Below are 72,089 nucleotides of genomic sequence, written 5' to 3'. Positions count from 1 at the left end.
TGCAAATCAAAATCACAATGAGATATCACCTCACACCTGTTAGAATGTCTATTGTCAAAAAGGCAAGAGATATCAAGTGTCAGTGAGGCTGAGGAGAAAAGGGAACACTTGTGCGCTGTTGGTGGGAATGTAAACTGGTGCAGCTGCTATAGAAAACAGTATGGAGGTTCCTCAAAAAATTAAAAATAGAACTACCATATAATCCACCAATTCTACTTCTTGGTATATAGGCAAAGGAAATGAAAGCAGGATCTTGAAGAGATATCTGCACCCCCATGTTCATTGCAGCATTATTCATAATAGCCAAGATATGGAAACAACCTAAGTATCCATCAACAGATGAATGGAACAATTTACATTTCCACCAACAGTGTAAGAGGGTTCCCTTTTCTCCACATCCTCTCCAGCATTTACTGTTTGTAGAATTTTTGATGATGGCCATTCTGACAGGTGTGAGGTGATACCTCATTGTAGTTTTGATCTGCGTTTCTCTAATAATTAGTGATGTTGAGCATCTTTTCATGTGCCTCTTGGCCATCTGTATGTCTTCTTTGAAGAAATGTCTATTTAGGTCTTCCCCCCCCCCCATTTTTTGATTGGGTTGTGTTTTTGTTTTTGTTTTTTTGATATTGAGCTGCATGAGCTGTTTGTATATTTTGGAGGTTAATCCAAAGTCAGTTGTTTTGTTTGCAAAGATTTTCTCCCATTCTGAGGTTGTCTTTTCGTCTCGTTTATGGTTTTCTAGCTAGTGGGAACCTGCTATATAGCACAGGGAGCTCAGCTCGGTGCCCTGTGGTGACCTAGATGGGTGGGATGGGGGGGTGGGAGGGAGACGCAAGAGGGAGGGAATATATGTATACATATAAGCTGATTCACTTCATTGTACAGCAGAAATTAACACAACATTATAAAACAACTATACCCGCATTAAAAAAACAAAACAAAACAGATGAATGGATAAGGAAATGTGAGATACACAACACACACACACACACACACACACACACACTGGAATATTATTCAACCATGAGAAAAAAGGAAATCCTGCTATCTGCCACAACTTGGATGAAACTTGAGGGCATTATACTAAGTGAAATAAGTCAACCGAGAAAGACAAATACTGTATGATGTCACTTACATGTGGGATCTGAAAAAGCTGAACTCAGAGAAACAGAGAGTAGAGTTGTGGCTCCCAGGGGCTGGGGGATGGGAGAAATGGGGAGATATTGGTCAAAGGGCACAAACTTTCAGTTATAAGATTAACAAGTTCCAGGAATCCAATGTACAGCATGATGATTAAAGCTAATAATACTGTATTATATTTTGAAAGTTGAGTTGCTAAACTTATTAAATGTTCTTACCACAAAAAGAAATGGTAACTATATGATGGGATAGAGGTGTTAGCTAGTACTATGGTGATAATTATTTTGCAATATATAATGTATCAAATCATCATGTTGTATACCTTAAACTTGTACTATGTTGTATATCAATTATAGCTCAATAAAGCTGGAAAAAATAAAAGAATTCCTATTAGATCTTAAAGGTAAATATAAATAAATAAATAAATAAAATTAGATAGTGGTGATGGTTACTTACTCTGTGACTTTGATAAAACACCTTAAAGTGTGAATTTTATGGTATATGAATTATGTCTCAATAAGATTATCATTAAAAAATAATAAAACTCTTATTGGGGAAACAACAACAAAAAATAATAGGGAGAATGTTAACGGTCTAATAGTATTAAGAGAAAGAGCAAGTGTTGTGGACTGAATGCTAGTGTCCCCGCCCCCACAAATCCTTATGTTGAAACCCTAGCTCTCAGTGTGATGGTATTTGAGTGGAGCCTTTGAGAGGTGATTAGGTTTATATTAGATCATGTGGGTGGGGCCCTCATTATGGGATTAGTGCCTGAATCAGAAGAAGAAGAAGATCCATCTCCCTCTCCAGGAGCATGTACTAAGGAAAAAGGCCATGTGAGGACCCAGAGAGAAGGTGGCTGTCTGCAAGCCAGGAAGTGACTTTTGCCAGGCACCAAATCTACCACATCTTGATCGTAGATTTCTCAGCCTCCAGAACTGTGAGAAATAAATGTCTGTTTTTTAAACCACCCGGTTTATGGTGTTTTGTTATAGCATACCAAGCAGACTAATATAGCAGAATACAAAATTCAATACAATCATAACTATATAATACAAATGTACAGAACAAAAAGAACACATGGAAAAAAGGTTTAAAATGTTTATCCTAAGTGACACTTTTTTCAAACTTTTCTATAGTTTCTAGGATGTTTGTAAAACAGGTCATTTGAGCACCAAGTGCTCATAGGCTAATGTTTTATGAGCATTTACTCCATGCCAGAATCCATTTCAGTTGGTCCTTACAACAATCCTATGGGACGAGAACTATAAATTCCTCCACAGTTGACCCTCTGTATCCACGTGTTACACATCTGCGGATTCAGTCAAGCTCAAATCAAAAATAATTGAAAAATATTTCAGAAAACTCCAAAAAGTAAAACTTGAATTTGCTGCACTGGCAACCATATACATAGCATTTACATTGTATTTACAACTCTACGTAGCATTGCGTTATGTTTGGTATTATAAGTTATCTAGAGGTGAGTTAAAGTACACTGGAGGGCGTGTGTAAATTATATACAATACTGTGCCATTTTATATAAGGAACTTGAGCATCAGCAGGTTTTGGTATCCAAGGGGGTCCTGGAAATGATCCCCCCTGGATACTAAGGAATGACTGTACTTTACATAAGGAAAAAGTGAGGCCCAGAGAGGTTAAGTAATTTGTTAAGGATCATAGAGCTGGTACATGACAGAGTAGGTTCAAACTTCAGTCTGTCTGGCGATAAACTTTACGTTCTTCCTTGCCCTCACCCTAAATTTAGACTCCAAAAAATGTTATACTATTTCAAAATTGTAACCTCCACTTGTGTATTCCTATTTTGATACTGGGAAGATGGTAAGTCTACAGAGGTGGCTCGAAAGCCCAGGCTGCCCTAAGGGAGTAAATGCCTTACTTTTAAGACATGAATGAGTTCTTAGAAACCACTTAGTAACTTGTTTCATCCCAGGGGCCTCCTTCATCCCTTCCAGATTTTGCTTTGTTACCCTTCTCATTGGCTATCGCACTGAATCACAGAACCCCAAAGTTGGAAGGACCACAAAGACCATCTACTCCAATTTCCCATGTGATGCTGGAGGCCTTCTTTAGCCTCCCCAGCAGGGGGTGCTCTAACTATTCCTTGAACACACCTCTAAGGACAATCATTGCCCTCAGCACCGCGATCCCTGCATGACACACCTCTTGGCTGGGATCAGGTTCTTACTCTGAGGAAATTTACCTCGGCCACATCATTTACACAGAAAAATAGAGCAAATGTAGTGCTGTCCTTACTTTTCTCTCATGGAAAAGGAATTTTAATGTGCCGTGATAAATTGATTGTCCAACAAATATATTCAAGATATATCAGTGCCTAACTATGGTAGAAAACATCATCAGTACTCAGCCAAGAACCATTTTGCATCAGGCCCCGTTGCCTCTGACTGAGGGCTTCTCCCTCAACCTGCTCCAGCTCCAGTCTTCACATCTCAGCAAACAGCACCTGCATCCCTTGCATTGCTCAAGCCAAAAGCCTAGGAGTTATTCTTGTTGCCTCCTTCTTCCTCACACCCATAGCCAATCTGTCACCAAATCCTGTTGATTATACCTCCAAAATGTATTTCAATTTCATCTGCTTCTCTCTATTGCCACTACTCACATCCAAACAACTATCATACCTCCTCTGGATACCTGATCTCCCCCACTTTCACAATACTCTCCCCAAAATACACACACACACACACACACACACAAATACATTAACCCCCCAATACCCAAGGTGATCTTTTAGAAAAATATGCTAGATCATGTCACTTTGCTGCTTAAAACCCGTAATGTGTTTTCCGTTGCCCTCAGAATATCATTAAAAATCTTCCCTCCTACTTCCATGGCCCTCCTACGATCTGGCCTCAGTTCACCTCTTGGTTCCATCTCACACCCTTCTCCAACTCATTCATCATATTTCAGTCTCAACAGACAGCTTTCAATGCCTGCCTGCCCTGGGGTTTCCGTCACCTACCAGCCTGGAATACTCTCCCTGCACTGCTCATCCTCTTCCCTGATCCTGGTTTGATCAGTTCCTGTTCATCCTTCAAGCTTCAGCTTAACTGTTACTTCCTCAGAGAGGTCTTCCATTATTTCCCAGTCTATATCAGCTCTCTCTGGAGGCCAGGGATCTTTTCTTGCAAATAACAAAATCCCAACTCTAATTGATTTAGTTAAATAAACAGTTTTTCGTAAATAAAATTTTTAAATGAATTTGTTGACCTGCAGAACTTAAAAATCTAGAATTGGTCTTATTTCAGACAATGGATCCAGCACTCAAATTTCAGAACTGGGTTTGACTCCATCTTTTCATTCAATCTTATATTCAACAAATATTTGTTAAGTATCTATTAGGTACCAGGCACTGTACCAGGTGCTGGAATGCATCAGTTTACAAGAAAGATAAAAATCCTTGTGTTCATGGAGCTGTCTTTCTAGCAAAGGAAGATACACAAGAACAGTAAAGATAATAAATAAGTAAAGTATACCAAATAATAGAAAATGTACCTAATATGAAAAATATACATAAGGTAGATAGGTAAAGGAAGGAAAGAGGGCTTGCCATTTTAAACAGGGTAGTAATGGTAAACCTCTAAGAGAAAGTGACTTTTGAGCATAGTTTTGAAGGAGGTGAGGGAATAAGCCATGTAAATATCTGAGTTGGAGGGTGTTCCAGGCTGAAGCAATGGCCAGTAAAAAGCATCCTACAAGAGTGTGTCTGCCATCCTGAGGACCAGCGAGGAAGCAAGTGTGGCTGGAGTGGGTGAGAGAGGAGGGGAGAAAGTCACAGGTAACAGGAATCTCATTCTGAGAGTCTCACCTGCCATTGGAGAGTTTTGAGTAAAGAAGTTAAAAATCGGACTTCTAAAAGATTCATTCTGTGCTGAGTGAAGATTTCAGGTGAGAGCAAGAGTAGGAGCAGGGAAGCCAGTTAGGTGGCTACTGCAGTCATTCAAAGGAGAAGGATGGTGACTTGGACCATAGTCAAAACAGGGTAATGGTGAGAAGGGGTTGGATTTTGGACACATTTGACAGTTTGGATGTGGGGTGGGACAGATGTCCAGGATAATGATTTCATTTCCCAGCCTCCCCTGAAAGTAGGTGGGGTCACCTAATTCTGGCACATGGGACATAAGCAGAAGGAGGTAGACAACTTCCCAAAGGGAAGGGGTACTCTCCATTTTGCCTCTTACCTCTGCCTTGCTGGCTGACATTCAGATGTAATGCTGGTAGCCACATTGGATTCTGCCAGGTTGGATCATCCCAAGAAGGGCGATACCTTAGGGAGCCACTGAATGACCCAAGGAGGAGCTGCTACATCAGCCCTGGTCTGCCAATGCATGGCTTGTTACATGAGAAAGAAAGACACTTGTGCAGTATTTAAGCCCTTTCCCTTTAGGTCTCTGCAGGAGACGTCAAATGTCCATCATACCTAACATAATGGCCATGTGTTCTTTATTCCACGAGTTCCAAAAGGACTTGCAATCTGAAAGTCTAGGTCAACCCAAGGAGATATTTTGACGGCAGAAATTAAGCCTTTTAGAAGTTGCTAAAAGGAAGTCAGAAGTGTTAATATTTTACTTTTCATAATGAACTATTCAGTTCACAAAATACTTTAAACTGCATTATTTTATTTAATTCTTGAGACAACACTGTGAGTTGAATATCATTCTCCACTCTAGTGTGATCACCCATCGGGTAGGGACTGTATTTTAATCACCTTTGTATCCACATCCCCCGTATCTTCAGTCCAGGGCCTGACATCCAAAGGTGTTTAGTAGATATGTGATTAATAAGTTAATTTACAAATGCTTGGATACATGAAAAATATGGTTCCCCTATTTTTCAAGATATATTTTTTAAAAGATTCAAAGCTGTTAAGTGACTTGCTCCAGGTCACACAGTTCATAAGAGGTGAACACAGAGAGCTTTGCCTTCTGAGTTGACACTTTGCTCTAGATTTTACTCAAAGAGGGGAGGCAGGAGAAAGATGGAGAAAGGGGGAAAGAAAGCAGAGAGAAAATAGAGAAAGAGAGAAGACAAGAGGTATTAAGCAGAGACCCTACCCCTTTGCTGGGATATGTCATCTGAAGGGAAGGAGACAAATGCACAAAGCGATTTCCAGATCCTTGAATGGAGCATCGAGATCCAGTAAAGGTCCATTAAAGCCCGGCTTCCCTCTGAGGCCAGCACACACCAGGGCAGGCCTTTGAGCCCCCAACCATCTGAACTCCAGAGCATCTGCCACTCACTCTCCCACTGGCAGATTCCCGACCCAGATACCCTCTTTGGGCAATGGATCCTTCTCTAAGTAAAGATCATTTAAGAAAACCAGACTAGCAAAGCATTAGTTGTTTGTGTTTGCCAAGAACAGAAATGAGTGTTTTTTCCCTTAAATCGTTCTCGTGTGAATTTTTTTTTTTTTTTTTTTTTTTTTGCGGTCCGCGGGCCTCTCACTGTTGTGGCCTCTCCCGTTGCGGAGCACAGGCTCCGGACGCACAGGCTCAGCGGCCGTGGCTCATGGGTCCAGCCACTCCGTGGCATGTGGGATGGCCCCAGACCGGGACACAAACCCGCGTCGCCTGCATCGGCAGGTGGACTCTCAACCACTGCGCCACCAGGGAAGCCCCTCGTGTGATTTTAAAACTTCTGGCTTGCATAACCTGAAGGGGAATTATTAGACCTCGGATTTCATGTTTCAATCATTCTACAGCTTTAGAGTCTATCTTTCTTATTCACTGAACGGGGAGGATGTGGGCAAGGCCGTACGATCTCAGATTTAATATAGACCATACCAGTCTCAGGCGGCAACTGACAGCAAAGGGCCATGATAACCAGAAATGCAGATCTCTCCTCCCCCGGGGAAGGAAGCAAAGGCCTGGTCCCCAGTGACATTCTCAGCTGCACCTCACAGGCAAGCTAGTGCCCATTTGAAGGAGCGACAGTTTTGAACACAGACCTACAGCAGACATTATGGTCAAAGCCAGACGCATTGTGTTCAGAGCACAACCATGGCCAAGAACAACTGTTGCCTGAGGCAGTATAACATTTGTTAAGTACCTACCTTGTGTCATACCCTGGGCTAAGCCTTTCCACTTGCATTGTCTTTATTTCATTTTGTTTCATGTCATTTCATCCTCTCAATAGCCCTCCGAGGCAGGGATCCTTCCCCACCATTACAGATGATGAAACAGAGACCCAGTAAGGATGAGTACTTTTCAAAGGCATCATGGCAGTAAAGGCAAAGCCAGAATTCCCTCCTGTTCACTTTCCACTCCTCCATTCACTGTTCATTCTGGCAAACATCATCTTTTCCATTCAGAGAATCCACCTAAGCTCTTAAGTTAGGACAAGCCGCGAGGAGACAAAATAAAAATAAAGATGAAATCCCTGCAGCGGGAGTATGAGGGTGGGCATGTGTCTGTCTGCACTCTCCCGGGAAGCACGTCAGATGACAGTGCTGTCTTCCGGAGGCGTGGGCAGTCCAGGCCACGGGCCAGGATAGGAAGGTGTAGACCACGAGGGCAAGGGGGAAAAGGAGCCACTGCTCTGGGGCTAATGAGGTGTAACCTCTGCACCCCAGGCATCAGAGCCTTCCAAGGTCCCCAGCTCCTTTTATGCCAGATCCAGACTAAGGCTGAAAAATCCTCGTGGTCATAGTATATTTTCAAAGGCTTAGTTGGATCAGTAAGAAGAATGCCCTGGAATCTTCACTAACGCAGGGAGGTCTGTTTCCAAGACATGAAGCTTAGATGCCAAGAATCTTACCAAATATCATCTGGGCTGCTTAGCAGAGGAAAATCACAGGTGTGATTTTCAAGGTGTCAGTGGCTGTGACGGAAATGGGCCTCAGTGAGCATGAAATTAAATCAAATAAAAGCATGGAAAACCTTGAACAATCCCTTCCTGCCTTAAATGAAAATCACAAAAAAATGTATATGAATAATTCCTTGATGTCCAATTTTTTTCTTTGTACGTGAATCCTTTCAAAGGCTTAGAAGAGTTACAAACAGCATGTGGCCTCCCAAACACACCCTCCCGTGTAAATAATTAACACAATATCTGTTGCGGCGAGCCGCTTCTGACCAGCAGAATGACGAATCACCACACGCTAGATTCTTCTCGCATCACACTTTATTGGAGTACAGCTTGGTTTCGGGCGGATGGAAGGAAGACCCCGTACGCTCGAGCCTGTCTGCTTATATAAGAGCTTAAGGACTCGTGTAAGTCCCTGATTCGTCCGTATGGTTATCGCATTTCGCAAGCCGGACTTTGGATAGGCCACTGCTTCAAAACCTGATTAGCATATTAGGTGCATACGCCCTAGCGGCATACTTAGTGCATGCGTAATGGCTATCTGGCCGCGCCCTACAATCTGTACTTTTAAAATTATTTTTACTACCACTTGTAAACAATCATTTTTTAAAAGAAGGCCTTGGTTTTCTTATAAATGTGATAGAATATGATCTGTGGCATGGAGACAAACATACATAAAACACATTATGGAAAATCTTCACACACTTTGACTTCTCAACTGAGTATAAACAAAAAGATGGTAATATGATATTTTTGTTGATGCTGACTAGTAGTAGGTCTATGTGATTACGTTATGCAGGGTTCTGAGATGGGTGAAGAAATTCTCATCCCAAGGAATGTCCTAGTCTGAGGGAGGATACCAACCATGGGTAAAGATAGATAGAGATCTGCTTAGTTTAATTCAGCAAACATTTGGTGAACACATATCAACTATACATGTACCAGGAACTGTACCAGTGTGGAAAAAGTCAAAGCTGAGCAATTCAAATTCCCATCTCCCCCAGAGCTCACAATCAGGCAAGGGAAATGAAATTGCAGACATCTAATTTACTTTGCCTATTTTCTCAAATCTCTGAAATCAGGATGCATCTTACAGTTGACAGCATGTCAAAATGTAATTGGCAGTGTTTTTTCATTTTTTAAAAAATTAATTATTATTATTTTTTTTTGGTTGCATCAAGTCTTAAGTGCGGCACCCAGGATCTTCATTAATGCACACAGAATTTTCGTTGTTGCACATGGGCTCTTCACTGCGGCTCAGGCTGCTCTCTAGTTGTGGCATGAGGGTGCTTTTTCATTCTTAATGGCATATAAAATAATGGAATAACTTACTATCCATTATAATGAAGTTAAGATTTGATGAAATATGGTCATTACTGTATAAATCAGAACATAGTACTAAAATAAAGAGGTCCAAAATTCCTTTTCAAATGTAAGTGTACCACCCCTCCCTAAGAGTATTTGTAGTTAAATAATTTAAGACCTAATGAGTAAATAAAAGTAAATAAGGTGGGAATTATTACACAAAAGCACTTGTAAAACTTTTTTGTTCACCATAATAAAACAATGAAATTCACTGTCATTTTACTAATTAATAACAATGTATATTACACAATTCATTTCCATTTACTTTACTTCCTTGAAATTTTTTGGGGTCCCCCTCTTTTGGTCACAATAAGACAGTTGTAAATTGTTTTATATACCTGTAGATAATATGCACACTAAGAGCAGTTTTATTTTCCAGAAATTGGCCTTTCACCCAAATATTCAACTTTGTCTTCAACTTTCAGCATGGCTGAAAGTTATTATCCAGTCCACGGGCCATTGATTTCTCAGAAATGAAGAGCAATGCAGGTGCTTATGATGAAAAACGAACAACAAACAAAACTTTTGAGGGAACGTTTTTTCAATATTCTCAGCTTAGTATATCTGATAAGTATTTCTCAATCAACAAACCTTCCCACTAGGAATTTTCTCCTCCTCACATCCTCCACACACCCCATGCTTCAGCCACAACTGGTTACTGCAAATCCCTAGATGTGCCTGTACTGTTCGTGCCTCCTTGTCTTTGCTCCTGCTTTTTCCTTTTGCCTGGAATGCGCTCTCCCTGTCTCTATACTTGGAAAACTCATGCTCAGCTTTCAAGACCCAGGTCTAACACCACTGTATTAGCTTGGGCTTCCCCAGGAAAAAAGGGTGTGGGACCAGGGCTTGAAGAGGGTCATTTATCTGAGTCCCAAAGATTATGAAGGAGGACTGGAAAGAGTTTAACAGTGAAGAAGACCAAGTCAATAGAAGAGTAAGTTATTGTTTTGTTCCTTTTTGTAAGCAATTGGGGCTCCATCCTACAGGGATCATTTGAGGATCTGTACAGGATGCACTTCAGAATTATTACCCGTGAGATAGAAGAGAGGGGCATTTACCCATCAAATCCTGCTCCCCATGGGTCATTATTTCCCTTATGGGATGTTAACATCCTTGCTTTCCCAGATTGTGCATGAGTCAGAGAAGTCCTGGTACAGAAAATGAGAGATGAGTAGTGCTATCAGATTATACCTGTGTGATGCTGGTTGCCATGGCAACAGCTGGAGTAAAAGATGGGCTAAGAGGATGAGGCCATGCAGAAGAGGTCTCTCTTTTCTAACTTGCACAGAATTAGCCCTGCCCCATCAGACCTCCACGGTGCCAGGCACAGACCTCTGCCTCATGGCATTTGTCTTCTTGCTTTCTGATAAACAGTTTCCATATTAGGTATGAACTTCTTAGCAGTGCTGGCAAGATTTTGTTCAGTAGCTACTGAATCTAGAAGAGTAATCAGCGTACACCATATAGACTAAGGCCCCTCTCAGTGGAGTCAAAACGCCCATTTTATTTTTAAAATTTTTTTCTCTTGGGTATTCTTTCTTCTAGTTTTATTGAAATATAATTCACGTACAGCACCTTTTAAGGTGTATAGCATCATGATTTGACTTATACACATCATAAAATTATCACGGTAAGTTTAGTGAACATCCGTCATCTCATAGAGATACAAAATTACAGAAAATACATAAAATCTTTTCCTTGTGATGAGAACTCACAGGATTTACTCTCTTAACTTTCATGTATAACATACGGCAGTGTTAATTATATTTATCATGTTGTCCATTACATCCCTAGTACTTATTTATCTTATAACTGCAAGTTTATACCTTTTCACTACCTTTACCCAGTTCCCCCCTCCCCCCTCCCCACCCTCTCCCTGCCTCTGGTAACCACAAATCTGATCTCTTCTTCTATGAGTTTAAAACACACATTTTATTTTGTGTGTATGTGCGTTCCAATAAAGCTTTATTTACAAAAAAAGGCAACAGGTCAGGTTTGGCCCACAGGACATAGTTTGCTAATTCCTGGTATAATCCACAGGTCGGGTACATTTTTTAATGCAAAACAGAGATATCTGTGTTAATGAAAGCTTCCCCCTTGTATCTGTATAACATTTCAGAAAAAATGAAGCTATTTCATATATAATGACTCAAAGTTTAATCCTCATACCAACACTTTGCAGTGGGTAGGTCTTATTATCCACATTTTATTTTATTATTTTTTAATGAATGTATTTAATGTAAATTTTTTTAACATCTTTATTGGAGTATAATTGCTTTACAACTTTGTGTTAGTTTCTGCTGTATAACAAAGTGAATCAGCTACACGTATACATATATCCCCATATCCCCTCCCTCTTGCATCTCTCGTCCTCCCACACTCCCTATCCCACCCCTCTAGATGATCACAAAGCACTGAGCTGATCTCGCTGTGCTATGTAGCTGCTTCCCACTAGTTATCTATTTTACATTTGGTAGTGTATATATGTCAATGCTACTCTCTCACTTCATCCCAGCTTACCCTTATGCCTCCCTGTGTCCTCAAGTCCATTCTCTATGTCTGCGTCTTTATTCCTGTCCTGCCCTTAGGTCCATCAGAACCATTTTTTTCTTTTAGGTTCCATATACATGTGTTAGCATATAGTATTTGTTTTTCTCTTTCTGACTTACTTCACTCTGTATGACAGACTCTAGGTCCACCCACCTCACTATAAAAAATTCAATTTTGTTTCTTTTTATGGCTGAGTAATATTCCATTGTATATATGTGCCACATCTTCTTTATCCATTCATCTGTCGATGGACACTTAGGTTGCTTCCATGTCCTGACTATTGTAAATAGAGCTGCAATGAACACTGTGGTACATGTCTCTTTTTGAATTATGGTTTTCTCAGGGTGTATGCCCAATAATGGGATTGCTGGGTCATATGATAGTTCTATTTTTAGATTTTTTAGGGAACCTCCATACTTAAAACACACATTTTAAATTAATGGGAAATTTTATGGCAGCCTATTTCTCAAGCAGTTGATATAGCTGTTCAAAAGACACATTATAATGTAGTGTGAAAAAAGGAGAAATAAGTCAGGTGGATTGAAAACCAAGTCAGCAGAGACAAAAAGGTGATCATACATAATCCTGGAAAAAAGGAATTATTTTGACCAAAGTATCCATTATACTTGATGGGATTTTTTTCTTAAGAAATCTGACATATGTTGTATGTTTCTTAAGAAACATTAAATATATTATCAACCACTCAGTATGCAATCTTAAGTAAATTTCATTGAATTCATACTGCTAAAATCTGTCTTTAATCTCTCTAGATCCCTGCAATAACTCCCAGATTCACTAAGCGTGAGAACTAATGTCCTTATAATGACACCTAAAGCTCTACAAAATGCGGTCCTATCACAAGTCTGGCTTCTTCTCCAAATGCTCTCCTCTTTGCTCACTTTCCTTCACACTGGCCTCCACTAGGTACACTCCCACCTGGAGTTTTTTGCACTGGCTGCATCTCCCACCTGAACCCTTTCTACTGACATCAGATGGGCAACTCCCTCAGCTTTGCAAGACTGCTCAAATGCCACCTTTCCAATAACACCTACCCTGAGCCTCCTCTTTAATCCTGCAGGCCTCCACCACTCTGAACTCTTGGGCCCCTTATCCTGTTTTACTTTTTTTCTTTTTCCTTAGCACTCAACCACTTCTAACAAATATACAATTAATTAATATGTGTTCATTGTTTATTTTCTTTTCCCCTCTGCTAGGATGCGAGTTCCACCAAGGTAGGGGACTTTGTCTTTATTATTCATTGGCATATCCCAAGCATTCAGAACAGTGTCAGGAACATAATAGGTGCTCAATAAACACTTACTGGATTGAACTGAATACCTTGGAGCTCTGGAGATAATATGCTTCCTAATACAGAGGACATGTCATTGATGCAATTCTCCAAACATTGACTGAGCACCCACTAAGTGCTAGCCATGGATAACCTATACATGGTCCCCATCCTCAAAAAGGGCCTCAGACTAGTGTGGACATGGGCAGGGTCACAATTACATGCCGGAGTGATGGCACCCTGACACAGCATGCACTATGGCTTTAGGCTCGTGGAAGAGGGGGCGGTTTGTATGTGGATGGTCAGGAAGATGTTAAGTGAGGAGATAACACTAAAGCTGACTTTTCACATGGAAATGGAGCTACCAAGATGATGAAGTGAAGGACACTGGACTGGATTTTGTGCACAAGGATTCTATCACATGTGAGTTATAGAAATGAGAGTCAGCACAGGTGTTGATCTTAAACAGTCCTTTAGGATCAATACACAGTGAACTATTTTCCTCAATTTAATTATTTAACTTCTGCCTCCCCTTGGTTCCTCCCGAAAGTATAGACTCTAAATAAATAGTCAGGCAGTAGAACTTCATGTGTCTCTCCCTCAGTAATGGAAAGGGACTTTGGGAATCTATTTAGGTTTATAATTTTCCCCTTGTCTATTGGGTTGTGTATTTTTGGTCAGGATCATGATTCAATTGCCATATATATTTCTCATTTAAAATATTCATTGATTATGTGTTAATAAAGTAAGTTTTTTTGTTTTCAATTAAAACAAAACTCTGGCCTTATTCTTTCCACTTGACTCGCTCATCCCTTCAACAATTATTAAGTGCATACTGTGTACCAGGCATTGTGCTAGATGTCATGGGTAAGAAGAAGAAAAGAAGCATTTTCTCTGCCCTTAAGAAGTCTTTAATAGCAGGACAAGCACATGTGAAAACAAAAACAAAAACACTGAAGCATTACATTTTGTATGAGAGAAGGATTTAGGACAACAGTCACAAACCACAGGTCAGATATAGCCCACATAAGTGTTTGGTTCAACAGCATTTTAAAAAAACTTGAATTGGTTTTCACAAATTAATCTTGATTTCTGACTGGTCTTAAAAGAAAAATCGGATTTGGCAACTCTGAGCCAGAGTTTCAAAAGGGCAAAAGAAGACCAGAGTTCGGTCAGGACCAGCCCTTTCAGAGGGAGGGAAGGAGGGAGAGAGGGAGGGAGGGAGAGGGGAGGGATGGAGAGAGGCAGAGTGCCCTTGAGAATGTGGATGGGCTGGGAATGGGGGAAGAGATGCAGATTTAAAGCAGAGGGGAGGGCTTCCCTGGTGGCGCAGTGGTTGACAGTCCGCCTGCTGATGCAGGGGACACGGGTTCGTACCCCGGTCCGGGGTCCGCGGAGCAGCTGGGCCCGTGAGCCATAGCCGCTGAGCCTGCGCGTCCGGAGCCTGTTGCTCCGCAACGGGAGAGGCCCGTATGCCACAAAAAAAAAAAAAAAAAAGTAGAGGGCATATTTTGTTTGTGGTCCAGAGAACTATATATAAACGCATGCACACTGCGACATTCCCATCCCCCTGTTTTGCCCATGAATAAAAGAGATTATTTCATAGGTCATTTTACAAATGAAGAAGCAGGAGACTGGAGAGGCTGAATAATTTGCCTGATAACAATGTTAACATGAGCCTGTAGTGGTTCACAGATTGTATCCCAGGCTTGGGGGAACAGAGGGGACGTGCAACATGAAACTGTATAGTGGGCATCTGCTGTCTTACCTACCTAGCATCCATTCCTCCTCTCTCTGGAAATGGTACCCTTATTTTGTTTGGGGAGCCACCGTTCCTCTTATTCCATGTGGTGCTGGTGGAACTGAGTCCACCTGGCTTCTGGGATGGCATGAAACCCAAGCCTGGCCAGCCCCGCTCATCCTCCTGGAGCTATTGAGAAAGAGGAATAATCCTTCCACTGGGGGCTGCTGAGAAGAAAAGATGCAATTCTGAATGATGCTATTAGTACCCAACCTGAGATAGCATGATGTAATGAAAAGATGATAAGCTACATTTCCTTGGGTAAACTGCTTAACTAGCCTGAACCTTAGTTACCACATCTGTAAATGCAAATAACAATTCCTTGCCTCAAAGGGCTGTAAGGAAATAATGTATGTAAAATGCATGGCACATAGTAGGAGCTCATTAATGTTGGCATCTTTTCTTCTCCTTCCGAATAACGTCAGATGAATGTAACATTACTGTAATTAAAATGTCAGAAGTGCATTGGCAGACTTTCCTTACAACATATTGAGAACAGCTTTTTCAGTAGCTACCTTATGTGATTTCAGGGAATTGGGGAGGGAAAATAAAATAAAATGCAGCTTGCTTTCCTGGAACAATTCAATTCATATCCAATGCTTGCCAAGTGTAGCCTATAATTCTATGTCTACATTCATCTGTTATCTCACCTCTATTTAGATAAAGTGGTTTTCCTCCCCACTAACTGGCCATTTTATTTTTAAAATGGGAACTCTTTTGAATCTCTGGCAATCATTTAGCTGACAGTTTGGATCATAATGTAATAATAACATTAGTGAGCAGTTGTATGACACTTCCCACTTTTAAAGCACGTTACAAATCTGAGCTAATTAGAATGAATATTAACATGCCAGCTTTTATGGAATAATATTGCCATTATACTTTGCTATTTCAATAAAAATGCAGTGATCTTTTTTCACCAGAAATGGAGAAAAAGGAAATGAGCTCTCCAAAGGATTCAAACACAATGTAGCTGAGATATGAGACAGACAATTAATTGACTGAATGTTCCTCTAACAGCATTCAGGAGGATTTACAGGTATGCCACCTCCTGCTAATTCTACTTTAGGATCAAGTAGAGTGTATTAATGGGGGACAGAAAATCTGAAACCCAAGACAGTTTTCCAGCCTTCAGAATACACTTTCTACTCATTTCTAGACCTAAGCACCTCAAAGAAATCAGAGATACCTGACTGTGATTTATTCTTAAACCAAATGTGAAAATATCTCACATAGTATTGCAAAATACCCTATTCTTTCTGTTGTAAATGAAAATATAACAGAGTAAGTGTAGAGTGAGAAAGACTTGAGTTGGAATCCCAGCTCTGGTACTCAGCTATGTAACTCTATCTGAATCTTGGTTTCCTCACCTCTAAAATGAAAGGGATAGTTCTTTGATTATGTGCTCAAGTCCACTAATCCTTTATTTTGCAATGTCTAATTTACCATTAATCCCACCCAGTGTATTGTTTGTCTCAGGCATTGTAATTTTCGTCTCTGGAAGTTCAGTTTCATTATTTTTATATTTTCCACATCTCTACTTAACTTTTTTCACATGCAGACATATAGAATATAGTTATAACAACTATTTTAATGCCTTAGTGTGCTAATTCTAATAACTGTGACAGTATTGGGTGGGTTTCAATTGATTGATTTTTTCTCTGATTATGGGTCATATTTTCCTACTTCTTTGCATGCCTCATAATTGGATGCCAGACATTTTGAAATTTATTGGGTCCTGGGTATTTCTGTATTTAAAAAAAAATTTATTGAAGTATAGTTGATTTACAATGTCATGTTAGTTTCAGGTGTACAACACAGTGACATATACATATACTTATACATATGTATATATAATCTTTTTCAGATTCTTTTCCCTTACAGGTTATTACAAAATATTGAGTATAGTTCCCTGTGCTATACAGTAGATCTTTGTTGGTTATCTATTTGATATATAGTAGTGTGTATATGTTAATCCCAAACTCCTGATTTATCCCTCCTACCACCCTTTCTCCTTTGGTAGCCATAAGTTTGTTTTCTATGTCTTTGAGTTTTTTTCTGTTTTGTAAATAAGTTTGTAACTTTTTCTTCTTTTTTTTAGATTCTAAATATAAGCAATATCATACAATATTTTTCCTTCTCTGTCTGGCTTACCTGTTTTTGTATTCTTATAAGTACTTTTGAGCTTTTTGGTGAGGGAGGGGAAATGTAGTTAAGTTTACCTGGAAACAGTTTGAGCCCTTCAGATCTTGTCTTTAAGCTCTGTGTGAGGATCAGACATTATTTCTTCTAATCTTTTTCCATTGGTTTTTTCTCCAAGTTAGGGACAGGGTCTTCTATTTCATAGTCCCCAGAGTCTAGAGCATTACTCTCAAATTTTAACTGATGAATATCATCCTCAAAAATGTGGTGTAGGAGAGTATTTATTCTGGGATAAGTGCCCACCACACCCCGTGATCCCACAGCAGCCTGTAACTCCTCCATCATAGAACTTATTACATCATCTTGAAATTGCATGTTTGATAGATTTTATGAGAGCAGAGACTGAGTGCATCTCATTCAATGTTATTTCCCTAGTACTGAGTACAGTAGGAATATAAATATTTTTGAATTCTGAATTCTTCAGAAAATGGGTGAGAAAATAGGTCTTTAAACAAGTCACAGAGTTGCAGACCTCTAGAACAAGGAATTATAAATAGTAGACCAGGCCTCAGGAGTCCACCCGACTGTGGGGTTATAGCTGTATCCTTGCAGGTGGGGTTGGGCTAGACCCTTATGGAGCCTGTTTCACATAAAGCCAGCAAACCAAGAGCATAGTGTGGGGTATGTATGGAGAGGCTTCAGACTAGTCCTTCTGTTTAGGGAGGCCTTTATATCAAAGGCCTTGGGGCATATCTGAATTCTGTGCAGGACTTCCTTTCCTTCCTTCCACATATATTTTAATGCCTACTGATGCCTGGCACTGGGCCAGGAAGCCTTCAGTTCTGTGTTGCAGGAGATGCTCTTCACACAGTATTCTGTGTCATGGTCTAGAAGGCATTTGATATCATGTGTATCCAAACAGTACTACCAGGCTTCCCATCTTGCCTGCTATGTAAAGATCAATGAAAAGCATCTATCTTCTTTTGACTATCTGGTTATATCCATCTATCTAAACTTGCTGTAAATTACATCCAACAAATATCTTAGAATGCCTACTCTGTTACAGGCATGCCAGTTACCACTGGGACTGGTCATTGGAAAAGCCCTTTGGCAACAGGAAAAGCACCCTCAGGGTGACCTAAGGATGGAGCATTATTCAGTTTCTGAGCACTGGATCTCCCTCTTTACAAAACTTTCTCTCCATCTTCTGCCATCACATTCATAGTACAGCTCATCTTATGGCTTGAGCACAAAGGTGAGATGGGACAGACTCACAACAGTGCGGGAAGTGAACTCATTCCATTAGCTGATTGGTTCATTCATCAGTTCAACATTTATTGCACACCTTATGTGTGTCAGACACCATGTTGAATGTTGGTAGTATATGGACTAGTGCAAAGACTAGCGGATACAGTCTTTGTCCTTAATGAATTCACCATCCAACGGTGGAAGCAAGTGAATGAACAGCTACAATAATGTGAGTGATAGATGGTAAGGTAGAAGAATACATAGGCCAATATCTAATTTCTTGAGGAGCCATAAATTCTCTGGGAGAAATGGTGTTTGTCTTTCATAGTTCCTAACAACATGATCTGTAGAGGGTGAGTACTCATAAAGAGTCAAAAGGCCTAGATTCTGGTCCCAGTTCTGTCTTTGACTAGCTGTCTATCCTTTATGTTAGTTCAGCTTTCTGAGCCTCAGTTTCCTCATCTGTAATGTGTGACGGACACTAGTCCTGTTTACCTCAGTGGGTTATTGTGAAGATCAATGGTCATGAGAGTGATTTTTAAATTAATTGTAAAGATCTCTATGAAATAAAATATGCAATCGTAAGTTACATTCTTAAATGTTCTTTTGAATTTTAAAACAGATGTTGTTCAACACTTCAGTAAGTGCTGAATAATCCTTCTCTTAAAAGAAAAAAAAGGAAAGGAAGGAAGGAAGAAGGAAAGAAAGAAAGGAAGGAAGGAAGGAAGGAAGGAAGAAGGAAAGAAAGAAAGAAAACCAGCAGGTAAGGGTCACTGTTGCCACCTTCACAGTTCAAAGTAGGTCTGACTTGATCTTTTCAGCACACTAGATATTTACTATTATCCCCGTTTTACAAATTAGAGAAGTGAGGCGCCAAAGAATTTATGCAAGAGCACGGTCTCTTCAAAACCCCAGCCTGGGTTACTTGCCAAGGTCTTTACAAGTCAACAAAAGTCAAAAGGGCCAAGCCACACGGTTCCACAGCATCTTTTTCTCTGAAAGCCCCGCTTCACTGAAAGCCCTGTTGAGCAAGGGAAGGGCTGGTCGAGGCTTCGACTCCGCCCCGTGACGCATAGGACCCCGCCTTCAGGCCCTCCACCTCTCGCGGGATCTCTCGAGAAGACGGCCGGGGTCAGGTTCCATCATGGCGGCGGAAGAGGCGGATGTGGATATCGAAGGGGACGTGGTGCCAGTGGCGGCACAGTCTGGGTGAGGCGTAGAGACTGGGTCTTGCAGAGACGAGGAGGGGCGCAGATGTGAGGAGGGTATCCTAGAAAGATCGCGGTTCCGGCAGAGGCCAGGGGAGCGGAAGACCATCCGCTGGGCCAGGGTCTCCTAGCGGCCAGGGAGACGCCTCGCCTATCCCGCTTGCGGGCTCCTCCTGAGCCCAGGGTGCGGGTACCGGAGGCTAGTGACCGACGGCCCTTTAACCTTTTACCGGCATGCCGTGAGGGCGCCGGCCGCGCCTAGCGCGTTGTCCACTCTTCAGCAATTAGATTCCTTCTTCCATTACTGCCACCGCCCAACAATAACTAGAACAAGGGCGGCCCCTGGACAGTACCCGAGCTTAGGAGTCTTGTTCCATCGCTTGCAGGCCGTGTGACCTTGGGCGTGTCGTTTTATCCCTACCGGCCACCGGTTACCTTTTCCATGTAGGGATAGTTACGAAAAACTTCCCGAGAAGCAGCGTGACTTGAAGGAAAGGGGCTGGACTTTAGAGTTGGACAGCTCTGGGTTGACCCTGCCAGTTACTAGCAGTGTGACCTTGGACCTCAGCTCATGTGTTAGCTGACAATCATGCTATGTACCTCATACGGTTATTGTGAAGATAAAATGAAATAATTATGGGATGTGCTCTAGCATAAGGTAGGTGCTCTGTAAATGTTGTGTTCTTTACCATCCCACCAGGGATAGTATTTTGAGGACCCAGTGAGGGGGTCATAATTTATTTACCAGTTCCTGCAGAGCAGGCCAGTGTGATTTTAAACAGCATCCTCCAGCTTGAGACATCTAGCTGTTTGACTCCTCGCTTGCAGAGAGAGAAGTTGATACATGCCATTTTAAAAATGTGCTTTCAGAATCTTCTATTAGTAATGGAAGAGGCCTAGACTGGTCAGGAATCGGAAGACCTCAATTCTAAACTCAGCCATCTATGTTGCTTGTAGCTATGAACAACTTCATTACAAGTCTCTAGGTTGAACCATGTAAAACTGCCAATCTTAGACCATTTTTGACCTATAAAATAGCAATTTCACATGGTCCAACCTGATAATAGCGCCTCTGTAAATTGTGGAGAAGAGTACTAACCCTGCTCATGAGGCACCAAGATAGTGGGTTTAAAGTTCATTTAGTCATTCTCTCTCAAATCTTCAGGCAAAGCAGCCCGAGTCTGTACAAACGAATAAGAAGCCTTTAATAACAATCATTGTTCACATTTGTGTAGATCAAGTTAATCTTGATCAAGTGCTGTTACATGCATGATTGGATTTACTTTTCACAATAAGTCTGTGAAATAAATGGGAGGGATTCTTATCTGCAGTCCAGAGAGAAATGAGCTGGCCTTGGAAACACTAAAGATCATCTGAGAGCATTGGCTTTACCCCTTTCCATGGGTTCCTCTTTATTGTTCTGATTGTGTTTTATTTCTCTTTTTCCTTTTTCTTTCCTTTCTCATTATTCTGCTGAGCCGTAAGTCTGCTGGTGGCACCTGTAATCGTATTAGTCTCAGGCAACCAATAACAGATTACTGGTTCCTGATGGTCAGAGCCATTGCCTTATACAATTCCACAGAGCATCATTAACATTATATTCTGGTGAAAGTTGCTCCTTGGTGTTGGGGACTCTGATCATATGGCATTTGGTGTGAGTGAACACTTAGTTGCCCCTCTGAATTGTGTAGTTACAGCTGATTATAACATCTGTGGAACCCTTGAGGATTAAGTGAAAACACTTTTAAGTCTTTGCTAAGTGCTGGTTACCAAAGTTAGAAGATGGCATTGAAATGTTTTGGTTTCCCTTCTTTGTCATCCTCCATTTCTTCTGCTTATTCTTTAAATCATAATGTTCCAAGGGATTTTTGTCGTAAGACTTCTCACTAACCACACAGTCCCATCTCTCAAGACTTAAATTTCTGTTAAGTTGGACCATATGAAATTTTCCCAACGTTCCACCATTTTTGACTTACAAAAACAACAGTTTCTTAAGTTCCACCCAATACATGCTGATGTTTCCCAAATCTCTTTCCTGAGCTTCACATCCATTTATCCAATTCTCTGAATCTGTTTGCCCTTGGGCTTTCCACAAGCACCTCAGCTTCACTTTATAGAAACTTTCCTTACCCAACCTGCCTCTCCAAGTTCCCCAGTTCAATGAGTGGCACCATCCACCTAGTCATGCAAGGCACAGACCTAGATTTTATCCCTTTTCCTTACCTCTCTCCTATCAGGGTCTGTTGATTCTATCCTCTCAAATGTGATCACTTCTTCCTGTTCACACTGTTTGTTCTTTAGGTCTGAATTACTGTCACCTCTCTCTAGTATCTATATAATCACTCCGTCTTAACCACTTCTTGTCTCTTTGACCCCCTTCTAGTCTTTTCTGAAGTTAGAGCAATCTTTTCTTACATCCAGACCTTATCATGTTATTCCCTTCAGTCCTCAATTAGCTTTATGATAAAATCTTTATTCCTTAACTCCTAGAGACCTGTGTGATCCATGCCCCACCTATCTTGTTCATTCAGTCATTCAGCGAATATTGATTATCTTTTATATGCCAAGCCCTGGGTATATAGCAGTCATCGAAACTAAGTCCTTGCTCTCATCGAGCTAACATTCTTATTGGATGAGACAGACAATAAACCTTATATATATGCCAGATGGAGAGAAACCTGTAGATAGGTTTTTGCAGTCTAAGAGGTACAAATTCTTTACACTAGACTGAGAAAAGTCAGTAACTAGGAAGCTTTATAACCTCAAAACGTACAGAAGCAAATATTAAATTTAATTATATCACAGATTGGGCCTCCTCAAACTTAACTATTCAGGCTTTTTCCATATGAAGTGAACAGGGTGACTTTAGAAACGTCTAATTAGTGAAAAGAGTGAGAATTAAAGTTTAATCCCCCATGAACATAGAAAAGCCCCCAAGTAACCCAAGTTAATTTTTTTTTATGTGAGTTGTTACTAAAGCATCACATTTCTTATCTCTTCACTGTACTGTCCTCCTTTGAGTATTTTCTTTTGGTTCTTCTATCTGTTCTGGCTTTTTCTTCATTTTGAGGGTGGTACTGTTGATGGGTGGCTTCTATGCTTCAGATATAACTAAAAGAATTAATTGTAAAGTTGAATTCCTGTATACACATGCATATTCATCAAAAGAAATCTGAAGTGTTGGTTCATAGCCACAGAATATGTTGTAGTTGCTGTTTGGAGGTATTTTTTCCCTCATGAAGTTGTTTATTGGGAGAAGGAGAAGTCTGATATTTAGCAATTGAAATAGGGTGGATTAAAGCCACTATATATTTCACAGGCCAAAGGTGGAGCAGGCATCTGCAATGTTAAATCTGTTAAGGGGGGAAAGGAACTAAATATTTGCTTAACATCTGAAACCTTCCAGTCACTGTGCTCTGTAAATTATGTTCATTAACTGGTATAATCTCACTTTCATACCCATTTTCTTAATTATTACAGAAGTGATGAAAATACAGCATCTGTTTTACAAGACCACTATCTTGACTCATCGTGGAGAACTGAGAATGGTCTTATTGTAAGTATTTTATGGGAATATCAGGTGCATTAAGCCATTACTCAGTACCCAGAGTACCTCTTTTTTTTTTTTTTTTTTAAACTTGGTTCTAATTCTCAGCAGTCACAGAGGTAATATATTGAAACCTTTCTCTTAACTTAAAAATAGAAGGAATTTATTCTTTCTTCTTTTGACTTTGAAAAAATGGCCTTTTAGGAATCAACTTAGGAGCCAGTTAGATTTAGGTATGAATCATTGCTCTACCACTTATCAGATTTGTGAACCTTAGTTTCTTCATCTAAAAAATCGGGATCATTGCATGCTTCGTTTCTTCATTTAACAGTTATTTATCAAGTACTTACTATGTGCCAGACACTAGGCCAAGTTTGGGGGATACACCTGTAATCAAGACAGACATGGTCCTGCTCTCAAGGAGCTTATATTCTAAAGGGGAGTCAGGTGGTAAACAAGAAGACTAATTATAGATCGTGAAGGACATAAGCAAGGTGCTGACTGCGAGTTACAAGGTGGGGAATCTACTTTAGATAAAGTTGGTGAGGGAAACTGAGGAGGTGACATTTAAGTTGAAAACAATAGATATGTGAAGAATTGATGAAAAATATTCTAGGCAGAAAGAATAGGAGCACAAAGGCTCTGGTTGAAACCCAGTGTCTAGAATATAGTGGGAAAGGGGAGGGGATGACAGCTGTGACAAGGTTGGAAAGGCAAATGAGGGGAATCAAAGAGACTAGTTAGGAAACATTTGTAGGAATCTAAGCACGATTTGGTGGTGGCTTGGCCTAAGGTTGTGGTAGAAGTTGACAGATTTGAATTATGTTTTGGAGGTAGAACTGCTTGATAAATTGGGTGTGGGGATTGAGGAAAAAGGAAAGAATCCAGGATGATTCCTGGGTTTCTAGCTGGAATAGCTTGGTGACTAGTAGTACTGTTTACAAAATTGGGAAGGCAGGGGGAGAAGCAGGTGAATGTATGTTACGGTGAGTTTTATTTTGAATGTGTTAAGTTTAAGAAGCCTATTAGAGGGGCTTCCCTGGTGGCACAGTGGTTAAGAATCCGCCTGCCAATGCAGGGGACACGGGTTCGAGCCCCAGTCTGGGAAGATCCCACATGCTGCGGAGCAACTAAGCCCATGCACCAAAACTACTGAGCCTGCGCTCTAGAGCCCACGAGCCACAAATGCTGAGCCCACGTGCCACAATCACTGAAGCCCATGTGCCTAGAGCCTGTGTTCTGCAACAAGAGAAGCCACTGCAGTGAGAAGCCCACACACCACAATGAAGACCCAACACAGCCAAAAATAAAAAAATTAAATAAATAAATAAATTTTTTTTAAAAAGAAGCCTATTAGAAATCCAAGTGGAAATTTTGAGTGAGCAGTTAGTTATAACAGTCTAAATAGAGCTTGGAGAAGAGACCTGGGCTGAAAATTTTTAAGTTTTGAGAGTTAAAAAAGAGTATGATTATTTAAGGAGAGATTGTGGCTTAAGGGAAAAAAAGAATTGTGGTGAGTTTTGGGAATAGGTGAAGTATCTAGCAAAATGCCTAATACCTAAAAGTTCCTCATACAGAATAGCCATTATTACTTTATCATGGGTAGGAGCCTGAGCCTTGGAATCCAAGGCTCAAGTCTCTTCTCTCCTGCTTGAAATGTCAGTGAATGCCTTTATGGATGCATCTGTGAAGAAGTAATGCCTATCTCATAGCATTATTGTGGGAATCAAAGATATGTCTGTGTGCTCAGTAAATGGTAGCTTTATTATTTGTAATCATTGTATTGTGTATTTTTATTTAACAAAACAAGATAATTTCAAAAAGCAGTAAATAAAGAAATTTATTCTTCCTTTTTTTAATAGCCTTGGACTCTGGATAGCACCATCAGTGAAGAGAACAGAGCTGTCATTGAGAAAATGTTGTTGGAAGAAGAGTATCCTTTAATGATTATGAGGAAAGTAAAGATTTCAGGGTTAAAAATCCATAAATGCAAAACTTACAGAAGAGACCACTGTTAGTTACTAGATAGTATATAACTGCTAGTATATAATGTGTTACCTGCCTATTCTGTTTTACCACTAAGTCTGAGATCTGACTCAATATTTTTGAGTTTCTGTTGTCAACCAACTCTTTATACTATCTTAATATTGAGTAGAAATTATAGAGTGTTTCATGTTTTAACGTTTTTTGGCCATGCCACGCAGCATGTGGGATCTTAGTTCCCTGACCAGGGATCGAACCTGTGCCCCCTGCAGCGGAAGCATGGAGTCCTAACCCCTGAGCCGCCAGGGAATTCCCTGTAGAGTGTTTTAAATCAGCTAGAATCTTTAGTCGAAGTCCAAATCATTCAGTTTAAACCTCCATTTTCAGTTATATGAGACATTAATTTGTCCAAGGACATAGAATTAAAATATGTAAAAGTTCTCACTTCTTACTCTACCGATTTACAGGTGTTAATGGGAGCAATCCAAGTAAAAAGCATAAAACTATAGAATGAAGATATTTTTCACCAGAAGTTGTAGGTCCTTATTCACAGTTCAGCCACTGGCTTCTTGTCCTTATTTCTTTCATCTATTTGTGATGTTTGCAACTTAACTTTTTTAGGACTCCATTTTTTATATGTAAAATGAAAGGATTGAACAAGAAGATTTCTGATTTATAAAGGTTATTAATACTACTCTAATAAGTAGTGAGTGGTTTATTTTCAACTCACCTGTGTTTCATGGATTTTTATCTCCTCTTTAAGCCAGGATATCTATTCTTTTTATTACCAGTTATTGCTACATTGTTTTTGGGGTGTCTTTGTACCTTTAATTATCATAGCCCTTTCTAGGCTTTCTTACTCTCTAACTCTCCCCAAACATTACAGTTATAGCCCAGATCATTGCTTTTCAGTAGAAAAATAGTGCAAGTCATATATCATTTACAGTTTCTAGTAGCCACATAATTGTAATAACATTTTATTTAACCCAGTATATTTAAAATATTGTTTCAACATTTAATCACTATATAAACATTATTGAGATGTTTTGCATTCTTTGTTTTATACTCTTTGAAATCCAGTGTGTATTTTATACTTACAGTACATCTCAGTTTGTACTAACCACATTTCACGTACTCAGTAGCTACACATGTGGCTATCGGCTAATACGTTGAACCGTGCCATTCTAGATTAATGAATATTTAAGTAGTCACTGGTTCATTTCCAGATTTGGGAACAAAATAATGAGAATAAAAGCTATGTGAGCTCTTGGAGGACAGGGTTAATGTTTTCTCTCTTTGTCCTCAGCACCTAGTACCTAGCATAGTGCCTCATGTACACAATACATGTACACAAAATACAATATTTGTTAAGTGAAGAATATCTCAGACTAATCTAAAGTATTGCAGTATAGGCTAGGTTTAAAAAGTCTGAGAGGGAGACTCTCTGGTAAATTTGACCCAAGCGTTTGTTATTTTTATTAGGATAGAGAGCAACCCTAAACTCTTCTCTGTTACTTTCAGAAATATGAAAGCAAATACTCCTAAATTACCCTGGACAGCCAATCAGATTCATCTGTTACATTCTCCATGTGTTTTAGGAAAAAAGATTTAAATAAAACATTGAGGATATATCTTCTCTTAGCCACTAAATAAGGAAGAGAAACTAACTTTTATGTAGCACATATTTTGTGCAGGTACTGTGTCATGTGTGACTTCACATGTAATATTTAATCCATATAACAACCCTGTGAGGTATAAACATTTTTGTCATAATTTTTGCAGACCTGGTTTAGCTAGAATTCAAGTGTGACTTTCACAAGTATGTGAGTGCCTGCTTTAAGTTGCATAAAAATTATAGGACTTTATTATTTTTTTAAAAGTTCCTTAATAATTACACAGGTATTATTTATCCAAAAAGTCACTTCCAGGAAAATTCTGGCTTGATCAAAAGGAAGATGATAAAAAATACATGAAGAGGTAAAATCAATTTATAATACTTTTAAAAGTCTGAATTGTATTTTTAAAAACTTCTTCACAAGCTTCCTTATTTTCTTTTTTCATGTGGTGCAGTCTGCAGAAACCAGCAAAAATCATGTATGTACTTATGTTTTATATTTTAAAATCTTTTTGATTAGTTAAAAGTTATGGAAAAATTAAGCAAAAAGTTATAGCTGGCCTGTGGAAAAGCCCTCTTGACCTTGGGTTATACAAAAATATAAAGTCAAAATTTCTTGTACAGATGTTGGAATGTCACAAGATAATTTTATTATTGTTATTAATTTATTGGAATTTTTTTAGGGCCCTACAAAAAGGTGGTTTTCTAGGGATTTGTGGGGAACATTTTTATAAAGCTGCCCTTTAATATGTTCGGAATTGACTTGATTCCTGTTGCCCTGTCAGTTAGTTTTCAGTCGTTTCAAACAAAAATTTAAATTGAATTTGTGGCTTTCAAAAATTATCTAGAGAAATTAAGTATTAACTGTTTTATAAACATCCTTTCCCTACAATTGCAGAAAGTTTGATGTTATTTGGTGTTTCTAAACTTTCATGTTTATAATCCCTTAGAGGGTAGATTTCCAATTACCAACAGTTTGAGCCCTGAGCAGACTTTGGCTTTTGCATTTTGCTGAACAGACAACAGAAACCAAATAAAGTCAATGAAAAGATTAATGGTTTGCTTGAATTAAATTAGTGAGTTTCATCACTTTTTAACTTCTTAATGTCCTGCATTTCAAAAGCAATAAATGTAATGTCACATGGGCTTCCCTGGTGGCACAGGGGTTGAGAGTCTGCCTGCCGATGCAGGGGACGCGGGTTCGTGCCCCGGTCTGGGAGGATCCCACGTGCCGCGGAGCGGCTGGGCCCGTGGGCCATGGCTGCTGAGCCTGTGCGTCTGGAGCCTGTGCTCCGCGACGGGAGAGGCCGCAACAGTGAGAGGCCCATGTAACGCAAAAAAAAAAAAAAAAAAAAAAAAAAGTCACAGTATTTTTACCTGTTTTCTGGCTTGATATTTACATAGATTTACATAGAAGAATAAGAGAGATGATATTTCTGGAGCCAGTTTAAACTCTGACATGCCAGTTGACAAGCCAATTTAAACTCTGGATTTGGAAATATATTAACATCTGCTGCTTTGTGTCCAGTCTGAGGAAGCCTACTTGTTATCACATTGACTTCCTTTGATGTCTTTTAGTATTATCTTCACTCAGACCCAAGGATTATGTTTTTGGGGGCTCCTACCATCCTGAGCTAGAGAAGTATACAAGACAGGGCAAATCTGTTCCCCCAGGTAGAGACTGCAGCCTTCTTCTTCTCTTTTTAATTCTTAGACTCAAAGTATTAAATTTAGCCCATGGCTTTGTATAACCTTTAGCTGCATAAATATGGAATGTTCCATTTCAGAAATTTTTTTTGCAACTCCTCTTTTTCCCCTCAGGGTACACTCTCCTACAAAACCAGCCAGTTACTCAGTAAAGTGGACGATAGAAGAAAAAGAGCTGTTTGAACAAGGGCTGGTAAATAGAGCAATTTTTAATTTATAGTAAAATAATTCTAGAAGCAAATATTGATAGAATTATAAGGTTAAATTAATTTATAGAGACTGGAAATTTCTTTCTAATTACAGTGATCATATCTATAGTTTTTCTGTAGTTAGAGTGATGTTTGTAGTATAATATAAGTGAATTCCTTTTAACTCATACCTAAGTAAATAAAATATTAAAATAGATTTGGATCAATATTGATTTTCACCCCTTTTTTGTATTAATAAAATCCAAGAAATTGTACTATATCTGCATACATGACACCAACTACCTGGATTAAAAGGCAAAATTATTTGGTCACCTGATCTTTTCTCTAGGGAAAAAACATGTATATTTGGAACCGTCTGGGTGATCAACTGAGTTTTTTTTTTAATTCAGATATTTGGCATTGTGCACACAGTCTAAATATTTCAGTGGATGTAATTAAAGACCAGAAACATTATTTTTGCATGAATGTTTCACTGAGATCTATTTAAACGTCCACAAGTTGCATAATGGAAAAAAATATGTGCATAAGTTTCTGATTATGAGAAAACTCCGTAATATAATGAAGCTTAACAAAACATGCAGGAATTTTTTTTAACTGTCAATAGTAGATTATATCTTTTTCTTACATGTTACCCAGTATTGTACTAATTAATTTTGAAATTATATATATTTATATATTACATATATAGAATATTTATGTAATATTATGTAGGATTCATGAATGCAAATTGAAACATCATTGTTAATATTTCTGCAGATGACAGGAAATAAAATGTGTTTGTATTTTTATAGTTAACATCACCATGCCATGTATGTTCTGTGATGTTTTATATAAATACATAAACTATTTTGAGGGTTTTATCTCCTGAGATTTTTCTCCTGTACTGTTGATTTTTTTATATTGGTATTTTAGTCTGTTGCATGATTATCATTTATATAATCTAATTAACTAGTCATTTATTTAAGATTGCTGACAACTTTGGTGTTTTGTTCATTACCAAAGATCAGAACACACACACACACCCATACACACACACGGGTTGTGAATTTTTAGGTTATTGTTGACTTTGGTGGTAGTTATAAAGGCTGTATCTGCATGGTTCAAAATTCAAATGGTACGTAAAGTTGTAGGGTGTTAAGTCTCCCTCTGACTCCTGTTTCAACCTTTAGTTCTCTTTGCCTCAGGTAACCATTGTCATCTGTTCTTGTATGTCCTTCCAGAGATACTTTGTCCCTGTAAAAGCAAGTGTCTGTTTATTTAGGTACATATGTAGATATCTATATCTTTATCTACCTATCTGTCTATATACATAGATACTTTAAACCTAGAATATTTTCCCACAAAAATACATGGAACCATTGGTTGTATTCCCAGCTTTTTAACCTATTAGTATCATTTGTTTATAGACTGAATTCTGTCAGGCTTGAGAGAAGGAAATTATGTGGTACTGAATGATGAAAGATTTTTCCTTCTCTGTCTTGTCCCTTTGCTCTCTTTTTAAATTGGTAAATGTTTTCTTTGCTCCTCTTGTTAGTGTCCCCTCTCCAATTTTCATAGTGTCCAAGCCCCTGCAATCCTAACTAGTCAAACTTTATCCAAATCCTTCCTGTTTCCAAAAGTGATCCATGCTACCAAGTTACCTATTTGCCTTCATCACACAATACAGATAACTAAATCTTCAGTAAGTTGATCTCAGTTAGGTATTAGTTAAGAACAATCTTAAATAATTAATTTATACTTAGTAATCATTTTCTCAGAAGTACTTTCAGTTTTAAGAAATTGTCCATATGTCAGATTTTCTAATGAATACCAGAAATAAGTGTATAAATTAAGTTTTATCATTTAGGTCAGAACTTTGAAGATGATTTATTGCCGTAAGTCATGACTGTCTGACCTGTAAATCTGGCCCTGGAATCAGCTTCTCTGAATTGTTGTGGGTTTTTTTTTTTTTTTTTCTTTAAATAGTTTTAAGAATTCTAAGAAAGGATTGTTGAGCTACTTTGAGAAGTAGAGAATATCTTGTGTTGGAGATAATGTAAAGGAGATTTATGTATCAAATGATAGGCTTGATACCTAAAAATCCTGTCTCACTTTAAAATTATAATGCGTTCCTGTCTGTACTGCAGAACACACCAGAGCTCCCTCAAGTTCTCAGTTTTTCCCTGCACAGCTTCAGTATAAGTAGGTATACAGCCTTTGACAGTGGAGGGGTGTAGGGAGATGTTGGTTGCAGGTCGCTTCATTTGTGATTCACTCTTGTAAGTCAGTTTACTGTGATATCTGTATAGTGTAAAAGTATCTGCTATGGAACATGTAATAGTTACTGTAACAGATGGAATCTGGGTAAAAAAAAAATATTTTGAAATTAGTGTCAGAACATATTCAGTTGATTCTACAATTGGAAAATATAACCTGCCTCCCTTTTAGGCACTTTTTTTTAAGTTATCTTAAATTTGGAACATCATAATGTACACTACCAATACATAATGTTAGGAATACATAGAAGTGATGGGTCTTCATTTAGGTAGCTATAAAAAGAAAACAAATTTCTAAATCATTTTGGTCTGTTTTCAGATGTCAAGATTTGAAAAGAAGAATGTGGGCTTTGATTTTAGGAGTCTTAACTATGTATTGTACGTGAGGCTTCATTGTGTGCTTTAGAAAATAAATAAAGATAGGGTTTTTTTTTTAATATGGCAGTAGTTTGGAATATTAAGTAAGCTAATCAAAAGCTATTTCTTTTCCATTTTGACAACATAGGCTAAATTTGGCCGAAGGTGGACCAAAATTGCAAAGCTAGTTGGAAGTCGCAGTGTTTTACAAGTGAAGAGTTATGCCAGACAGTACTTTAAAAATAAGGTAAGCAGAATATAAATACCCTAGTGATAATATTTTAAATAAATAAAATTAATAAGCAGAAATACTTCTTTAATTCAAGCATTAAAGTCTTAATGTTCAAAGTTTTTATAGTGAAAGTACTTATACCCATAAAGTACCCTATAAATGTTTGTCTTCAAAAATCTCAAAGCATATATTCAATGTATTGAGTATTGCTATTAAATAGGCATTATTATTTTACTCCACTTAATTTCATGCAGTTAAATAGGACAAAATATTAATTGCTCAAAAACATCCTATAAAGCAAATAATATTCCAAAGAGAAAACCTTAGAAGTCATTGTTTCCTGGAAATTTAAATTTCTTTTCAAATATTTGCATTAAACTTTTAAGAATGATTAGAACTTAGGGACCAAAAATGCTAACATGATTCTAAAATCTTTTTAATAGCAATTAAACTTGTACAATTATTATGAAGAATTGTCTGAAAACTTTAATAAATTGCAGTGTTCAGAAATGTACAGTTATGGTCTAGTTCCTTAGTCTTTCAAGTAATTTGTGCTATATTCAACCATGTAGTTTTGATACTTAGAATTTTTCTAATATGTTCTGCTTGAGTTCTCGAAACATAATTATATAGAATTTGAAAGTATCTTAAGTGAAATTTGGTGTTTTCTTTTAATGTAAATAGATAAGGTTGACTCTGTTTACTTTTTTTTTTTTTTTTTTTTTTTTTTTTTGCGGTACGCGGGCCTCTCACTGCTGTGGCCTCTCCCATTGCGGAGCACAGGCTCCGGATGTGCAGGCTCAGCGGCCATGGCTCACAGGCCCAGCTGCTCCGCGGCATGTGGGATCCTCCCGGACCGGGGCACGAACCCGTGTCCCCTGCATCGGCAGGCGGACTCTCAACCACTGCGCCACCAGGGAAGCCCTACATTTTCTTTTAATGTAGTAGGATTTGAACTGAGCAGGTCCACTTCTATGTGGATTTTTTTTAATAGTAAATACTATAGCACTGCACAATCTGCTGGTGCGGAATTGCAGATGGGGAAGAACTGGAGATGGTGAGGAACCGCGTATACGGAGGGCCAACTATAAGTTATATGCAGATTTTCAACTGTGTGGACGATTGGCACCCCTAACCCCCTTGTTGTTCAAGGGTCAGCTGTAATGGGGTTTACCCTGTATACAAGATTTATCTAACTTAGTGTCATTTGGGCATAGGAAGTAAGTAATGGAATGGATTCATTGTAAATCAGTCATCTACTACCTCTTTTAATCAGCAAAAGTATTTTCAAGACAGCCTGCTAAGGTTAAGGTATTATGGAACAGAATAAGCCTAATTTAGTTATTCTTTTTTTTTTTTTTTAATAAATATATTTATTTATTTTTGGCTGTGTTGGGTCTTCGTTTCTGTGCGAGGGCTTTCTCCAGTTGCGGCGAGGGGGGCCACTCTTCATCGCGGTGCGCAGGCCTCTCACTGTCGCGTTGTTGCGGAGCACAGGCTCCAGACGCGCATGCTCAGTAGTTGTGGCTCACGGGCCTAGTTGCTCCGCGGCATGTGGGATCCTCCCAGACCAGGGCTCGAACCCGTGTCCCCTGCATTGGCAGGCAGATTCTCAACCACTGCTACCAGGGAAGCCCCTGACTTAGTTATTCTTACTCCCGTGCTCCTCAGACTAGAATGTGCGGGGCATCTTGTAGTGTCAGTTTTACTCAAAGGCTTGAGGTGAAAGGGTACGTTTTAATATTAAAAGAAACAATACATAATGAAATATAATGCAAAATTTTATCTAAATTCTTAAGCTAAAAACTGGAGACTTCAAATAAATAGCAAGGTTGTTAAAGGCTATTTCAGGCTAAATGTCCAAATCTCCTTTTCCCTCCTGCTACCTTTTCCTTCTCCTCTACATAGTAAGCCAGTTAACCTCAAATATGACATCCTGGGAGTCTATTGTGATAAAGGATCTAGAAATAATCTCTCTTTGGAAGCTGTCATCCCTTGGGTATATCAGTCATACAAGATTTTTCAAAAACTCTATATGTAACAAAGGTTTTATTTCAAATCATATATACTCACTGACATTTATTTTCTTTTCCTTATTGCATTACAAGATATTTATGTTTATAATAGCAGATGTGATAGATAATTTCATCCCTTAAATTATAAGTTCTATAATATTGGAGCTACGTTAAATGAACCTGCTAAAACCAGTTTGTTTCTATTGTCTTTGTATTTAAATAAAAGATGATTTTAATTTACTAAGTGAAGATATGTGAGATAGACTCCTTTAACTAAAGGATTTTTTAGCATTATAAAAAATGATCAGCTGAGGTATCAGACATTCTGAGAAATAAGCCTTTACAAATATCTTAGAGAATACCTTGTATGACAGTTGTTTGGTTCATTCTTTATGGCTGATCTGAGCCAGATTCCTGTTTTAAACTTAATATTGAAAATTAAGTATTGAATAGTAGGTCATGATTATTTGATTAATAAAAATCACCAGACCATGAATGAGTCAAATACATTTATGGAAATTTGAAATGATGATCTTTTACATTTAAAATGCAGTTGTAAACCCTTCAAAGAAAAGAACAGTAAAGGTATAATATACCATTGACGTGTACTCAATTTAATAATTTTGTATCTATCCTATTTTTTTGTGCCAGTGATTACATCTTAAAATGCTAATATTATGGAGGTTTTATCTTGATTTTTAATAAGGTAAAATCAGATGGTCCAGAGAAGGAAACAGCAAATCAGAAAAACAGCAGTGGTTTTCAGATGAAAAATGAAGCTGAAGGCACAAAGGCATGGACACCATCAGGTTTAAGGGGTCGTGCTGATCCCAACTGGAATGCTGTAAAAATTGAAAAGTTATCTGATGATGAAGAAGTGGACATCACAGATGAGGCAGATGAGTTGACTTCTCAAGCTCCCCAAAAGAATCTTAGCAGTGATCTCTTATTAGATATCTCTAAAAATAAAAGTCATGAAACCAGTAAAGGAGAATTCATTGCTTCTGACAGCCAGGAAGATCCCATTTCTAAATCTTCCAAGGAGTATCTTCAGAATATAAAGCAAGGTGAGATGGAAACACTTTCAAGCTCAGGAAATACACTTTGGACTGAAAATCACAACACCAGTGACCAAAAATCAGTTGAATTACATGATCAGAAATGTAATAAACTGATGAAAAACTGTAATAAGCATGATGGAAATGGAATAATAGATGATGCCAGGCAGTTACCTTCTCCAGAGCCTTGTGAAGTTCAGAAAGACTTGAGTGATAATGAATTGCTTTTTCATTCTTCCTGCCAAATGGAGGAGGAGAGCCATGAGGAAGAAGAGCTTAAGCCACCAGAACAAGAAATAGAAATTGATAGAAATATCATTCAAGAGGAAGAAAAACAAGCAATTCCTGAGTTTTTTGAGGGACGCCAAGCTAAAACACCAGAACGCTATTTGAAAATTCGGAATTATATTTTGGACCAGTGGTAAGGAAAAATTGTATTTTTGGTGCTGGTTTAAAACTTATGATACTCTAGAGTATTTACTTAGGCCTATGCAGAATTTAGTATTTTATATTCCTAGTGTTCCAGAGAGCTTTAACATATTATATATTTCAATAGGCAAAACTTACAATTTCTCATAATGAAATCTTTTGAAAGTTTTGGTAAATATTGTCATCTGTAGCTATCTTAACCCATCTGTCTGTTCTTTAAGAGTCTGTGGTCCTAGAAGAAAAGGGATAGATGATTGCCTTAAGAAGCGGTTTCTTAGGACAATGTTAGGAAGATATAGAAAACACTAGCTGCGTGGGAAAAGGGGGAGAATGTCTTAGTTTATGATGTACTTTGAGGTACAAAGAGAGGAAACCTTGGTGACAGGATAGTATCATTAAATATGGCTAGATTTCAGAAACCATTCTAAATAGCTGCCTTAAATGCTTTCAACTTTGAACTTGTGACATAATGTGTTAATAATTCCTTCATCAGGATATAGGAATTTTTTGATATATTAAGTTTACACTCTAAATTTTCAGTGCCTTTTATTTGAATTATTTACTCAGGGATGGGGAACAAACCAAAAACTTCCCACCTTCTTAGCTTAAGTGCTCTGAAAGTGATTTGCATTTTTCATAATAGTTTAATTAAGACATCATCAAACATGCATAATTTTTATTGCTTTAGGAGCTACAGAATTGTGTAGAGCCATCTTTACAGAGGGCTTCTGCTGTAACCTAGGAAGATTACCAAAGGAAAACAACCAGGCTTACTAAACTAGTAACTTTCATTTTACCCACACAATATTAAGTATTTTGAAATCTAAAGATAGCCCTATTCTAAAAGAAAGAATTTTTTCTTGTTCTTGACTCTCGTTTATCTTGCAAATGGTTGAGGTTAGGAAAATTCTAGGTAAGGGTGGTATCAAAGTAAAGAATACCTATGAGGAACCACTCCTGACATTTGCATAGTGTTTTATAGTTTACAGAAAGCTTTTCTCTGTCATCTGATTCCTCACAACAATCTTGTAAAATAGGCAGGTGGTATTTTCTCTATTTGATAGAATGATCTTGAGGTCAGGAGAGGTTTAGGGAGCCGCCTTGAATTATACAGACCAGCTGCTGACAAAAGAAGGACTTCAGTGCAAGTCTCAGCTCTGTAAATCACTCTTTCCATTATTCCACATTGCCTAATTCACACTATTAAAAAAGACAAATTAAATTAAATCTCTGTTGGTATCTAATTTTTTTTTTTGGAAATAAGAGCATGAATGGCCAAAATAAAAGTGCTTCAAAATAATGTGCTTCAAAAGTGTCTATAAATTATCAGTGACTACTTAATGTTACTGTAATCAAATTTCATTTGTTACTTTGAATTTTGGATTTATGAGGCAGAATAATTTATATGGATAGCATAAATTATATGGCAATAGTTTCCTAATGTCATTTGCTTTAGTTCATGAAACCAGTTACATATTGCTGTTTCAGTATGATGATTTAGCCAAACAGTGTGAAAGCAAAAAGGAATGTTTTGAACAGGAACTCAAACCTATTCTCTTCAGAAATAGAAGAGAGTGTTTAGAGACTAGAGGCAGTATTAAAAAAAATAGAAGAGTTAAAGTTTTAAAGATAAAAAAAGTCCTGCTAGATTTGTTTGTTGCTAAAAGATCCTTTCCATAAAAGCACATGCAGTTAACTCCCTGTTTAGGGGAATATTTTATTAGAATAGTAATCAGTATCACTATTGAATACTTACCAAATGCAATGCATTGTATTTAAGTCATCTCTAGTCCTCTTGACAGCCTTGTCCTCATTTTACAGATAAGCAAAATGAGGTTCAGAGAGGAAAAGGAACTTGTTCCAGGTCACATTAGGTGAAGGTGATTCCAGAGACTGCAGTCTTGACCCATTATTTTCACACTTTCAACTCTGGGCCTTGACTGACTTTTCATGCTGCCTTGCATGTTTTCCCCCCCGCCAGATCTTGGTGAATCTTGCTTCCTCTTCTCTTTCAGTTCTGCTCAAGAGAAATTAGAGGCTTTCTCTGACCACCCTGTGTCTATAGTAACTCACATATCTCCTCCCTCTCATTCTCTAACCCTGCATTTTATGTATCTTATAGAACTTATTACCACTGAAAATATTATATTTTTATTTGTGTGTTGTCTCCTCTCTCCCCAACCCCCCATGATAATGTAGGCTCCATGTTCATTGTTTATTGTTACGTCCCTAGTGCTTAGAACAATGCTTGGAATACAGAGGCAGATTGAAAGAGTGAATCATCATTATATCATAAACAGATATTTGTAGAGGCCTTACTATTTGTTCAGTGCTGTACTAGTACTAAGCTCTTTGTTTAAAGCCTTTCAATTTGGATAATCTTTAATTAGACCAATACAGTTTATAGATTCGTATCGTTTTTTGATAGCTGGGTATACCATGCCCATTCCAGCTTTCTTGCCTTCATTTGCACAGTTTGTTTACTTTTCTTTCAAGATACGCTGAAATCTCACCTTTGTAATGGAACTTCTGATACCCTCCCACATCACAGATTACTTTTTACCCTCCCTGAAATTTTATAGAATTTATGATTTTCAATTTGATTTCTGCTTAGGCCTTCCCTAAACACCCTATCTAAAATAGTCTGTACATATTTCTATCCCCTTATTCTTCTTACTGTGTCTTCCTAGCACATACTGCTACCTGACAACATAGTATATATTATTCATTAATTTATTGACTATTAGAATGTAAGGTCTGTAAGTTCAGGAACTTCAGATTCATCTCTGTACCCTTAGTGCCTAGAACAGTGCCTGGTGTATAGGACACAAAATAAATACTTGTAGAATAAAGATTGATTAAGAAATACCTATGTTATATGATATATCTGAATACTTGGTTTATAAAGTCTGTGTTTGAATCTTGTCAGTTTCTTAAGTCAGTGCTTTAATCCCTCTCACCTACTTGTTTCCTTTCCTCTAAAATAAGAATGATAAAATCTGCTTTGTAGAGTTGTATATAACCCTTAGTACAGCATCTGTTATAAGCACTCAGTAATTGTTACTGTTATTAAGTTCTCTGTTACTTAAACTTTACGTTGTACCATCTAACATGGTACATTAAGTATATTAAGTAAATGCATGTTTTGTTATGGAAACCTCTTATTTCTTTCATAGTCTTTGTGTGTTTCTTGATTCCTTTAGAATGCCCTGTAGTATCTGTTTCTGTTTTCCACTGAGAGCACTTAATATTTACTAGCATAATGATTAAAAACTAGTATAAAACTTTTAAGCATTTACAAGGTAGCTTGTAATTAAAAGATGTTGTCCAGCAAAGTAAAAGTAAATGAACCTAAGCAATTTATTAAAAATTAGAGTGTCTAATACTAAATATTTTCAATATATTATGAATATACCCTTTTTATTCAAAGATTCAGGCTTGCATTTGGATCTGTAGATAAATAACGCTCTAACTTCAGAGTCCTGGGATAACTGAAATCTATTGAATTTAATATTGGGGAAGAAATGATACTTGTAAAACTCACACTATACTTGTAAGTTACTGTATCATTGAAAGATTTTATTTCAGAAAAGAAAGTACACTTGGGTATTATGTATTAACGTTGTCTGTACACATTACATATTGAGAGGGGGTACATTTTTAAAATATTTCAAATATTAAAAGTTTCCCCCAGAAATCTTCTTTTATGTTTTTATTTATCCAAAATAATTGTACTTCCATCTCTTAGGGAGATATGCAAACCGAAATACTTAAATAAGACCTCAGTACGTCCTGGCCTGAAGAACTGTGGGGATGTTAATTGTATTGGACGGATTCATACATACCTCGAGTTGATAGGAGCAATCAATTTTGGATGTGGTAAAAATAAAAACCCAACAACATCTTTTACTCGACATTTTTTATCCTTATAGCACCCATTAATTTCTTTGATAGTTAGAATTCAAGTTAGACTTATTATAGATATAGAATACAGAAAGATGCTATAACGTTATAGAATAAATGTATTATTGAGATTTTGTTTTGAAACAGATTTCTGTTGATAAACTATGTTTCCTTTTAACCTACATTGAAAATTGGTGGTATGATTTTAAAGGAAGAATATTCAGTCTAACTGGTAGAAATGATTTAAGGATGCAGTTCTTTGTCAAGTAAAAGTAATTTTATGAAAAGTCCAATCAAAGCCCATTTGATTTGGAAATACTGTGTTAATGCTAGAAATACTGTCTAGCAGTGTTTAAATAAAGAAAATAATTTATGAACCTCTACACTTAAATGTAATAAAAGTGCCAAAATATTTTTCGTGGTAGAAAGTTTCTTTCACCCTAGTTTTTCTCAAATTTAAGCATATTTTTAAATGTATTCCTCCCTTTTATTGAATTAACATGACAATTTTGAAGAAAGATAATAGTTATAGTTGCAAAGTGATAAGTTAATTAGAAGCTTGTAACCCATAGTTTGAGAGGAGTATATTCTGTATTCTGTGTCTATGAAAAGACAACCAGAAAACTTCCTGTCAGAGATTATTTCATTTCATGTAGAGAGAGAATTTATAGGCTGCCCTGGGATCTGTCCTCCATTTCAGCATCCTCGTTTGCCCAAAGCACGGTGTTAGGACTGGCTTTACAGCAAAACTAAGGTGTCATACCTTCCTTAGCCACTAAAAGAAAAATGAAATCATGTTTACTGTATTAGACTTGCAAAGTTAACAAAGTGGGCTTAGCACTCGTTTAATCAGAAATTAAACAAATGACCCATTTCCTAAATGTTTCATTTTATTGCGATTTCCTTATAATGACAGCATACTTTTATGTGAGAACTACCAAGTAGCACATCAAATGTGTATTGTGGAAATAAGCTCATATTTTTTTAAAAACTTAGATATTGGCTTATAATTAATAGTATAGATGTACCTTCCTATTTAACAAATGAGTTCCACAAAATAATAGATTGTTTTGTTTTTCCTGGATTCCAATAGAACAGGCTGTATATAACAGGCCACAACCAGTTGATAAAGTACGAATCAGAGACAGAAAAGACACAGCAGAAGCGTACCAACTTGCCCAGCGTCTGCAATCTATGGTAAGCAGTCCCTTCTCTCACTAAATGATCTTTCCTGATTGCTCCTTACCCTGTTAAGAAAGATATGCCTACTTCTCTTCCCCTGTTTAACAAATGGCAATCTAGTAGAAGAACATGTTTTCACTTTTATTTCACCCAAGCCATTCACTTTTTTGGTTTCCATTCAGTTTCATGTTGATTTATGAGGCAAAAAACAAACCCCCCAAATTTAAAAATTCACACACAAACTTCACACAGAAGCATGATGTGTCGCTAAAGTGGTCTTAGACTGCTTTGTTTTGATTTCTGTATCTAATATATCTTGTTTTTTTAAATATATCTTTTAAAACTGTACAGTTTAGCTCTTTTTTCTCTTTCATTTGTTTTTTGTTTGCTGAAAATTCTTACCGTAAGATTTAACTTTGTAGAAGTGCCATTCAAAATATTTTAGCCTTTATTTTTTAATTCTTGACGTTAGTGAGTTTTATAGTATCTTAAAATGCATGCATCTTATTTTGAAAATAAGTGATCCAACAAGTCTCCTAAAAGGCAGAGTCATATTGTGGTCTTGTTGACTTTACTGATAAAATAGGTTAAATTGGTAATAGGTAAGATAAATGGAAAAAGTATAGATGATAGAGTAGGTATTTTTCTTAGTGTTTAGGCTGTAAACCATTTCTACCTAGTTTATTTTTTTAAGAAAGGGTGTTTTCATATACAGTTGCTGGAGGTGGTGCTAGTCGTACACTGGCTTCTGGCAGCCAGTCCATTTTAAAGGCTTCAGTACTGATGTTTGCAAAACTGGATATTACTAATCCAGTCAACCAACTTTATAATTTTTTACTATTTGTATTAACTAGGCAATCTTTTCCTAAGCCTGAGATGTAATTATTTTGCTTCTAGTTTTCAATATTATACCTCTGGCTGTGTGTTCTTGCAAGTTTTCTACTACGAAGTCATTTTCATGGTGATTCTTTTTGGTCCTAAAAAATATTCTTGTCCTAGAGTTGTAACTCCCAAATGGTGAAAGGAAATGAAAACTAAAGAGAAATCGAAATAAAATTTAGAAAGTCATCACTGATTTATTTCTGAACAGAGTGCTAACTGTTCAATGTAAATTAATAAAATATCGTCAGGCGTTGCTGATCAGGTGTTACAGTATTTTAGTGGAGAAATTGAATTTTAGAAAATTATCATTTTGGTTTTGTGTATTAATGTGCTGTGATTTGTCCAAGCTAATCTTGTGACCTTTTGCTTTATTTTTAATTTCATCACAGCGCACAAGGAGACGTAGGGTCCGAGACCCATGGGGAAATTGGTGTGATGCAAAAGACTTAGAAGGACAAACGTTTGAGGTAACTTTGATCCCTTCAGGTGACTCAAAAGTGAAAGTTGTTTTGTCAGTATACATTTGTATATCTTAATGTCACATATATTACCCTTGTTTTATGTGTGTGTGTGTGTGTGTGTATATATATGTCTCTTTCCCATGTTAATTTGTTTGTCTAGAAGTCACCAGTAAACAACAAAGAAGGCACTGATGGTACAGTTAACTAGGAGTTGACTAATTTTCAGAACTTTGATTATCTGTCTCTATATTCTGGTCTCTAGCTCCAGAATATCTGCCAAGGTGCCAGGGAGTTGTGCCCTATTCATTTCAGTAAAGTCATTGAATGATGTTCTGATATACCAATTAAAATATCGTTCCATGCATTAGACATAAATTGAATTACAACTGTTAAAGTAGTATTTCTACTAACAAAAATTATGCTCCTAAAAAGAAACATAGGCAGTGAGTATATGTGTGTATGTGTGCGCGTGTGTTCTGTGCATATATAATATGTTTGTGAACAACCAGTGCAGACAAATGGAAATAATATGTGAATGTTTACTTACTGGTTTTGTTACCTTGGGTAACTGTACCGAATCTCAGGGCTTTATTTATGAAGTGTGGATAATAACATCTCCCTCAAAGATTGTTGTGAGAATTAAGTGAAATAAAATGTATGAAGGTCCTAATACTCGGTACTCAGTAAGCCTTTGCATACACCAGGTACTCAGTAAACGTTCTCTTCTTTCTCTTCCCCATTCCCTGCACCCAGCCTCACATCTGAGCATTATTCTAGGCAAAACAATTAGTAACACATGGTTCCTGCCTACCAGGAACTTACATTTCTAGTAGGAAAGGTAAAACCTATGGTAAATTCCATGAGATTGGTCCCAAGAAATATAAGGTCCTCCCAAAGGGTGTGATCAGGGAAGGTTTCACAGAAGATGTGATTTTTCATCTGTGACTTGAAGGATGAGCAGGAGAATCTCAAAATGTGGAAATGTGGATGAGGCAACCCCAAGCTGAAGGAGAGGCATAAGCAAAGGTACAGACATAGGAAAATACCAGATGTATTCTGGAAAAGGTACATAGTTCATAAGGGCTGGAATATAAGATTGGTAATAGAAATGAAATGAAAGAGAATTATTTTATTTTATATTTATAAAGGACTTACTGTGTCAGACATTACTGTCAACATTTTGGAAACATTAACTCATTTAATCTTCACAATAACATCATGACATTGTTATTATTACTATTATTGTTCTCATTTTAAAGATGAGGAGAACTGAAACACAGAAAGCTTCAGTAACTTGGCCAGGGTGCTGCCGAATCTGTGCTCTTTAGCTTTATGCTGTTTTATCTCTTTATTAACTTTCCCTCTCAGTGGTTGATGGACTCTTTGATCAAATGGTATTTTTTTTTTTTTTTTAGCATCTCTCTGCTGAGGAGTTGGCAAGAAGAAGAGAAGAGGAAAAATGCAAACCTGGTAAATCTTCAAAAGTACCAAGGCCAACAAAAAGGTATAGTGTGACATTATATAAGTGTGATTTTTTGTTTTTTTTAAACTTATCACAAATGATTAGAAAATGTATGGAAGGGATATCTGATATTGCAACATTACATTGTCCACATTAAGTTTAAAAATACTGCTGGGGCTTCCCTGGTGGCGCAGTGGTTGAGAGTCCGCCTGCCGATGCAGGGAACGCAGGTTCATGCCCTGGTCCGGGAAGATCCCACATGCCGCAGAGTGGCTGGGCCTGTGAGCCATGGCCACTGAGCCTGCACGTCCGGAGCCTGTGCTCCACAAAGGGAGAGGCCACAACAGTGAGAGGCCCGTGTACCGCCAAAAAAAAAAAAAAAGTACTGCTGAAGGGGCTTCCCTGGTGGTGCAGTGGTTGAGAATCCGCCTGCCAGTGCAGGGGACATGGGTTCGATCCCTGGTCTGGGAAGATCCCGCATGCCGCGGAGCAGCTAAACCTGTGTGCCACAACTACTGAGCCTGCCCTCTAGAACCCACGAGCCACAACTACTGAGCCTGCGTGCCATAACTACTGAAGCCCGCGCACCTAGAGCCCGTGCTCCGCAACAAGAGAAGCCACCACAATGAGAAGCCTGTGTACCGCAACGAAGAGTAGCCCCTGCTCGCCGCAACCAGAGAAAAGCCTATGCATAGCAACGAAGACCCAACACAGCCAGAAACAATAAATAAATAAAATAAAATAATAAAATAAATTTTTTAAAAAACTGCTGAAATTTTTAATTTCACTGATTATTAATTTGGGAGACCTTGAGCAAAAGTGTTAATTTGTTCATGTTCAGTGAATATAGGATCCAACGTATGTTGTAAGGGGGCCTTGTTTGTGACAGGTGGTCATTTAACTTTTAGGCATTATGAACAGGTAACCTCATGAAATGACTAATTCTCTCTTTGATGCTGAATGTTAGGTTTTTTCTTTAATAATTTAAAATATTTAACTTGTAACATTAAGGGTCACCAAATAAGTTAAATGCCTTGATTTTGTAGACCCTCACTTCCTGCAGATGACCCATGAAATACACTATAGTTTTTTGGGGGTTTTTTTGTTTGGTTGGTTGGTTGGTTTTTTTTGTGGTACCCGCGCCTCGCACTGCTGCGGCCTCTCCCGTTGCGGAGCACAGGCTCCGGACACGCATGCTCAGCGGCCATGGCTCATGGGCCCAGCCGCTCCGTGGCATGTGGGATCTTCCCGGACAGGGGCACGAACCCATGTGCCCTGCATTGGCAGGCGGACTCTCAACTACTGCGCCACCAGGGAAGCCCTAGACTATAGTTTTGTCAGTGTCCCTTTAAAACAAGACATCCAGGAATGCCGCTTGGTTATTTTCAATGGAAAGAGCCCTAATACTCAACCAGTTGTATGTCCCTGGGTAAGTTACACAAAGCCTTTATAAGCCTTGGGTCCTCATTTATAAAATAATATCTATAATAGCTAACACTGTTGTCTCTGTTTTAAGCACTTCATATATATTAACTCATTTAATCCTCATAACAACCCTATGAAGTAGTTAATGTAATTATTCCCATTTTATAGATGAGGAAACTGAGAGGCACAAAGAGGTTGTGTGACTTGCCCGTGCTTGTTAATGGTGGTGTTGTGATTTAACCCAGGCATTAAGGCTTAAGAATCCATACTCCTAACCATTACATTATATATCACCTCTCTAAAATTAAAATCAAAACTTAGAGTTGTGAGAATAAATTAAATGAGATTAACTATGTAAGAAAATACAGTTGTCCATAAGCTAGGACTCCTCATCTAGTGTCCACACATTTGATTTTCTGAATGTAAATGTGAGACATACTTATTGTAATTTCAAGTCATTCTTCCAGTTTGTGAGGACCTTTTTGAATCCAGATCCACTTTTCTTCGTAGCTTTGAATCAACATTTCAATAAGCTTGCCTTTTCTATCATTGCACTGATTAAAATGTTTAACTGAGATAAATGTAAACCTCAGACATCGTTGTTCAATGAGCTATATATTACCACAGTTAACTCTATTTCTTCATCTTATGCAGAAGAATAATCATAGCAGATGTCTTGCTTACATTTAGTAACAGTATATTTGAGTCTTTATGGGTCTGCTAGTTTCTAGCAGATCATTCCTATCAAAAATGAAATTTAGGCGTACCTGTCATGACATATTTTCATGAACCCATTATTGTTCTTAGTAGTCACCTCTTCACTTGCTAAAGGCTCACAAATCAGCTGTTTAATAACCTTTTCTAGAATTTTCCTGATACTCAACATTTAATTCCTCTGCTTCTTTTTTTTGTGTTTTGAAAACAGACCCAATAATTGCCTATTCCTAGTCCTCCAATAATTTTTTTATTCTCTGTGGTTCCTCAAAAAGGGTTGATGGTGGTTTCACATGTTGGTTCTTCAAAGTGCTCTGGGATGCATATGCTTTCTTTCTATTTTCTCATCTATCTTGACCTTTCATTTCTTTTTATTTGCATTGACTAAGCACTTTCTAACTTGAAGATCTTCCTCATTCAGCAAACACTTTTTGAATGCCTACTGTGTGTCAAGCACTGTTCTAGGTACTTGCAATACAGTATTCAGCAAAACAAAGTGTCTGATCTCCTGGCACTAAGTGTCTGGTAGAATAGGAACTAAATAGTTCTGCTCTTTTCCAGTTGTTAAAATGAACATATTCGCTGTTTGTTTTCTCTGACCGTAGCCTAAAAACACTTTAAATATTTTTCTCAAACCTCAATTATTTATTGGCCAAAGCCTTTCTAATATTTCTCTCAGATTTGCACATGCTTTTGTATCTAGCCTTGCTTAGGCATCCCTCTTTCCATCTTTTATACTTTTTCATTTTAAAAGATGAGTTTATCATAGAACTTTCGATATCCATTAATTTCTTTAACAGAACTGTTTGTCATTTATTCATTCAACAAATACTTACTGAGTCCCTACTCTGCTGAACACATTGTACTGACAGAGGTGTTTCTGAGAAACTTCCATCTTTCTTGAACTTTCTTTCCTATCTTATGTCAGGTTTAGGTTTTCATTGAACTTTTGAAACCTACTTTCAGTGTAGGACACATGTCTGGCCATTTATAATGTTCTCCTCTTTGGGTGTTAAAAGAAATTAAGACAACAAAATTACTTTTTCCCAAAGGTTATGTTGTTCCCCAAATATTTAATCAAGTCCGAAAGAAAAGTGCTTCTTTCAAAAGGGTTGTATCACAAGAAGTTCTCCTAGTTTAATATTTTTTTCACTTAGACAGAATTTAGGTTTAGATTATTGGTACACATTTTCAAATTTGTAAATGAATGTTATTTTCCTGATTATGTTATTGAAATTATATTAGGAATGATTTTTTTTTCTTTTTCCTTTTCCAGCTCATTCGATCCCTTCCAACTGATACCTTGTAATTTTTTCAGTGAAGAAAAGCAGGTACTACTTATTCATCACTGAATGACCGTAAATAATACCCTCCTCTCAGACATGAAATATTTCTTCTTTTTCTGTGTGTGCAAGGCATGTGTATAAGAAAGGTTGGATAAGGCAGGGTACACTGAAGGGTCAGATGAGTGATACAGATGGAAAATGAGAAAAGAATTTCTCCATGCTAGGGCTTTGAATTGTACATGTATTTCTTTAAAAGTCTGATTTGTGCTGAGCCTTGGTTGGTGGTGAGAACTTGGTGTGATAGATAAAGGAGAAAAGGGTGGGCATTCCGATAGGAAGAACAAAAATCTCTATTTTTATGCTCCCCCATTTTTTTTTTTTTTTTTTTTTATTTCAGGAGCCATTTCAGGTGAAAGTGGCTTCAGAAGCACTTTTAATAATGGATTTGGTAAGGATATTATATTGTGTTTACTTAGTTATTCTGATTTCTATTCTTGTGTATTTTTATTGCAGGCATAAGAGAGAGTATGGAAGACGTGTATTTTGGATCTTAACTATCCTCCTTTACAAGGAATCTAAAAAATAAGTCTTTTCTTTTGGAGAAAAGCCAAACAATTGCATGTTTCCATATTTTAGAGAAAATAAATTAATGTGAGTTTTTGCAGACTGTTTATCATCATTAACCCAATTTTAATTTCCTAGTATTCTTGTCTGCTGCCTTCTAGATAACTGCAACAAAGCACAACTCTTAAAATTTGGAGACTCCTTGTTTTGCACTAAACTACAGAGATCTCCAATGGTTGTGTGTGTTTATGGTGTTTTCTATAGGAGGACCCAGAGTGATTTTTACTTTGTATCCTTATGATACCTTTCCCAGTAGGCGGAGCAAATGGTATCTTCATTTTGTAAATGAAAAAAATGGCATCTTGGAGTGTTTCAATGTTTGGTTCAAAGCCTCTCAGCTGGCAGTACAGATAGGTCTAAAATCTTAAGTCTGTGTGCTGAGCCTAGCATCTGGTTCCTCTACTATGCTATTTCATTTTAGAGAAGCATAATTACCATACTTGTAAATGACTCTTCTATGATAAGTGAGATTTATTCTGATTTTTTGGTCAGGTGGGTTTGGTTTGTATGTTTGGGCTAAGTCTTACCTTGTATTTCTTTTAGCATGCTCATGTTTCTATGGCAGAAGTGATTGGTCTGTTAGGAGGAAGATACTCAGAAGTTGATAAGATAGTTGAGGTAAGTTTTCTCTTAAAATTTTAAAAATTATTTAGCCCTGCTGCCATACCAAATATTTTTATAGATTTCAGTGTGTATAATTAACATATAAACCTTATCTATGATATGAGAATATGCAAATGTGGACAGTTATATATTCCCAGAGGTGACTGAACATTCCATATATTGAGCACCTGTTTCCTTTTACCACTGAGAAAGAGGGAACATTACCAGGCCTCAGTTCTTCATTGCCTTTGCCAATTAAAAGCTTCAACTCCTAAGAGGCCAGAGACCAGGAAACATGCGCTAACCTTATAATTGAAACTTGGTATACATCATTTTGCTAGAAATTATTATCATAAGTAATAGGGGTCATCAAAAGACTGTGTTTAAACAGATACTATACAGGCCGACCTGGAAGACTAACCCGTAACTTGTCTTGAGTAGGAAAATGGATTTTGAGTTCCTTGCATACAATCACACTTTTGGAGAGTAATTCGTTTGCAAGTTAAAGACTGCCTATTATATAGGCAGATAAAAGGGTTGGCTTTTAAAAGTTTCTGTATCTGTGTGTGAAAGGACTGAAACAGTAGAATTAACAAGATTTCAGTGTAATCATTTAAGGATTAATCCTTTATAGGTCTGTGCAGCAGAACCGTGCAACAGTCTGAGTACAGGACTACAGTGTGAGATGGATCCCGTCTCACAAACACAAGCCTCGGAAACCTTGGCTGTCAGGGGCTATAGTGTTATTGGATGGTATCATTCTCATCCTGCCTTTGATCCTAATCCTTCCTTACGAGATATTGACACTCAAGCCAAATACCAGGTGTGTTTATAGGTCTTTTTGTATGTAGTCTGTAAATGATTGCATATTTTCTCCCCTTTCGTTGTTTTCTGTTAAATAAATACACTTTTAACATTTCTAGCAAAGTGATTACAAGAGTAATACATGTTTATTTAAACACTTAGAAAATTAGCTATTCTGTTTAATATAAACAAGACATCAAAGTAACAGTGATAATTCCCCCCAGAGCCTTTAAAAATGAAGGAGATAACTAAGACAGGGACTGGGTACAATTGAAATAATTGGAAATGTATTTTGCACCTCTGGAAAAAACAGAGTTTTGTTTTATTCTGCAATTTTATGTTTGATATCTGGATGTTTCTGCTGTAGGCGGCTGTTTGTAAATTATTACCATATAGATAAAGATTACAGCTGAGGGGCTAGTGAATATAATTTGTAAATGCATTCATGGCAAATATAGATTTTGCAGGCCAGGTGATCTTTTTAAGGGTGATCTTTAAAAATGGATCTGTTCAGGTTGGGTTGGACATGTTTTGGCCTGAAGATTTTAGGGTATGGAATAAATTTAGTTGCTGTTTGGAAGTGAAGTACTTTTGCATTCCATTTTCCTCTATTGGATGTTTAAAATGTTGGTATGGGTAAATACTGAGTTTTAAATTTATGTGGTTGAAACTAATTATACTTTTTTTTAAATTGTAGAGTTACTTCTCCAGAGGCGGTGCAAAGTTCATTGGAATGATTGTTAGTCCTTATAATAGAAATAATCCTTTACCTTATTCTCAGATTACCTGCCTGGTTATAAGTGATGAAATTAGCCCAGATGGCTCTTATCGTAAGTTTTCAACAAAAACGATCCTACTTCTACTTTCATTTTTTTTTGAATCTTACAAATCACAGAATTTATACCTGTTGAAAGCAATTTGATGGAAGAGTTTTTGTCCTCAACTAGGGAATCACTGTTTGCATACCATGTAGTGCAGCCACCCTCTTTCCTTTTATGATTTCCTTCTGCATTAAAGTTCCCACTGTGTTACCATGGCCACTGGGCAAAAACATTACAATGTAGAGAAAGCTTATGGCCAAGCAGTGTGTGTGTATTAGGTCCTGGAGACATTGCAGTAAGCAAAACAGACAAAGTCTCTTCTGTTCTCTTGAAAATTCTTGATAAATGCAGATTGGCTTTCTCTGCAATGACATTCAAATGAAATAATAATAAAGAATAATGACCACCCTACCACTAGCTATCCATGATCTCCCAGTTTAGGCTCAACAGTGCCTAACTTTTTATATCTGTCTCTCTCAAGAAAGAATTTGGTTGGTTTAGCCCATCATATGACTTGGTTCCTTTGGGATTTATGTCCACTGCTGTTCAGTCAACTGGCTGGATAGAGAATTAGTGTAGCAGACTAGGAAGAGTAGGGGAGTGTAAGAAGCGAGTGTGGATGGAAGGAAAAGATTAGAGGAAACAATTACGTCTCTAGGATACTCTCTTTTCGTCCTTAATACCACTGCTCTAGTTGACTGTCCTCTCTGGATACTGTCACTCTACATTATACTCTTCCCCATTAGCTCATGAGCCTCTTGAAGGTAGATACGATATTGTACTCATTTTTCTATTCTCAGTTTCTAGCACAGGGCCTAGCATAAAGTAGGTACTAAATGAATGTTTAACAAGTTAATTTCTTCATTCTTAATAATGTCACTCAGATACCCTCTCTTAATAATGTCACAAAAATACCCTCTTTGGTAAAGACCCCAGCACTACCACCCCTCGTGTCATTTACTATTAGTTGTTCTATTCTTTGTGCACCTGCAGCATTTGTTTCCTGCCTTCGTGGTTGCTTTCGTGTTTTAATATAATTTATTTATTTAGCCTGTCTCACTAAACTGTGAGCCCCAAAGAGCAGGAACTATGTCTTCTTTGTATCTCCTGTAGTACCTAATCAGTTGCCTTACACCTAAGGAGTGGTCAGTGCTCTATAGGTTTTTGTTGAATGAATAGTATTGACATTAACTTTAGTCCAAAATGCCCATTTTGAACATATCACATATATACATCATTCTTTACGCCAGTATAATTTTACAAAAAGTTAACGAAAGGAAGAATCACAATGAACTTGTTCTCAATTTAAACCGTGTCTTACTGTCACATTCTGCTAGATTTGGGGAGTGAGCCTCTACTCTGATGCTGTCTAATACAGTCACATGTGGCTATGTGTGACTGTTTAAATTAATTAGAATTAAATGAAGTTTAAAATTCAGTTCCTAGAATCCTACTGCTGGCCAAAATGAAGTAACAAGGACCTGTCTGAAAAAACTGGACAAAATATAGAGAACAGTGGTATTTAGGATATAACATCAGACAGTGAAAGAATATGATTCCTGAGAGATGGGAAACAAAGTGAGCCCAAGTTAACCTAGCTTATTGACTTAAAAGCACTTCCAGGTGTGGCACAAGGCGGAAACCCATCCAGAGCCTAGCAGACCCTGAGTTGAGGTGATGGAGGTAAGAGCAAGGAGACCAGGGCAACTAAATGTGCAAGACATTGTACCAGAGAGCAGAAAGCTGCCTAGAGAGCAGACTCCAAAGATTTGTAGAAGGTTCAAATTTATTATTTAGCAAGATAAAGACCGATGCCTGTGTGTGGACAGACTACCCCAAATGGGAAAGAATCACCTGAAAGATTAGCGGGCACAGTGCTGGATTCTCACATAAGCTACCGTCACAACACACAAGTATTCCACGTTGTCATCATTGCAGAAAGCTCTCTTGGGCAGAGCTGCTTCTTACATGAATTGACCATTGTTACCACTGCTTGTTAGGTCTTAATCCTCGGTTCTTCTCTTTGTTCTTCTTGGAAACCTTCTGGTTCAAGAATTAAAATTTCCTAGAAGCCCTGGGATACCTTGTGTTACAGTACTTTGAACTGGATCCTTTACTTATTTATTTGTTCATTCATTGATTCATTCATTTTTTTCCCCCTCTATTAGGTGTATACCCAAGTCCTATCTTTACAGTATGTCTAGTGGTTAATCATTTTCTCTATTTGTAATAGGCCGGAAATATACTTAGTGATTCGTTTTATTCTGACACTTTAGTGGATAAAAATAATCAGTACATATATGTATAATTGAATCACTTTGCTATACACTTGAAAATAACACAACATTGTAAATTAACTGTACCTCAATTAAAAAATAATAAGCATATCAAAAAATAATCAGTACAAAAAGAAATTTTTACTGGTTTTAGTGCCGTTTTTTTAACTTAGAAAATATTCTTAATACCAAATAGAGATGTATGACGTGTTGTGTGTGTGTGTGTGTATTTTCATGTTTTTTTTATGAGCACAGAGTTAAAATTGTATTTGTTTATTTACCTCTCTTTTAGTCTCATTTTTTACTTTCATTAAGAGTAGGAGTTGCTTACCTGGATTCAGATCCCAACTCTGATATTTATTAGTTATTTTACCTTGGGCAGGTTACTTAATCCCTCTCATTCTCATTTGCCAAATCTGTAAAATGAGAAAAAATTATTAACTTGCTTACAGGAGGTTGTAGAGGCTGTCGGTAATGTATGTAAAGTGCTTAGTAAATAATAGGTCTAAAATAGGTAGTTATGATCATAGCTATTGTCTGTGCTTAGTAGGTAATCAAAACATATCAAGTAAATGATTGTTATCACAGAAGGAGTTTGTGTAATAGCTTATGTACTATAATGTGTCACTCTTCTTAAGTTCCTGGAGGGGGAAAATGAAATGGAAGAGAATTGAGAAATGAAACAAGGTCAGTTATCATCAGGCTTGCTGTTCCTTTCTCTCCTTCCATACACCTGAAAAAAAAATGGGGAGAAAAAAGCCTTTTTAGGGCACATTGACAAGTTATGCTTGTATTGTGTGCAAGTAGAATTATGATTTTTTTCTTAATACCTTCCCTAATACCTTCTGATTTGCTGACATTTTGTTTACTCAAAAAGCCTACGATGGCAAAAATGCGAGTTGATAGGCAGTATAATGTAAACATTAAGAACATAAACTCGAGCCAGACTGCCTGGGTTCAAATCCTGGCTCTACCTCTTACTAATTAGATATGTCCAAGAACAGGTTATATAATAACTAACCTTTCTGTGGCTCAGTGTCCTCGTCAAAAAAAAAAAAAAAAAACATTGGGGACAGCACTGGTAGCTAGTTTATGTAACTGGCCTTACATCTATATAAAAAGCATAAAGCCTGGCACATAGTAAGCATTATATAAGTGTTATTATTATTATGGTATTGGCCTTTGGTAATGAATCAGCTGAGCCTTTAATATACTGCAAATACAATTACATGGAGATTTTGAAAGATATGTGAGAAATGTCTAAGTAGGCTCATCTTTTGGTATTTTTTCCTTTCTGACTTACGTACGTGATACCTACCCCTTGGACTTGTTTCCTCCAGAGTTTAGCATGACTCAAGTGCAGTTACTGCCTCTCCAGAATTAAACCTAGCCCCTGTCTAGTCTTAGATCAGCGCGTAGAGGGAGGTGGAATGAATGTGGGCTCAGAAGTCGGGCAAGCCTGGGGGGATTTGAAATCCAAGCTCTTTGCTTTACTAGTGGAAAGAGCTTATTCAACCTGTCTCGGCCTCAGTTTTATCTGTTAAATAGGAATAATGCTACCTACCTTATAGCAGTGCTGTAAGCTTGATAACATGTGTTTAAAAAAAAAAAATCACTGGGATGGAATATATCTTGGTTTGCCTAGGTCAATCCCAATTTAAGCCTGTGGTTCTGGCACAATTATTAATAGTGCCAGCTTTCACTCCAAAAGTGTCTTGGTTTGGATGATAAATTATGTGATCATCTTACCTGTCACAGTTGCTTGCATAGAATTGTCATGCAAATGGCACTTTTACTTTTCTTTATTAATTGCTTGGCATTAATATACTTGATGAACCAAGTTCAGCCAGGCAGTGCATATGCCCACTATGTTTAACGTGCTGTTTAGCTGGTCTGCCAAGCTGCGGTTATGAAAACACAGAAGGGAATTTTAAGTAATTAAAAGGAGATTGGAGATTTAAGAAAATGTAAAATGTAAAAATGTGCTGCTTTATGCTTTTCTAGGTTTACCTTATAAATTTGAAGTACAACAGATGTTAGAAGAACCTCGGTGGGGATTAGTGCTTGAAAAGACAAAATGGATAATAGAAAAATACAGGCTATCCCGGAGGTATGTACTGTGGTTTGAGATGGTTGCACGTCTGCAGTGTTTCTCATTAAATCACATTTTAGGGAAAACCCAAGTTAAATATAAAATTGTGATGTATGGCATCAGTGATAGTTTATTACAAAACTGATTCGTTTATAGTATTTGTTTCATTGGTTTGTTTTCATATTTCTTCCAACAGCAGTGTCCCCATGGATAAAATCTTTCGCCGGGATTCTGACCTGACTTGTTTGCAGAAAGTAAGCTGCCTTCACTTTAATTGGTTTCACTGCTCACAGATTCCAAAGCTATTCGTCTTGATGTGTTTTCCCATGATGCCTAATGCTTTGTGGATATGCTTTTCTGTGTATTTCCTTTATTGCTTTTTCCTTTCTAAAATTAATTTCTAGGAGATAATTAGTAATATGTTTTGGCACCCATGCTTGCATATAGAAATAGTGCTGTTTTAGAAAAAATTTGTCCATGTTTGGCTGATAAATTTCTTAGCACATTATTATTGTACACAATGGAGAACATTTTTCTTATTTTATTAAATTCAGAAGTGCCATGTTTCCATTTAGCTTTAACAATTGATCATTTTTAAAAACGGTAGTATAAATCTAACAATTAAATTTAAATGGTCATTTTACTTTCTGGTAGGAAAAAAGAGTCTTGAATTATTTTATTTCACTTCTAGTTTTGTTTCTATGAGTATAATGAATTTCAGTAAGATTGGCAACATTGGTCTTTTTTCCCTTTGGTAACAGTTTGGGAATAGAAAATTTTTAAATTTCTTTTTATTTTATTTTATTTTATTTTTTGGCTGCGTTGGGTCTTCATTGCTGCACGTGGGCTTTCTCTGGTTGCAGCGAGCCGGGGCTACTCTTACTGCAGTGCACGGGCTTCTTATTGCAGTGGCTTCTCTTGTCGTGGAGCACGGGCTCTAGGTGGGCGGGCTTCAGTGGTTGCAGCATGCGGGCCCTAGAGCATGCAGCCTTCAGTAGTGTGGCACGCGGGCTCAGTAGTTGTGGCTCTCAGGCTTAGTTGTTCGTGGGATCTCCTGGAACCAGGGATTGAACCCATGTCCCCTGCATTGGCAGGTGGATTCTTAACCACTGTGCCACCAGGGAAGTCCCTCTTTTTAATATTTTTACCCCCTCCTATTATAGCCACTTTTTCTTTGCTCTGTTGGAAGATTAATATGCACATTTCCCAGGAAATAGACTCCATCATCCTATTTTTGAAATGGTAGAATCCTGTATTTTTATGTCCATAGATTTTTATCCCATAGGATTCATGGCTTTGTAAATAAAACTACTAAAAAAAGAAGCAAAGTCACAAGTTTGTCCAAAGTAGAAAGCATCATACATTCAATTTCAGTTTTATCTCCTTATATAAAATCAGAAAGGAACTGCACCTCACCTCCTCTGGCCTCTACTGCGAGGCCCTGGCGCTCTGGGCCAACGCCTGGCAGCTGCAGGCCCAGCTGGGTGTCCCCTCGGGCTCAGACCGCCCTGTGCTGACCCTGGTGGGGCTGGCTGTGTGCCACCAGGAGCTGGAGGACCCCGGGGAGTCCTGGGCACGCTGTGAGAAGGCCCTACAGCTGCTGGGGGACAAGAGCCCTCACCCTTTTCTGGTACCCTTTCTGGAGGCCACAGTGCAGCTCTCCTGGCACCTGGGCCTGGACAAATGCCAGTCAGAGGCCCGGCTCCAGGCCCTGCAAGAGGCAGGCCTGACGCCGACACCACCCCCCAGTCTCAAAGAATTACTCACCAAGGAGGTGCTGGACTAACATACCTAGATTTAAGCCCGCTGTGGGGAGAGGCACTGCCCCAGGATGGGGGTGGGGTGCGGGCAGATGAGGACATGGACAGCAGTTGGGAGGCGCCTGGGGTCCTGGGAACCCATAGAAGTTCCACAAACAATTTGTAGCAGACTGAAGAATGTGCTGCTTCTGTTGAGCTGGGCTCAGGACAAGCTTTGCTAAGCATTCCTCAGCAACGGCTTCCTGCACTTCAGCTGTACAGTTATTAAACACAAGTCTATCCTCAATCACCTTTAAGGAGAATGTTTCTCGTTTAAGCATTAGAAAATGGGAGATTTGGAAAGGGATAAAATAGTGATAGTGATGCAAACCCTCTTCTCACCACTTTCTGTGTTTAAATATAAAACTTTTCTTTTCAACTAGCTTTTGGAGTGTCTGAGGAAAACTCTGAGCAAAGTGGCCAATTGCTTCATTGCTGAAGAATTCTTGACTCAAATAGAAAATTTATTCCTTTCCAATTACAAAAGCCAGCCAGAGAATGGAGTGGCCGAAGAGAAGTGTGCTGTGGAGCCAAAGGCGCTGTTAACGTGACTATTTTAAAGTAAGACGTCTTAACCGCGACATAGTAGACCGTACTTTCAGAGTTATAGCCTTGAAATTATTGTAATTTAGTTAATAGTGGTACAGCTTTGATTTTTTTTTGTGTGTGTATGCTAGTTCACGAAATCCAAATTTTGCCACATAAACCATGTGACAAGAAAGAGATATGGACTTGGACTTGTTTTCATATGTGGCGCTTAGTCCTCCTCGGCCCCGGTCAGCAGGGTGTGGACTGAAGGGCAGCCTCCCTGCTGTCTTCAGATTGATAAGTGCACTGTGCCTCAGATTTTTATTTCCCCCTGAACTAGTCATTCCAGTTTTGCTATCTCCTGTCTTGTGAGGAGCATTTCCATTCTTTTCATGTGTTTTGGTGAGGCTTGTTTATGGTTGCAAGTGAGATACAGGTGGGTGGTCACAGCATAATTAACGTGGTTGAGAACTGCTGGTTTAATGAATCTAAGGACATGCTGTGGGAGGACAGGGGAGGCATCAGGAGAAAATCTTCAAAACAGACAAGAGATCTAAAGGAGAGAATCAAATTACCAGTTTTTTAATTACAGATATTTGCTTCCATTTTATTGTATAACAACACTACTATAGGATATGCCATTTTCTCAGCTGAAACATTTTGTATGGATTTCAGATACATAATAAGCTTCAACTATAGGTCCACTTACGTTCATTTGTGTGATAAAGGCTCGGTTAACTAGAACACAGGTAATCATAACTCTTAAACTAGACTTTTTTTTTTTTTCCTACTACCTGCTATGAGGAGAAAGAGGCAGATTACAATAAAGCTTAAATAAATCAGACTTAATTTTAAAAACAAAAAATCCTTCCAGGACATATTATGTATTCTGCCCCGTTTCATATACTTGCTGAATCCAGAACAGGGATCAGTGGACTTTTTATGTAAAGGGGCAATTAGTCAGTAACTTAGGCTTTGCAGGCTACACACCATCTCTATCAGACATTCTTCTTTATGTTTTTTAACAACACTTTAAAAACATAAAACCATTCTTAGCTCATGAGCCTCACAGAAAACAGGTTGCTGGCCATTATCTTCCAAACCCTGCTCCAGAGAATTGCAAACATTTAGAATTTATTTTCAAATGCATGAGCCTGAGACATTGAAAGGTCTTGCATCGTCTTCAAACAACAATAAAACTAAAAATTGTGATTTACATTTAAATTTGTTTTCAAATGAAAGTTAGTAGTGATGCTGCCTGATTTATTCTGATGGATTTTAGTTTACTTCTGTTAACTAAAGAATTGACTTATGTCATTTTCCCAAGCATTCTTATTAATATCAGTTTTATTCTAATCTGCATATGATTCTGCATTTTTACCTTTTTTGGTTTAATGAATATCCAAGGAAAATAAGTCAGTATTGGAAGGAGCAGTGGGCCAGTTTTAGATGACCTGGGTCTTGACTCAACCTTGTGATGTGAGGGATATAGTTTACCTTCTCTGGGCCTAAATTCATGTGTAACCGAGGTCTAAATTATCTGCCCTGCATCCTTTCAGGTCTAAAATCTTATGATTCACTCTGATTATTGGACTTACCCACCTGGAGCTTGTATTTTGAGATGTTACAGTTCCCAAATTAATGAATGTTTTTAAAGAAAAATGGTAGTATTTTCCATTTTTCTATATGTATTTAGGATAAACGGTGAAACATAAGTTACAAAGCAGTTACTTTTGGGACTGGGCTTATTAGAGCTATAGACCAAGAATCAGGAAACCTGAGTTCTTACCCTAATTCTCTTACCAGCTTTGTTGTGTGGCAGTTGTAAGATCACCTAAACTTCTGGACCTCAGAATCTTCACCTGTAATTCAAGGGCAGAAAGGCTGTGATTCTGTAAAAGGGTAGTGATTTGTTCCTTTCTACCCCTCCTTTTGACATACTTTCTTCGTTGTATCAGGAACAGATCCTAGAAAGTGGTATTAGTTAGCTTTCCTGATTGACATTTCCCAGTAATATTGATGAATTGGGGTTTGAAAATAGTGGAAATGGTTAAAAGTTCTGTTCTCAGTCTGGGTCCTCTGCATGCTAGTGGTTCACCACATTTAGTAACCTAAGCCATACTGTGAGGAGCTCTCAAAGGTGGTAATATTCAGAGTTTAGAGCTTTGAGAGAACAGTTTTTAAAATAATACTTTTTTTTCTCATGATAGAGTACATTTATGAGAAAATATTTTTTAAAAAGCAGAGAGCACAGTTAACATTTTGGTATAAATCTTTCCCCATTTTTTTTTGCATCATGTAATTTTATATTAAAATCTGATATCTTCCTCCCCTCCTCCCTCATTCATTGTTTTTTTTTTCTCATCATATTCTTAAAACATTTTTGTAACTACAGGTGCCCACATTCCTGTCACTGCCAACCTTGGCCTGCTGAGGGCAGTAGGAGCCAGACCTTGAGAAGCACAGAGGAAGTCTAGGGCTGAGGGTGGCAGTGTAATGCAGGAAGTTTAGGAGGCAGGGTCTCAGAGGGAAACCTACCTCTAGTAATGTTTACAGAGTGAAGATGGGACTTGAAAACATCCAAGTCTTTTCATCCTGATTTGGTTCTTTCTTTTGCACAGTGACAATAAAATAATGAGCTTAATTTATTTTCCTTTTCCAGCTTGCCTGGTGGAAATTGACACAAATACTTCACTAGTATTTGACCTAGCACTCTTAAAAATCTAATCCCAAAGTAACATTCAAAAAAAGAAAAATCAGTGGAATAAGACCCACAAGATCAGACTCTCCTTACCCCTCTGTAATTTTAGCCTTGAACCATTGGCCCTCAAAGCAGCTTTATGACTTTCATAGGCCTTAGACACTTTTGCCTTCTTAGGCCTCTTCTTCCATAAAAAATTAAAAATTAATGTTACAATTGCATTTGTATAAAATGAATTTTATATATAAACACATCCTTAAATCTAAAAGTTTGGTTTTTTTCTTATGAATTTAAAAGAAACTAAAACATTTTGGGGGGCCTCTAAATGTATTATGGGCCTGAGACCTGGTGCCTAATAGATTAGTTGGCCCTGCCTATACTATGAAGGGTGCTATTGGGAAAATGGCAGTCACTACCCTCTCCCCTATAAGCCCACCTCACAAACCCTAGAGGAGCTTTGCCACACAGCCAAGAACATTGCAGTACCTGCACCTTTAGATCCATAGACTTGAACTTTGTTCTTTACTGATGTGACCAAAATTCAGGAGTGTTACTTGGGACCATTCATCTCCCAAAGAACGATAGGCCACTGTGGCTAACTTCAGTTTTCAGGTAGATACTTTATTCTATTCTTTATCAATAGTTTTGAGACTCATGCCACATGTCCCACCGTCTTTTCTTCCTGCATTTCCCTCAAGCCCTTTATTTTCATCCTCATTCCCTCACTTCTTACCTTACAGTATATAGGTACAAGATCCTTCATTGTCATGTGTTGAAAGCAGGGCCTGAAGAATAGAGTTGAACAAACCCATTCATATTTCCCAGAAGCTGACTAATGCTGCCCCAGCCCTCTCTCCATAACTTTCCTCCCCCAAAGGACTGGGGCAAGGGCTGTGACATGCAGACCATCTGGGCAGCAGAGGAGGCTGTGGTCTCAGCATGCCAACCTGAGTGGGCTTCCTGCTCTTCAGTTTACCTTCTTCTTTGTCTTGCTGGGTCCTAATGAAGTGAGCTGGAGGACCTGGAGGAACTGATGCAGTCAGGAGGCCCTAGAACTGATGCTTTGTTCTGTCCCTACAAAAGAGCCATAGGACACCTGGCCACCCGGAAGGTAGCTACCATCCTCAGGTCATCAACAAGCATCCAGTTGGTGGGTTTCTCAGTAGAAATTAAGTCAAGGTACCCAAATGTTGTGGGTTTTTTTTTTTTTTTTTTTTTTTTTTTTTTTTTACCTACGCTCTTCTCTACCCAGAGCTAGGCACTAAATCTATAGAGTCACAGATTATGACATTTAGGAAAACTTTTTTCTCACAAGCACGAATTAAAAAGCACATACATTTGTAACATCATCTGTTTCATCAGGGTTAATACAAAATTTAACAAAGAAATTTGATCTGCATCTCCAATTTACCAGTGGTTTAATAGTTTTCTTACAAATTAATACCACATTTTGCGATATTTCCAGAAAATCACTGTGGAGAATAATGTAATATACTTTAGCTTAATTCCTGACCTTTTCTTAAATGGTTTTATGTGTGCTGTTCCCCCAAACTCTTGTTTTTTCATTTAACCTATAATTTGTGCTTTCCGGTATTTTCTAAATCTTATCTTTTAAGCTACCTTAAATCCTTTCTGGAACAAGGCAGAGAATAAATATGTCATCCCCCCTAAGTCAGGAGAAAGTCAGAATATCCCAGAGAAGCTGTGATTATGCCAGGGACTCTATACCAAACTAAATTTGAACAGGTAAAATTAACTCATGGTATCTGGGTTGTTTTATTTTTATACCTTTGACTATATTTATGAATATATTCATAAGAACTTTAATTTCAGCAAAAAATGCCTGATCTGCCGTCTTTGAGGTTTCCTGGAGTACTCTCTTAGGAATTAAGAAGTACGTTAATTATGATTTTCTAGTTTGTATTCCTGTTTCATAGGTTACCACAGAACATTTGTTTCAGCCTATGGATTATAAAATAGTATTTAGATTGTAGCATGATTTAAATAGATAGGTCATATATATCTTTAAATTTGTGGATTTGATGTGTAAATTGTGTATTATGTATAAGTTTACTATGATTATTGGTAAACCTGTTGCTCTTGTTTTCCCCAAATGTTATCAGTGTTTATGGATTTCTTTATTAGTTTGAATTTTGGAATGTTCTGTAATAAGATATAATGATTTCAACTATTTTGTGCTTTTAAATATGCCATGTTGTCTATATCTGTAATAAAGAATATTGTAAATATTAATGTTTGTACAATTATTAAAGCTTTTCCTCAAAATGATTGAACTCTCCTCGTACTTATTTTATGTACTGTGACATAAAATATATCATTTTGAGCTTTGGGGTTTTAGCTTGTAAAATTTAAAGGGAAACATTCTGAAGATTCTATATAAATAAAATTTTGAAAGTAAAGTGGTGAATCATTTGGTTGCTTTCTAAATCATTAGCAGCATGGACACAGAATTACAAACAATGCCCCATTAATTCAGCAAACATTTGTTGAGCATTGTAGGGGCACAAAGATGAATGTCTTGCTTTCTTTCCACAAGAATCCTACTACCTACTACCTAGTAAGTGGGCAACATAAAACCTAACATAGGTAGCTAAGACACTAGGATACAAACTGAACTGATTATAAATGCCTGTAAGACTTCAAGGGTAAGAGGTGTTTAGATAAATGAGAATTCTCTAGAATGTAAGCAGTGAGATTAATTGCTTGGAAGAGATCGCCTTTAAACCAAAATGACATTTGGGGAAGATGTTCTGTAGGGAAGTGATCTTAGAGCATAGGCATGGAGGTAAGGAATGAAAAAAGATTTAGAGTGGTGAGTCTTTGGCCAGAGGGTAGGGTACATGAAGATGTTAATTATGAAGGTAATTCACATTCAGTCAACTAAGAATACAAAAGGTATAAATTAACAGAAAATTCTCACCTTAGAATTAACTCATTAACTGGTCTTTAACTTCCCAGTCCTTATTTTCTGCAAAACCTATCAATTTCAAAAACAGAAGAACAGGATCAGACTTGTGTATATTCAGTACATATGTATCTTCAATGTCTGTCCTTTTATTGAGGACTTCTTTCCATCTCAGCACATAAACATCTATTCATTCTTTGCAAGAGGTACATAGCATTCTGTAGTATAGATTTTCCGTAATTTTGATCAGTTTTCAACTGATGAACTTTAGATGTTCCCATTTTTCAATGAAAAATAACTTTTGTTTGCACACTTCTAAAATTTCTCTGAATAGATTCCTAGGTGCTTAATTGCTAGATAAAGATCTATGTACCCCTTACATTTTGTTAGTATCTACAAAAAAAAATTTCAATTTCCACAAGCTAATTTTTCTCATAGTACAGCCACGTTCATCATCTTGTTTACAGAACCAATTTGAATTCAGGCTCCTAAATGAAAGTAATTTAGGTGGCAAAGTATAATAAAATCCTAGGAGTGCTAATTCCACGAGGCTGTACAGCTATTATGGATTCCTGCTAATTAAGCATTTGCTATAATTTTCTGATTGGCCAGCGTCATAGCCTGTAGCTCCAGACCAGCATTGTCCCACAATCCAATTTGTACTGTAATAATGTTTTTTCTTACTGTTGCTGATGTGTTTCTACATCAATGATTCTCAATTATCTTCCTATAGAATGCTAGCATAAATACAATATTGTCAGTATTTGCAAAGAGATATAGCTAAATAAAAAACTTGCTTTTGTCTTCCATATTTTCCCTGCTATCAAAAACAAACCTTATCAGTTAATAACTCTGATACCTGTTACTGGGTATAATCCATGATTCCTCTCCCGCCTTCCCCCATTAACAAGTTCACCTCAAAATGCGGAAGAATTGGACAGTTTCTGAAAGCGAGTTCACTACTTAGTTCATTTTACCTAGATTAGTGATCATTGAACATTCTTTTGTTCCAAAACACCTCATAATTAGGACTCAGCAGTAATTGTGGCATCTTGAACCATCAATAACCAGAAGATTGTCCACATCAGACTCCCTTTGTGTAACAGAATAAAGGAAATCTTGATAAGACCTTTTTCAGAACCATCTTCCTAATCACAAAACAATGAGTAGACTAATCCTCTCTGTCACAACCCCCGCCCCCACCCCCAACCCCGCACCGCCAGACAGAGACGGAGATTCCTTTTAGGCAAAACCTCTAATTAGATTGCAACGTCACAGATTTGGAGAGTATGTTAGGATAATTAAAGCTAGCTGCTAGAACAAACCACCCCTAATTTTCAGTGTCTTAATACTGTAGGTTTATTTCTCACACAAAGTGCACTGCAGCTATTCTGATTGGGTGGCTCCCCTGAGCAGCTCAACTCCCACAGGTAATTCGGGTACCCAGATTCCTTTCACATGTAGCTCTGGCATCTTGTGACTCTAAGTAGCACAGGTGTAATCCATTTGAGGACAGGTTGAGAAAAAACAGAATCACACATGATAATTGACCTTGGCTTGGAATACACACATCGGTTTTGCTCACATTTCTTTAAGAACTAGTCATATGGTCCTACGTTGATGCCAAGAGGGGCTGCTCAATGGAGTCCTGATTGCACAGCTGCTTCACAAGATTCTACACTGTGGAAGGAGAACACGAATCTTTGTTAATGACTAGCCATCTCTGTTACAGATGGCTAGGGTTGGTTTTATAAAATGTTACGAATTCATCTTCAAATGGACTTTAAATTACTGTGCCAGAGCCCTAGTATTAAAAGAAAATGGATAACGTGTCCGCCTAAAATCAAAGAATCTTAAAAGTTGGAAAGGACCTTGGAAACGTTTAGGCTTAGAGTCCTATCTTCTAATATGAAGAAACCGAGGTCCATGGAAATGAAGCAAGGCATCGCCCAGTCATACAGTCAAGTTTGTAGAAAGGCTACGTCTAAAAAAACCACAGTTTTGCTATTGCACCATTCTTTTGAGTGATTCCAAATTATTTTTAATTTCATGGCATAAAGAACTACTCTGAAGATTTTATGTGCAATTCAAATCTTCAATATAATTTATGTTTTAATTTAAAATGTAATTTTGTCTTTCAGAACTGCAAGATCTAATAAATGCCCAGAACATGACTTTTATGGAAAAGTTGACTAAAGAATTACTATTAGAAGTGATATAATTAATGGCCCTTTATTAGCTTTAATCTAAGATTAGCTTTATCTAAGATTAACGAACCCCAAATCTTTGCTGTTAGCTTATAAATCCACAAAGCTACATTTGTTCAATCTTTGTAATGAAAATGTTAATATCTAAAGCCACTAGAGGGCCCTCCATCACAGTCTATGAGCACGATGATCTCAGCCCTGCAGTGTTGATTGGCTTTACAAAGTCAGAGAAGGTTGTACATCAGGCTGAATGTGTAAACACTGTAAATCATTTGGTTGCCTAGTGCCTTGACATTTGTGTGATCTTGGGGTGAGTATCCTTGTTTCATGGTATCTACAGTGTAGCCATTTTCATTTCTCAAGGTTTCATTTTTGAAGGTATTATAATAATAGCATCATCCATTTATAGTTACAGTTCTAAATGCTATACATAACAGTATAACATTTAATCCCCACAACAACGCTGAAAGAAGTTTCATTATCCCCATTTTAAACTTAGCTTTAGGAGACTGGTACAAGATGTTGGAGTAGAAGGATGTGCGCTCACTCTCTCTCGCAAGAGCACCAGAATCACAAGTAACTGCTGAACAATCATCGACAGGAAGACACTGGAACTCACCAAAAATAGACACCCCACATCCAAAGACAAAGGAGAAGCTGCAATGAGACGGTAGAAGGGGTGCAATCACAATAATATCAAATCCCCTAACTGCTGGGTGGGTGACTCACAAATTGGAGAACAATTATACCACAGAAGTCCACCCACTGGAGTGAAGGTTCTGAGCCTCAAGTCAGGCTTCCCAACCTGGGGGTCTGGCAACAGGAGGAGGAATTCCCAGAGAATCAGACTTTGAAGGCTAGCCGGATTGGATTGCAGGACTTTGACAGGACTGGGGGAAACAGAGACTCCACTCTTGGAGGGCACACACAAAGTAGTGTGTGCATCAGGACACAGGGGAAGGAGTAGTGACACCATAGGAGACTGAAGCAGACCTACCTGCTTGTGTTGGAGGATCTCCTCCAGAGGCAGGGGAAGGCTGTGTCTCACAATGGGGACACGGACACTGGCAGCAGAAGTTCTGGAAAGTACTACTTGGCAGGAGCCCTCCCAGAGTCTGCCATTGGCCCCTCCAAAGAGCCTGCAGGCTCCAGTGGTGGGTCATCTCAGGCCAAACAACCAACAGGGAGGGAACTCAGCCCCACCCATCAGCAGACAAGTGGATTAAAGTTTTACTGAGCTCTGCCCACCAGAGGAATACCCAGCTCTACCCACCACAAGTCCCTTCCATCAGGAAGCTTGCACAAGCCTCTTAGATAGCCTCATCCACCAGAGGGCAGACAGCAGAAGCAAGAACTACAATCCTTCAGCCTGTGAAAGAAAACCACATTCACAGAAAGACAGACAAAATGAAAAGGCAGAGGAATATGTACCAGATGAAGGAACAAGATAAAACCCAGGAATATCAACTAAATGAAGTGGAACTAGGCAACGTTCCAGAAAAAAAAACTCAGAATAATGATGGTGAAGATGATCCAGGACCTCGAAAAAGAATGGAGGCAAAGATCGAGAAGATGCAAGGAATGTTTAACAAAGATATAGAAGAATTAAAGAACAAACACCTATAAGAATAAAAGAACAAACAGAGATGAACAATACAATAACTGAAATGAAAAACACACTAGAAGGAATCAATAGCAGAATAACTGAGGCAGAAGAACAGATAAATGACCTGGAAGACAGAATGGTGGAAATCACTGCCACGGAACAGAAGAAAAAAGAACGAAAAGAAATGGAGACAGTCTAAGAGACCTCTGGGACAACATTAAACACACCAACATCAACATTACAGGGGTCCCAGAGGGAGAAAAGAGGAAGAAAGGACCTCAGAAAATATTTTTAAAGATTATAGTCGAAAACTTCCCTAACATGAGAAAGAAAATAGCTACCCAAGTCCAGGAAGCACAGAGAGTCCCAGGAAGGATAAACCCAAGGTTAAACATGCCGAGACACATATTAATCAAACTGACAAAATTAAAGACAAAGAAAAATTATTAAAAGCAACAGGGAAAAATGACAAATAACATACAAGGGAACTCCCATAAGGTTAACAGCTGATTTCTCAGCAGAAACTCTACAAGCCAGAAGGGAGTGGCATGATGTATTTAAAGTGATGAAAGGGAAGAACCTACAGCCAAGATTACTCCACCCAGCAAAGATCTCATTCAGATTCGATGGAGATTGAAAGCTTTATAGACAAGCAAAAGCTAAGAGAATTCAGCACCACCAAACCAGCTCTACAACAAATGGTAAAGGAAATTCTCTAAGTAGGAAACAAAAGAGAAGAAAACGACCTACAAAAACAAACCCAAAACAATTAAGAAAATGGTAATAGGAACATACATATTGATAATTACCTTAAACATGAGTGGATCAAATGCTCCAACCAAAAGACACAGGCTCGCTGAAAGGATACGAAAACAAGACCCCTATATATGCTGTCTACAAGACACCCACTTCAGACCTAGGGACACATACAGACTGAAACTGAGGGGAGGGAAAAGGTATTCCATGTAAATGGAAATCAAAAGAAAGCTGCAGTAGCAATACTCATATCAGATAAAATGGACTTTAAAATAAAGAATGTTACAAGAGACAAGGAAGGACACTACATAATGATCAAGGGATCAATCCAAGAAGAAGATATAACAATTATAAATATATATGCACCCAACACAGGCGCACCTCAATACATAAGGCAAATGCTAACAGCTATAAAAGAGGAAATTGACAGTAACACAATAATAGTGGGGGACTTTAATACCTCACTGACACCAATGGACAGATCATCCAGACAGAAAATTAATAAGGAAATGCAAGCTTTAAATGACACAATAGACCAGACAGGTTTAATTGATACTTATAGGACATTCCATCTAAAAACAGCAGATATCACAGTTTCTTCTCAGGTGCGCACAGAATGTTCTCCAGGATAGATCACATCTTGGGTCACAAAACAAGCCTCAGTAAGTTTAAGAAAACTGAAATCATATCAAGCATCTTTTCTAACGACAATGCTATGAGATTAGAAATCAATTACAGGGAAAAAAATGTAAAAACCCCAAACACATGGAGGTTGAACAATACGTTACTAAATAACCAAGAGATCACTGAAGAAATCAAAGAGGAATTCAAAAATTACCTGGAGACAAATGACAACAAAAACACGATGATCCAAAACCTATGGGATGCAGCAAAAGCAGTTCTGAGAGGGAAGTTTAGAGCAATGCAATCCTACCTCAAGAAACAAGAAAAACCACAATCGAACCTTACACCTAAAGGAACTAGAGAAAGAAGAACAAACAAAACCCAAAGTTAGTAGAAGGAAAGAAATCATAAAGATCAGAGCAGAAATAAATGAAATAGAAACAAAGAAAACAATAGCAAAGATCAATAAAGCTAAAAGCTTGTTCTTTGAGAAGATAAACAAAATTGATAAAACTTTAGCCAGACTCATCAAGAAAAAGAGGTAGAGGACTCAAATCAATAAAATTAGAAATGAAAAAGAAGTTACAATGGACATTGCAGAAATACAAAGCATCCTGAGAGACTACTACAAGCAACTCTATGCCAATAGAATGGACAACCTGGAAGAAATGGACAAATTGTTAGAAAGGTATAACCTTCCAAGACTGAAGGAGGAAGAAATATAAAATATGAACAGACCAATCACAAGTAATTGAAACTGTGATAAAAATCCTTCCAACAAACAAAAGTCCAGGACCAGATGGCTTCACAGGTGAATTCTATCAAACATTTAGAGAAGAGCTAACACCCATCCTTCTCAAACGCTTCTAAAAAATTGCAGAGGAAGAAACACTCCCAAACTCATTCTACAAGGCCACCGTCACCCTGGTACCAAAACAAGACAAAGATACTACAAAAAAAATTACAGACCAATATCACTCATGAATATAGATGCAAACGTCCTCAGTCAAATACTAGCAAACAGAATCCAACAACACATTAAAAGGATCATACACCATGACTAAGTGGGATTTATCCCAGGGATACAACGATTCTTCACTATATGCAAATTAATCAATGTGATACATCATATTAACCAGTTGAAGAATAAAAACCATATGATCATCTCAATAGATGCAGAAAAAGCTTTTGACAAAATTCAACACCCAGTTATGATAAAAGCTCTCCAGAAAGAGGGCATAGAGGGAACCTACCTCAACATCATAAAAGCCACATACAACAAACTCACAACCAGCATCATTCTCAATGGTGAAAAACTGAAAGCATTTCCTCTAAGATCAGGAACAAGACAAGGATGTTCATTTTCACTACTCTTATTCAACATAATTTTGGAAGTCCTAGCCACAGCAGTCAGAGAAGAAAAAGAAATAAAAGTAATACAAATTGGAAAAGAAGTAAATCTGTCACTGTTTGCAGATGACATGATACTATACATAGAAAGTCCTAAAGATGCCACCAGAAAACTACTAGAGCTAATCAATGAATTTGCTAAAGTTGTAGGATACAAAATTAATGCACAGAAAGCTCTTCCATTCCTATACACTAATAACAAAAGATCAGAAAGAGAAATTAAGGATACAGTCCCATTCACCATTACAACAAAAAGAATAAAATACCAAGGAATAATCCTACCTAAGGAGGTAAAAGACCTTACTCAGAAAACGATAAGACACTGATGAAAGAAATCAAAGATGACACAAACAGATGGAGAGATATAACATGTTCTTGGATTGGAAGGATCAATATTTTGAAAATGACTATACTACACAAAGCAATCTGCAGATTCAATGCAATCACTATCAAATTACCAATGGCATTTTTTACAGAACTAGAAGAAAACAATCTTAAAATTTGTATGGAGACACAAATAGCCGAAACAATCTTGAGGGTGAAAACAGAGCTGAAGGAATCAGTCTCTCTGATTTCAGACTATACTACAAAGCTACAGTAATCAAGACAATATGGTACTGGCACAAAAACAGAAATATAGATCAATGGAACAGGATAGAAAGCCCAGAGATAAACCCACATACCTATGGTCAATTAATCTATGACAAAGGAGGCAAGAATATACAATGTAGAAAAGACAGTCTCTTCAATAATTGGTGCTGGGAAAACCGGACAGCTACGTGTAAAATAATTAAATTAGAACACTCCCTAACACCATACACAAAAATAAACTCATAATGGATTAGAGACTCAAATGTAAGACCAGACACTATAAAACTATTAGAGGAAAACATAGGAAGAATACTCTTTGACATAAGTCACAGCAAGATCTCTTTTGACCCACCTCCTAGAGTAATGGAAATAAAACCAAAAATAAACAAATGGGACCTAACGAAACTTAAAAGCTTTTGCACAGCAAAGGAAACTATAAATAAGACGAAAAGACAACCCTCAGAATGGTAGAAAATATTTGCAAATGAAGCAAAAGACAAAGGATTAACCTCCAAAATATATAAACAGCTCATGTAGCTCAATATTTAAAAAAACAAACAACCCAATCAAAAAATGGGCAGAAGACCTAAATAGACATTTCTCCAAAGAGGACATACAGATGGCACATGAAAAGCTGCTCAACATCACTAATTATTAGAGAAATGCAAATCAAAACTACAATGAGGTATCACCTCACACCAGTTAGAATGGGCATCATCAGAAAATCTACAAATAACAAATGCTGGCGGAGGTATGGAGAAAAGGGAACCCTCTTTCAGTGTTGGTAGGAATGTAAATTAATACAGCCACTATGGAGAACAGTATGGAGGTTCCTTAAAAAACTAAAAATAGAATTACCATGTGACCCAGCAATCTCACGACTGGGCATATACCCAGAGAAAACCATAATTCAAAAAGACACATGCACCCCAATGTTCATTGCAGCACCATTTACAATAGCCAGGTCATGGAAGCAACCTAAATGCCCATCAACAAATGAATGGATAAAGAAGGTGTGGTACATATATACAATGGAATATTACTCAGCCATAAAAAAAACCAAAATTGTGTCATTTGTAGAGACGTCGATGGATCTAGAGACTGTCATACAGAGTGAAGTAAGTCAGAAAGAGAAAAACAAATATCGTATATTAATGCATATATGTGGAACCTAGAAAAATGGTACAGATGAACTGGTTTGCAAGGCAGAAATAAAGACACAGATGTAGAGAATGAACGTATGGGTACCAAGGGGGGAAAGTGGGGGCATGTTCTGGTGGTGCTGGGATGTATTGCGAGATTGGGATTGACATATATACACTAATATGTATAAAATAGATAACTAATAAGAACCTGCTGCTATAAAAAATTAATTAATTAAATAAATAAAAATAATATAAAGTAAACTTAGCTTTAGGGAATTCCCTGGAGGTCCAGTGGTTAGGACTTGGCGCTTTCACTGCCAAGGGCTCGGGTTCAATCGCTGGTTGGGGAACTAAGATCCCGCAAGCTGCATGGCACAGCCAAAGATAGATAGATAGATAGATAGATAGATAGATAGATAGATAGATATAGATAGGTAGATGATAGATAGATAGATAGATAGATAGATAGATAGATAGATAGATAGATAGATAGATAATAAACTTAGCTTTAGAATGTTTCGGTAACTTACCCAAGGTCTTGCAGTGAGAAGTAGCAAAAACAAAATTCAAACTGAGATCCATATGATTCTACAATCAGCTCTCCAAACTATCATGTTACTGGTTTCAGAGCTGCAAGAAACCTAAGGAACAATTTAGTTCAATCTCTTCATTTTTGGATGAGAGAACTAATACCCAAAGATGAGAAGTGACTTGTCCAAGTCACAAACCCAGTCAAGGCCAGATTGGGAAGTCAAGGTCTTCCCATTGCCAGGGCTCCTGGATCACACCTCATGGGAATCCCTGACTTCTCTGCATAACCAAAGAAATCCTGTGCTCATAGAATCTGCACCACATTGTACCCTAACACAGACGATTAAGCCATGCGATTATTAGTCTGTTACCTAAGAACAGAAGAAGTGGGCCTCATGGATAGAAATTTGCTCCGACATGGTTCCCTGTCTTTTCCATTACAGCCAAGCCTGGGAGAAGTGAATTCATAAAAACACCTTGCATTTTTAAAAGTAATTAATCTCTCTGCCTCCAATAGGTCCCCCTGCCTCCTCCATACTGCAGCCAGAAGGATTTTTTTTATGAAGCACAAATCTGAGCATGTCATTTCTTGGCTTAAAATTCTCCAATAGCTCACCAAGCTTTCTGCACCAAGTCCAACATGGAAGCTGAGAAGACCATTATGATGTGCCCTTAACCATTCTCCACCTCACCTCTTACGAGCCCCCCAGCCCTTCCAATCCAACACACACACACACACACACACACACACACACACACACACACACACACTTGCACTCTTTGCTCTAGTCATACTGAACCACTGGGTGAATCCAAACACGTGCAGCTCCACCCTGCAGCCAATCCATGCCTTTCCCCTACATGGGACACCTCCCCTTGTCCCACCGTTGTCTTACACCACCTCTGCCCTAGAAGCCTGCTCTTCATTTTTCTACTCTTCCACTCTTCCCTCCGGACTGGGTTGATCCTTTCAGCTGAGCCCCTTTGACACCCTCTTCTTACCTCAGTCACGGCCCCAGGCACGCTGGCTTTCACTTGTCTCTGCTTTTCTGCCACATTCACGGTCCTGTGAGCTTCTGAATAGCATGGACCCTAACTTTTTAAACTTTGTATCCGCAGTGCCTACTATGATACCTAGCATGAATTAATAAGGCACCGAATGGCAGTTTGATGAGTGAATAAAGGATTGAATGAGTGAAAGAAAACAATAAGAAAAAACGGAAGGCAGATCTTTTGGCGGGGGGGCAGGGGCGAATCAGTTTTCTCACACTCAGATGCCAGGTGTTTTTGTTTCCTATTATAAGGAGGAAAAAAGAATTGAGGCAGGAATGTTTGTTCAGAAAATGAGCCCCAGAGTGGGGCAGAGGGCAGGTGGAGCAGAGGGCCTGGGAGAAGCAGCATCTCTTCATTAGCGTAAGTGCGTTGAGAGCTTCTGGAGACATGAATCAACCGATTAGCAAGGGTCGCTTGCTCCAGAAGACACATCCTCCTGCAGTTTCCTCAGAAACACAAAGACAGGTGAGATTATAACACTATAAACGTAACTGCATTTTCTCCTCAAAAGTGCAACAGAACTTGGATAATTATGAGGCTTCAGTAACTTTACCATTTTACATCCTGTGTATTTTCATCACTGAAAGCTGGTGGGGGGGGGAGGGGTGGTGCTCAATCACTCTGATTCATCACATTGTGTTCTTTTCCATGGCACCTACACATGGAGGAAACAACTCGGAGTGGT

The 72,089-nt window shown here is 37.9% G+C and overlaps 1 protein-coding gene across 3 annotated transcripts; it reads left to right on the top strand.

Moving 5' to 3' along the window:
- The first annotated feature begins 19,472 nt into the window (after nt 1-19,472).
- Nucleotides 19,473-56,047, top strand: MYSM1 (Myb like, SWIRM and MPN domains 1). Of its 3 annotated transcripts, XM_032637634.1 has the most exons (20): nt 19,473-19,586; nt 23,066-23,141; nt 24,995-25,065; nt 27,015-27,092; nt 27,186-27,209; nt 28,552-28,630; nt 31,407-31,505; nt 34,212-34,984; nt 38,741-38,871; nt 39,989-40,092; nt 41,349-41,426; nt 42,836-42,924; nt 46,298-46,352; nt 46,705-46,755; nt 47,475-47,549; nt 48,169-48,357; nt 49,036-49,168; nt 53,440-53,545; nt 53,724-53,781; nt 55,710-56,047. In XM_032637634.1, exons 1-20 carry the CDS (start codon nt 19,522-19,524, stop codon nt 55,875-55,877), a joined length of 2,502 nt encoding a protein of 833 aa, XP_032493525.1. In that variant the 5' UTR covers nt 19,473-19,521; the 3' UTR covers nt 55,878-56,047. The 3 variants fall into 3 exon arrangements, 1 of the variants encoding a protein (XP_032493525.1); XR_004350749.1 differs by lacking the exon at nt 55,710-56,047 and having other exon boundaries at nt 49,036-52,122; nt 53,724-53,749; XR_004350750.1 differs by lacking the exons at nt 49,036-49,168; nt 55,710-56,047.
- The last annotated feature ends 16,042 nt before the right edge of the window (nt 56,048-72,089 follow it).

Source organism: Phocoena sinus, chromosome 1 (genome assembly GCF_008692025.1).
Source record: "Phocoena sinus isolate mPhoSin1 chromosome 1, mPhoSin1.pri, whole genome shotgun sequence".
Lineage (NCBI taxonomy): Eukaryota > Metazoa > Chordata > Mammalia > Artiodactyla > Phocoenidae > Phocoena > Phocoena sinus.
The sequence above is the reverse complement of the archived record's forward strand: the minus strand, read 5'-3'. Positions and strand labels throughout refer to the sequence as shown.

Excerpts from the sequence above, each read along its gene's own strand:
- MYSM1 (XM_032637634.1), top strand. The coding sequence starts at position 19,522 with ATGGCGGCGGAAGAGGCGGATGTGGATATCGAAGGGGACGTGGTGCCA. Across the intron at positions 27,210-28,551 it reads CAGAAACCAGCAAAAATCAT|GGTACACTCTCCTACAAAAC; the intron begins GTATGTACTTAT and ends TTTTCCCCTCAG. Across the intron at positions 41,427-42,835 it reads TAGAAGGACAAACGTTTGAG|CATCTCTCTGCTGAGGAGTT; the intron begins GTAACTTTGATC and ends TTTTTTTTTTAG.